At 39.7% G+C, this 60,948-nt stretch overlaps 1 protein-coding gene and 1 pseudogene across 2 annotated transcripts; both read left to right on the plus strand.

Annotated features, from left to right (window-relative positions):
• Nucleotides 1-17,564: 17,564 nt before the first annotated feature.
• Nucleotides 17,565-19,932, plus strand: LOC141500072 (carnitine O-acetyltransferase pseudogene; annotated as a pseudogene).
• A 3,452-nt stretch (nucleotides 19,933-23,384) lies between these two features.
• LOC141500073 (gasdermin-D-like) lies at nucleotides 23,385-50,337 on the plus strand. 2 transcript variants are annotated; one of them, XM_074202957.1, is made up of 11 exons: nucleotides 23,385-23,730; nucleotides 25,675-25,896; nucleotides 26,377-26,563; nucleotides 29,719-29,887; nucleotides 30,678-30,780; nucleotides 33,266-33,313; nucleotides 35,247-35,276; nucleotides 36,988-37,157; nucleotides 40,677-40,821; nucleotides 46,315-46,397; nucleotides 46,707-50,337. In XM_074202957.1, exons 2-11 carry the CDS (start codon nucleotides 25,680-25,682, stop codon nucleotides 46,950-46,952), a joined length of 1,398 nt encoding a protein of 465 aa, XP_074059058.1. In that variant the 5' UTR covers nucleotides 23,385-23,730; nucleotides 25,675-25,679; the 3' UTR covers nucleotides 46,953-50,337. The 2 variants fall into 2 exon arrangements, with proteins under 2 accessions (XP_074059058.1, XP_074059059.1); XM_074202958.1 differs by lacking the exon at nucleotides 23,385-23,730 and having other exon boundaries at nucleotides 25,396-25,896.
• Nucleotides 50,338-60,948: the final 10,611 nt, after the last annotated feature.

Raw genomic sequence — 60,948 nt, forward strand, 5'->3', positions numbered from 1 at the left:
AAGGCACCTTAGTAAAAAGCTGGAGAAAGAACCAGCTTGGAGCCAGCACAACCCTTCCCAGCATTAAAAAGTGAGTCAGAGTCCAGAAACTGACTTCTCCCTTCCGCACTGCCAGAGTGTCTGATCAATCATGATTTTTTATAGAACTGTAATATTTCATAACATTTATATGCCATAACTTGTTCAGTCATTCCCCAAATGATGGACATCCCCTCAATTTCCAATTCTTTGCCATTACAAAAAGAGCTGCTATAAATATTTTTGAACATGAGGGATTTTTCACATTTTTATGACTTTTTGTATATAGGCTTAATATTGATATTTCTAGGTCAAAGGGCATTATCAGTTTTATTGATCTTTGAGCATAGTTCCATATTGCTCTCCAGAATGGTTGGATTAATTCACTATTCCACCAACAGTACAGTAATGTCCTAATCTTCCCACAACCTCTCCAGCATTGAGTAATGCTTTATATTTAATCTTTGTCATAAGACTTTCTGACATGAAGGATCCAGTATTTCTTAAGATATTATGTCACCCTCTTGCCTTAGGCTCCCAACCAGGAAATATATATACATGGTAACTCCCAAAGATACTTAGTCTGACATAACCCATTGAAATCAGGCAATTCAGATTATTATAGAATGGAATTTTAATAAAAAGAGATAAAGAAAACAAATTCTTATATCATAACCTTTGTGGATTATTGCCCCAATTTGTATTCACATATGAGTGTTGGTATGGTCCCCAATGAGCAACTGCTACATCAAAGTCTAGGGTTAACATAGGACTAAACTACTAACCTTGTAGCTCACAAGCCCCATTGGTATGCTTCCCATGTATAATCAGCCAATAGACTGTTTCATAGCAGATGTATTTACTTAAATGGTAAGCAATAACAGTGGTTAACAAAATATTCCCAATTAGACTTGGAGTGTAATCTTTCCCAAATACATAAAGTTCCCATGACAAGAGTGGGCTCAAACTAAGAGAACAATGATCATAAAGCACATATGAAACACATAAAACTCCTGGTACTCTAGGGCCTGTAAGACTTTTTTTTCATTCATAGTATATTCACATAGATCCCCTTGGCTGTAACATCATTGTTGTATGGGTTACTAAATTCATAGCATCTGCATAATCTGTCTTCTCTGCTCCCAAGGGTCATGCTCCTTAAATGTGCTTCATCCCTTCAATGATATCTATATATCCATGTTTGTCTGAAGTGTTCAAGTAGCTCCTATATAACTTAGAGGGAAAGAGATGAAATATCTTTTCTACAACTACAAGGATCTTCTCCTATTTACAAAAGCCTCCAACTCATACTAAAATCATCCCAAACTTAGCACTTAAAACCACAAAGTCATGGTTTGTTCCCACCTTATCTCAACCAGAGATATGTTTGCACTTTTAAGGGACCAGAATGTAAAGAAATTCTTTTATAACATCTCTTTAATGTGAGTGATTGTTCTGGAACTTCTGTGACAAAATCAATTGAGTTTGGGGTAAGAGGTGACTTTCAACCACATTCCCTTCCCCCAATTTCAGAAATGTGCATAAATTTTTTGAGCTATAGTGTGAAATACTTAAGTCCTCCTCTGAGGTCCTTCAATTCCACTCTTGGCCCTCTTATTTGAGTTTGATGTCTCTCTTTTTCTCTCTGTGATTTAAGGCAGATGATCAATCTGTTTTTTACATTCATCCTTATTGTAGCCTTGTTCCCCCTTTCATGGTTTTTCAGGCCAAGCTAGGATAGGCCTCTAGAGTTTTTCAATCTTTGGATGCCATCCTCTCTAGTATAAAGGAAAAGAAAATACTCAAGACTCCCTCTCCCCTAGTTAATACAACTATCTCCTTTTTAGGCCTTTCCCCCCTTTGGTCTTTTGATTCTCCCACTAACCAGCTCTGCCTATCATCATGTGTATTCTTTGGGGAAAAATCTATTTTCCATCAGGACTCAAATAGGGAAAGAGAAAAGGAAAAGGAAAATATCCCAACACCGATTATATATGAATTCATGAATCTCCTCTTCCCACTAATCACTTACTAAGTGAGGTCTTAGAACCAACCCCCTCCAGAATTTGTCCTGGGCTCAGAATCTCTCCTATATGTATTGATTCTAGTTTTCCCCAGGAACCAGTGTCACTGGGGGCAGGTCAAGTCTGGCTACTAGTCCTAGGATCTGATTTGGACAGGGAAATGTCACTCTTACCATTCAACTTCCTCCTCATCTCTCCTCTAGAAGCAGAAGAGAGCCTGTTTACTGGGGTTCCCCCACAAAAAGTGGAGGACATGACAGGCAACATCAAAAAAAACCTGCAAGACCAGAATAGCCTTCTGGAGAAAGTAGCAGTGGCATACCTCTATTTCTTTGGAGCTCTGAATGGTAAGAAACATTGTAGGAGATATGAGGGGGTGAGGGGGGGAAGTAGACCCCAAACACACTAACTCTCAGAAAACAACACCCTTTCAGTTCCAATATAAGAAGTGCTAGGAATTCTAGGTTAAGCTTTTCTTCAAAAAAACAAAACACTCATCAAATCCTGTGTTCATTTTTATCCTCATGTTATCCCTATAAGGGATAAAAGAGATAGATAATCACTTCCCTCTTTCACTTATGAAGAAACAAAAATCAGAAGGAGAAATGAATTGCTCAAAGCCATAGATCTACACACGAGAGGGACATAACCCATTCTTGTGATTCCAAGTCAGTCATCTCTCCTTCATATGACATTGACTCTCTTACAAAAGTCCATCATCAATGAGAAGAAAGGTTTTCTCTCTCTCCTCTTAAATCTTAGGTTCATATCCTGAAAGGGAATGGATCACAGTATTTCCCCAATAGTCCTCAACTCTTTCTCCTTGATCTTATATGATTCCTCATCAGTTACTTTAGATTTAATTAACATCAACAAAAGATAACTATCTATTGCCCACAAAATTCAGGTATGCATCTGAACATTGATTGAGAGCTGTATTGAAAAGAGGACACCAACACTTAAGCCATCTCTTACTTTTATTGTTGAATATCCATACTTTTATAAGAAAACATCTCAGACATGACAAGTCAGACAGAACCCAGCTGCATAGCTTCCCTGATTGAATTTATGATATTTATCCTTCGAAGTCTATGGACTTCCTTGTCAGAAAATTAGTGGTGAGGAGTTGTATGAATTTTATGATGAACAAAACTTGAGTTCAATAATTTTAGGTATAATACATTTTTTTCACATTTCATGTCCCAAAATTACATTGTGTCTTATACATGATAGCATCTTATACATGGGGAAATATGGTATGTACTCTCTCAGTGATCTCAGCACTCCTTATTGATTCATCTCTAAGCTGATGACTTCCATTATCCTTATATCCAATCCTAGTCTGCAATTTCCCACCAGATAATCAAATTGTAAATAAGTACTTGTTCTGTCCTAGGCAATGTGCTAAGTCCTGAGGGTATAGAAAATTGCAGAAGACAGTCACTGCTCTCAAGGAACTAATACTCTATACTCATACAAGCAAGCAATATGTATAAACAAGCTATAAGTAACTGAGAGAAATCATTGGAATTCAGAAGAATTTGGAAAGAGTTCCTCTAGAAAATGGGAATTTTAGTTTGAACTTCAAGGGAGCCTGGAAAGCATTCCTAGTATAAGGGAAAGTCAGAGAAAATGCCAAGAACCAAGAGCTGGAGAGTCTTGCTTGTGAAGCAAGGAGGCCAGTGAATTCTATAAGGTATAAGAAGACTGGAGAGGCAGGGAAGATGTTTTTAAGAAGAATTTTGAATGGCAAAGAAAATAATTTTATAATTGATCCTGGTGGTGATGGGGATCCCCCTGGAATTTATTGAGCAAGGAGGTGACACTTGAATGGAGCTAATAGCTGAATAGAGGAAATATTGGAGTGGGAGGATATTTGAGAAAGGCTGACCCATCAGCTGGCTAGTACAGTAGTACTAGAGTGAAGTGGTGAAGGTCTGTATCAGATTGGTGTCTGTACCGAAGGAAAGGACAAGAGATGTCTGACATATTATAAAGGTCATGCATGTGGACATCAGACATTTATGACCCAAAGCTAGAATTCAATGTTTTTCTCTCCAAATATCCCTCTTCCTAACATTGCTCTTTTCCAGGTGTCCTACTGTCCTTCTAGACCCAGATTCAAGAACCTGAAAGTCATTCTCTAGTCTCCCCTTACATGATCTACCTTCTCTAATCAATTATATGGGCCTATTAATTCTCCCACTCTACTATCCATCCCCTTCTCACTACTCCACAGGCACCACTCCTACAGAATCTTAATTGATTTTCCTACATTAACTGTATTCCCTAATACATCCTCCCCATGAATTCCAAAGTAATTTTCCTAAAATGAAGATCTATTTCATTACCCTGTAAAAGAAGTTCTAGGAACTTTATTCTGTCTCAGCATCTTCATCATCATCATCATCATTTTGAATTCATAAAGCACCTATTCTAAAGTGTCAGACACTTTACAAATATTATCTCATTTGATCTTCACAACAACCCTGGGAAGGAGGGGCTCTTGCTGTCCCCATTATACAACTAAGGAAACTGAAGTAAAAAGTCAAGTGATTTGCTCAAGGTTACATGGTTAGTAAGTGATTGAAGTTGGATTTGAGCTCAGCTCTTTCTGACTCCAGCCCTGGTAATCTATGCACTTCACTAACTGTATGCCCTAAAGGCCTTTAGTTGACCTTTTCAAGCTTATTATACATTATTGCTCTCATCCTCACATTCTACATCTTGCTGTTCCTCGTATGTAGAATTTCTTCTCCCATCTCCATGCTTTGCAAAGCCTAGAAAACATTCTATCCCCTCAACTCCTCTTCTTGGAATCCCCAGTTTCCTTCAGAGCTGGATTCCAATACACTTTCTACATGAGACCTTTCCTGATTCTCCAGAACTATTTGTCTCCCTGCAAATGAAATTTTAAATTTACTCTCTTTGACCTGTGTATCTAGACTTATCTATGTATATGCTCTTAAGATTCTTCTGTCCCAGGAAATAAAACTACTAAGAAAAGTTATTTATTACACAAAAGTGAGCTAGGCAGTCCACAATTTCTCAGAGGTCTTGGAAGGGCAGTCTAGAGAATAAATAAGGAATAGAGGAAATTGGAACAATTGAGAAAACAATAATTACAGTTATGTGGATGGCCTACCCCTTTCTCTGAACTAATGACCAGAACTCAGTAGGGTGAGTTCTGACCTCAAAGGATTGCTTGCTTGTCGTGCAACTACCTCGAGGGTACAGTCTAGCAGTTCTTTCAGGACCTGCTTTCTCAGGGACAATTAGAAAGTATCCCATGTGGGGCGGCTAGGTGGCACAGTGGACAGAGCACTAGCCCTGGAGTCAGGAGGACCTGAGTTCAAATCCGTCCTCAGACACTTAATAATTACCTAGCTGTGTGGCCTTGGGCAAGCCACTTAAACCCATTGCCTTGCAAAATAAAAAAAAAAGGATCCCATGCTCTTCCCCAAAGACCCTGCATTCAGTCTGACTTATTTCCCAAGAAGGAAATTTTGGAGAACTTCAATCAGAACAAGGAGGGGACTTGCTTCCTTCCTTCAAAACTGCTGTCCTTTGTCCAGAGCCAGGATGAGGAGTTGACCCTCATACATGGCCAGTTGGAATAGTGTGGACTGTGGTTCTCAGGAGATAAACCCCAATTTACCTGGAACCCCAACTCTCTGAAGTCACTGTGAACTCTGTACTGGAGTCTGGTGATGCTGCAGGCTCTTGCTGTAGTCTAGTGACCAAGCCTCCCCACCACCACCACCCCCCCTGCCCCTTTTAGCTATTTAGTATTTTCAGGATATTGGGAGACATCCTGTTTTCCAGAGTAGAGTCAGCTGTGCCCTGAGTTTGCACTCACTCTCTGGATGATCTTACCCTTTCACGGAATCACACTATTGTTACATTGCTTTTGTTTTATTGTATTTCTTTGATCAGCACCAGGTGTTCTCTGAGATTAGACAAGTACTATACAAGTACCCATGTTCTGGTCATGAAACCTTGCTATGAATCACATTGTCTCATTGTTGCCATTACTGGTCATTGTCAGGGCCTCAGCTCATTGCTTAGCCCTAAATATAAGAGAGATTTGCCTACACTAAATCAAGCTTCCTCCTTGCATGTAAGTCATTTCCCTCAGTTTGAAATTAAACTTCCATTTGATTCCTGATTCTCCTGTCTCTAGTCTGCTCTTTTGGCTCCAGGCTTCCACTTTTTAGAGGTCATTTGCATCAATTTAACAGGAACATCCTCCTTTTTTGTCAGTCCCAGACTCAGTGCATTAGAGGACTGCTCCATTTCACATCTCAGGATCGATAAATTTGGACATTGTGTCCTCTGCTGACTACTAATCCATTCATACCAGAAAAGTATTCCTATTGTGATGTACTAGACCCACTGTGGTCATCCAGCCTCTACATGAAGAGTAGAGAAACTCATCCACCCCTCTAGTCAATTCATACCCATTTTGGAAAGTTTTTATTATTAGAAAGTTTGTTCCTAACATCAATTTGCCATCAGTTGTCCACTGGTCCTAGTTTTGGCCTCTCGAGTCAACAGAACAAGTTTCAAATCTTTTCTACGCACTTTAAATATTTGAACACAGCTATCAGGTCACCCCTGTTTCTTTTCAGATCCACAATTCCTTCAACAGTCCTAACGTGACATGGACACTAGGCTTTGGTTGATCTCCTCTGGATATGCTTTTATATTTTTTAGGTGCTCAGATTAGATGAAATATGATCAGAGTAAAGAGAAAACTAAGAGAAGAATCCATACCTCTCTTAATGTGTTCCAAAATGGTCTTAAGTTTTGAGTTGTCATATCAGCCTACTGACTTATTGAGCTTATGGTTCCTAAAGCCTCCAGATTAGTTTTTAAACACACTGCTATATAAATGACTAGATATCTCATGGAGTCATTAGTTTCCATATGACCAACTCTAATTTTTAAGTTCTTTCCTTCAATAAGATTTTATTTATCTTTTTCCAAGTTATTAATTCTCTTTTCATATTTTTCTTTCTCTAATTCTTACTTCTTTTCCCATTTTTTCCTATACTGTTTTCATTTTGCTTCCAAAATTATTTTTATCTCTTATTTAAAAAAAACTTTTAGGAATTCTTGCCCCATTTGTGCTCACATTGCATTTTTATTTGATATTTTCTTGTAGATATATTCAAGTCATTCTCTTCTGCTTTTCTGTAGAGCTTCCCTGTCTTCAGAATTAGCTTTTTATGGTAGGATTCTGGTTTTAGTTTGCTCATTCCATTTGAATGGAAGCTCTTGAGGGCAAGGCCTGTCTCTCTCTCTCTCTCTTTTTTTTTTTGTTTCTCCATTGTTTAGCAAAGGGCCTGTCAGGTAGTAAGTGTTAAATAAATGTTGATTATTTAATAAAGACTAGTTGATGTGACTTTACTAGTGACTCCCACCAACCTTTAATTTCAAGATTAGCTTGTATCAGCTTTGCATGGATAATAACATAGGACATATTGTTTATCTTCTTAGAATACAAACTCTGAAGATGGGAATTTTTCACTTTTATCTTTGTATCCCAATGCTTAGAACTGGACCTAGAACCTAATAAGTATTTGATAAATGCTGTTGATTGACTGCTAACCTCCTCGAGCCTCAGTCTCCTCATCTGTAAAATGAAAGAGTAGACTAAAAGACTTCTAGGTTTCCTTCCAGCTCTCCATCCAGGATCCTTATGTTTCAATGGACATAATTTTGATTTTATCATCATCATAGAAAACTTGGAAGAAATACTCTCAAGACTCTTTAAAAGAACTACAAGGATTTCTGGATTATATTTCAAATACAAATGGGTGAATTAAGGCAGAAAATTCTGCATTTCCTAGAATACTCTGACACTACCGAGGACATGCATGACTAGAAAAGGTGGCAGACAAATCTCACATGGCAGGGACAAAAAAAAAAAAAAAACAAGCTGTAGTAGCCTATGAAAAGAAGCCAAAAAAAGAACCTTTAGCACAATGAATAGGTCCATGTTGGAAGATGAACAAAAGAACATGAATGAGAAATCTCTTGGGTGAAGTATACATTTTCCCCAGATTATAAATCATTCAGTTAGTCCAAGTGTGTTTCTGTGTGTTTGTGTGTATGTTGGGGAGTGGGGGGGGTGAAATGTTCAAAGTATGTGCATGATGCTCAAACTGGGGGTTTCCTTAGTATAAGGAGATGATACTGAAGAAGTTTCTCTTCTAATGCAGATCAGCACCTCAGTGAGGGGTGTCATGACTTGCCCAGGGTCACATAGCAAATACAAGAGAGAGAGGTAGATATTGAATCTAGTTCTTCCTGGCTCCAAGACCAGTTCTATATTCACTATGCCATGATATATGTGGATAAAAGTGTGTGTATATACATTATACATACATATACATAAACATAAATATATGTATAAATACTTTTATTTAAAATTGTATCTGTATATTTGCACATATATATATGCACACATATATGCATGCCTTTATGTGGGTTGTTTGTTCCCCTTGGTCCTGAAGAGAACTAAAATGACTTCGTTGTGTGTTGCATGTCTGCTGGCTAACTTATCCATTACTCATAACTAATACTTGTCTCAGACAAACACTGAAGAGGCAGGAGACAAAGATGACAGGTTCTAAGTTTATTTTACAGAATGCCAGAGCTTAAATATCCCCTTCATCTGTGGTTTACTCCCAATTCACGTGGAGTTCTCCAATTAGCAAATCAAACAAGTTTCTCAGTGCTAGTGGACAGCTGGTGATAAAGTTTACTTCCTCAGGCTAGTACTTCTCATACGATGTTGCTATCACCAGCTTAGTGTTTAACACATTGCTCCAAGAAGTGCCAAAACATAAAAACAGATAAGATCCAGAGAGCTGACCCAGAAAATTAGGCCAAGGGTATACCTGGTCAGGAGGACCATTAGGCCATTCCCAGTCATGCAATGACCTGTCTGTGACCCTCAACAATCTCTTACAGTTATGTTAGAGTCAAGGTACAGAGTAATAAGACCATTATGAGCTTAGAATGCTGTACCACAGATCAGGCACAAATAGAACACATGAATATTTGGGATGAATTCTCTAAAGGTGCACATCTCGTGATTCCTTTCAGCTACTACAATTCTGCTTTGCTTATAAAGCACAGCACCTTCTCTGATGAGGGCACAACAGGCTGAGAAGTCCTGTGTCACTGTCTCCCATGTCTTACAATCTATTCTAAAATTCTTCAAAGAACCCTTGAGAGTGACCTTTAGTCATTTCTTCTGACCACTATATGAGCACTTAATTATGTGAGTTCTGGGTAAAATAGTCTTTTAGGAAAACCAATATTTGGCATTTGAACAATGTGACCAACCCACTGAAGTTGTGCTCTCTGCAGGAGAGTGTGAATGCTTGCTAGTTTAGTTCAAGAAAGACCTTTGAGGGGCAGCTAAGAGGTACGTGCAGTGGATAGAGCACCAACCCTGAAGTCAGAAGGACCTGAGTCAAATTTGACCTCAGACACTTAATACTCACTTAGCTGTTGACCGTGGGCAAGTCACTTAACCTCATAGCTTTGTAAAAAAAAAAAAATAGAACCTCATTGTTCACTATCTTTTCATGACAGCTAATCTTCAGAACCTTCCTAAGACAATTCAAACGGAAGTCATTCAGTTTCCTGGCATGGCACTGGTATACTGTATAATGAGATCATCACAATGGCTCTGTAGACATTCAATTTGGTAGTCAGTCAAATATCTCTTCTCTCCCACTTTTTTTTTTTTTGGAGCCTTCCAAACACTGAGCAAACTCTGGCAATGTAACTGTGTCAACCTCATAATCAATGTGTACCTACCTGGGAAGTATACTGCCAAGGTAAGTGAACTCATTCACAGTGTTCTAAACTTCATTTTCTCTAACCAATGGGTCCACAAATGTATAGTGTGATGCCAGCTATAGTGGAACACTTATGTTTTCCTGGTGTTAATTGTGAGATCAAAATTAGCACAAGTAGAAGAGAATTAATCTATATTTTGTTGCATCTCAGCTTCAGAGGTTGCATAGGGTGCACATTTATCAGTGAACAAAAAAAAACAGACTACTCTTGATGCAATGCACTTATGTATAGTGTGTATATATGCATGTCTATACATACATGTCAAGCAGGCCCATTAGATGGACACTAAGTTGGGTCTGGAATTAAAATGGAGGACAATATACTATATTGTCTCTGGGAAATTATCCAGTGTTTTCAATGATATTAAACCATAACTTAATACCAAAGCTCATCTTTTTAACATCAATCTACACCTGTATGGCAACCAGTCTCAGGATGCCATAATTTCTAGAGAATCAGAATTATAGATAACCCAGAGAACAATGGGGCAGACTAACTATAAGGACTTAAGGGCAAGAAGAGGTACAAAACCATTGGTAGACTTGAGAAGTGAGCCAATCAATCTAGAGAGTAATTGAGATCTTTGCTAAAGGGTCATGAAATTGTGCATACCCTTTGATCTAGCATTGTCACTAATAGGTCTGTATCCCAAAGAGAACATAAAAAAGGGATAAGGAATTATTTATATTTATTAGATATATTTATATTATATTTATAGTAGCTGTTTTGTGGTGGCAATGAATTGGAAATTGAGAAGATGCCCATCAGTTGAGGAATGGCTGAAAAAAATGTGGTATGTGAATAATGGAAGACTATATTGTTCTATAAGAAATGATTAGAAGGCAGATTTCAGAAAAACCTGCAAAGTCTTAGATGAATTGATGCTGATCAAAGGGAGCAGAGCCTGAATAACATTGTACACAGTAATAGCAACATTGTGTGATGATCAGCTATGATAGATTTAGCTCTTTCCAGTAATACAGTAATCGAAGGCAATTATAAAAGTCCTGGTGACCCAAAATCCCATGCACACCTAGATATAGAACAATGGTATCTGAATGAAGATTGAAGCATATTATTTTCACTTTTTTAAAAATTTGTTTTTTTCTTGCTTGTGTTTTTTTATTTTTGTCCTGATTCTTCCTTCATGACAAAAATATGGAAATATGTTTCATATGATTATATGTATATGTATAAACTATATCACATTGGTTGCTGCATTGGGGAAGGGGAGGAAAAGAAAAGAGGGAAAAAAATTTGGATCTCAAAAATCTACAAAAAAGGAATGTTGATAACTATCTTAACATGTAATTGAAAAAAATAAAATATTATTAAGGCAAAAAAAAGAGGTGGCACAAAAACTATCACCAAGGAAATGAGTGATTATTGTAGTGAGAAGACAATGTGAAGAGAGAAGTAAAAGTGCTGCAGTGTTAGCCTCAACATATCAAAACACTCCACTCAGTCAATCAGATAAAATTTATTAAGCCAGGATTTGCTAAGTGTTCAGGAATATAAAAAAAGAAAAAACAAAACCTCTGTTCTCAAACAGCTAACAATCTAAATGAGGCAACAACGTGCAAACCACTATTGACAAATGATTGCATACAGACCAAGTTGGGGATAGTCTCTTCCTCAAATTCATTCACTTACTTCATTAATCTAATACATAATTTCACCTACACAATTTTCTTGTTATTTGACTGAAGACTTTACTTCTCCCAGATACTTTTCACCATAAGTCTGTCTAGTTTAAGGACAGATAACAGATTTCTTATATCTCTCTCATAACCTTGTTTTCTGGTGCTCTCTTAATCTAGCTTCTAAGATTAATAAAGCACTCTGGGTTAACTTAATAAAGAATGAGATTTCCCACCCCCATCCCTATGAGTTTTTAGTATCTTCTCTTTCTTCAGATACTTCTCCAAAAAAAATTAGGATAAGTTGTATCTTGGTCCCTCAATGCTCATAATGGCTTGCTTCCAGCATGGACTTCCTCCATAAAACTGGATGTTTTGCTATCTTTACTGCCATTACTAATCATTTCACAAGTATGTTCAGGATTTTAGTGTTAGGGTCAAGTGTGGTGGTTTTATTGTCTTTGATGGAGAAAATAATTTTTAAAATTATTTTTGTATATATTTTTCATTTTTCTTGTTTATGCTTCTTTTATTTTTCTATCTTGAATGTCCTTGGAATGACTACTAAATTGGAAATTTTGGTACTTTTCTTTAAACTTGTTTTACTCTGTCTTGATTCCCTTTGCTTTATGAGACAATAACATTTATAATCTAACATACTTTTTTTGTAAGATTTCACAAATGAGTTTCTATTCCTAACATGGTATGGTAGCTGGCAGCTATCTCTCTCTCTGATAAGTGAATCCTATGTTTGATGATTAAGATGCTTTCTGGGATTTTTTGGTCCACCTGTAATAGCAGTTCCCTTCCATTAAATAGCAAATGGAAAGACCTACTACCACAAAACAATCAAAAATTAATTTAGAAAAATTACAAAAAACAATCAACCCTAAAGAAAAAAATCTGAGAAAATACCTCCCCCTTCTCCTTTGTAGAGGTGGGAGATGGTGTTGAAAAGTGTGGACAATTACAAATATTGTTGGAATTTCTCAATGCATGAATTGGTTTGAATGGTTTTCTTTCTCTTCTTCCTCTTTTTCTTTTTTATTCTAAAAACAATCTTTGTTAAAATGGGATTGGGAAGGCAAGAGGAAGAGGGAGGAAATGCAGTGATAAAAGAATAAAAGGTATCAAAATTTATTTTTAAAAAGAAAAGTAAAATTACATTGTTTAAACTGGGTGAAATTAGCGTATGTATTATAGAGGCTATTCATTGTGTTTACTTCCCGTTTTATTTTGAAGAATTCATTTAAATAGTCCCAAATTAAGTTATTTTAACTGAAAAGTAACTACCAGATTATATCAAGAACTAATTAAATATTTATGAATGTCAGCAATATACAAACAAAGGGAATTCTCAATGAGGGTACTAAGAGCAAGTAAGTAGGCTCTTGTAAGTCTTGTTCAATAATGGACTACATCTAACATTTTATAATTATCTGAAAGATGGAGAGGATATAAATTCCACTGTGTTTAATTGTTGATTATGGAAAAGCATTTGACTCGGTAAAATAAAATGTCACTTCATAGGCTTCTTTATAGTAAAATGTCTCCCATACATACATCAAAATCTTTCAAGATTCCCTAGTAGTTGGTGCCCTTTGGTATTGAACAGGACCACGTAAACCAACCAAGTGATTATTAGTAGACTGAGTTGTATAATTATGTTTATTATAAAGAGCAGTATGCTGGTCAAGACATCCTTCTCACTTGCCTTTACCAGGACTATTCCACCATTCTGCCTGATTGATAAAAAACAGAACTATTAGTGATGGTCTAGCTGCTGGAGTCTCTTGGCCTTTAATTGGTTCTCTTCCTCCTGTATCAGTGAGGCACCTTGGCAAACCATCAACACTAGGCAAGCAACAGCATATGATACCTGGCAACAAAATCTGACAACCCAAGATATCCTAATCACCTTCTGATAATGAACATCAGGTAAGTCATAAAACAGGAAAGATGGATGCTCACCGGAGGTATTCACCACTTTGATAAAGAAACTCTGCCAGAATCTAGTTCAAAGAGGAGTTTCCTTTGTGTGATTAGTTCCTTTAGATACTCCCATTTGCAAAAGAAATTGGACTGATTTCACCAAGCCCTAGCACATTGTTGGAAGAAATCTGTGTATATTCCAAAAAATTGACCCCTCCAACTACAGAAGAAAGATTAAAGGGATGATTAAAAAGCTATTGTTTGAATTTCAACCTGTACTTAGCTAAATACCACTTGTCCAAAACTATATGTTTTGTTCAGATGGACAGTGAGTTGAGTCTAGAGTTGAATAGGAGGAAGAAAGAGAGCTTCATAACTACTTTAGGATTCTCCTTTGCTGACCACAAACTTCCCAGAAAAACAAAGCCTTGTCTGTTCAATGCTAATAGTCTATTAGTATTATTAATTGGCCATGAGACATGAAATGTAATTGCAAAGAATTAAAAATTAGATTCTACAGAGTGTAATAATGAAGAAGCACATAAGTAAAGGCAAGCTATAAGGATATGAAGAACTTTCAAAAACAGCAAAAAAGGATGTTGTCAGGAATTGTAAGATAGGAAAAAAGCTGGACTGGTCATGTGGAAAGAGCATGGAATGATGAGTGGACAGCCACTATTCCCTTTGTGATGTAATCAGTTGAAAAAGTCCTCCAGTACATTGGATGGACTCTTCTGATGAACTTTTGGGAGGACATGGACTTAACACACAGGTTAAGCAGGTGTTGATAGATTCAATCTGCCTGCTTAGGAAGAAGTCCCAAATTGATGAGGTCATAGATCCATTTGCATCAAGTTGCACCAATTCTCTAGAACAATCCAACAGGATCTGCCTATCTGGTCTGCTCCTTAGACTGGAGTGCCAGAAAAAAAAAAATGTGCAAAAGAATTGATCAAAAGAAGGAAGAAGTGGAAGTAGATGATAATGGCATTTGCTTAGATCCTCCCAGATATGCATCATCTGTGTCTAGATGTTGTTGGCATTAAACCTTTGGCTAGCAGTTATTTATTTCCATTCAGACTTAAGGAAATTGCTTCCCTTGGAATAGAGAAGTTACTTTCCCATCTCAAAACCAGTGAACTCAATTTAACACCTACAGTTTACTTTAAACTTGTTTCTCTAGTCCCTGCTGCACAGCAGGGTGGGAAATGGCCATAGTGAAAAGGTACCTTCAGGTCTAGGGGTCACAGGCTGGATGCATTAAGGGGTGATGAGTTTCCTGGCTTGTATGAACTTGTGGGGCAAGAGATAAAAATAAGAAAGCATGAGAAATACCTCTAAGTTGCCTCTGACCATCCTAGAGGTATCATGTAGAAGAGAAAAACTTCCAGGGATTCCACCCTTCCCCTAGAACAAAGCTCCCAAGTAGATATACCTAGGAAGCTTCTGCCGCCTTGAAGAGTTTGAGGAAACCATCTCCATGATTGGGTTGTAAATACCCAGGTAAGGTCTGGGCAAGAAAAGGGACTTTGCTTCCTTGGCTGAACAAGTGCTCTTCAACTAGAGCTAGGAGGCAGCTCAGGTTGGTGCCCCACCCTGCTCTCTTTTAAGGACCTCCCTGCAGTCTCTCCCCAACTCTTCTGTTTTCATCCCCCAATTTTCCACCTCTTGGGGAATCTATTGCTCTAGAAGCCTGTGCCCAGCCTTGTACTTCCCAGAACAAAGCATCATTTTGCAGCCACCACTTCCTTTTTTTGGTGATCTCTCCTCCCTTCTCTAAAGGATGAGGGTAACTGAAGGAGTCTCAAACTCATTGGTGAGTTGTGGGAGGTGTCTACCCCAAGCAAAGGAAGTCTTCCTCTGGAGGAATGAGCAGATGAGAGCACCTTGTTCCAAAGGCCAAGAAGTCAGCTGATGCAAGTCTCATAGAGTACTTAGAGTTTGGTTAGACATTGAAGATACCAAGTTCATTCACTGCATCTAGAGCCATCACCAGTTGTCTTGGCTCTCTCTTGGATCATGGATATTGGATCATGATGGCTTTGAAAGAGAATGTACCTACTTAATTCCAATTTTCATACACCTCAAAAGGACATCACCCATACTTTACCAGTTCTTAAAATCCTGTGGCTACAGGCAAGTGATGAAGCAGTAGGGGTGGATACACTAGGAACTGTAGACACAACCCTGCACAGGTTGCACAGATCATAGGGGCATTTCCCCACTGAAAGCAGCAGTGGGATTTGGCAGCCTCCTGGGTGACCGAGCAGCCCTTTGAAGCATCATACTACTCACCTCCTGATGTGAAGAAGGGCTTAGAAAAGGTACCCTAAAAATTGTCTGCTTACCCAACCCTGGCCTGATTACCATGGCAGAAGGGGATCCCACAGTGCAATTGAGATACAAAAAAAAAGGTTCTACATGTATATCCATGCTGAACATAGATCCATGTTAATTACATGAGAAAAAATGATGTGACATCTTAAATGGAAGGTTCAGCATTCCACTGCATTTTCCCAAGGTCCAGTAGGAAAGTGGGAGGAAGCTGGGTTGTTAGATCCCTTGAAGGTCAAGATCCTCAACTGCCATGGCAGAAGAAGACCATGAGAGGCAAGTCAATCAAATGGCCTGATTTAGAGAGGGAGTTGAAGAGATGGATGGAAGAACAAAAGGCCATTGAATTTCCTGTGTCCAGGAAGATGGTTCAGCAGGAGGTCAAAAGAATTGCTGATGAAAAAGAAGTTATTGATTTCAAAGGAGGACACAATTGGTGCTTCAGGTACATGAAACAGCATGGACTAAGCATGTATACACACATTAGATTTGTCCAAAAGATGCCTGAAAGTTATGACCCGAAGGTCCTTGAATTCCACAATGAATAAAAGTTGGGTTCAATAACTTTGTTATACATTTTTTTCCAAATTTCAGGCCCCCAAATTAAGTTGCATCTTATATGTGGGGAAATACAATATTTTCGTGACCATACTATCCTACATGCACCATAGCTAAGACAGCCCATTCTGTTCCTTACCCTCTTTTTTTTACAGCCAAGAATCACTCTGATACACCTCCTCATTGCATTGGTAATAAACCTCCCATTTCACGAGCTCTAAGACTCAACTTGTCTAGGGTCCCTTTCTTATCATACAGTAGTGAGTCCATGAGGCCAGGATTGACATAGTCAGGGTCCATGGGATAGTTCAGAAACCCTTAAACCAAAGAGTTTGGATCATCAGTCCTACCACCCACAAAACTGAATGTGACCAGCTTTTTGACAAAGATCTCTGGGGTGGATGCCTTTTTTCAAGGATGAAGAGAAACTCTCAAGAATGAAACACAATTCTACTGAAGAAGAAATAAAACTTGCTGACAAATATATTTTTAAAAGAATGATACTAGCTAAGAAGTTTGGTTGGGCCAATGGAATAGGATAAGAAGTATGGATGTTGATGAGATTTTTGGATTGCTAGAATACATGTGAAAGATGGGGAAAAAGGTAGATAACCAAGGATGAATATATGGAGGTGGCAGGAGAATTAAAGTGGTTAAAAAAAAGCCAGTGACAACAAAAAGACTTTTTAAAAGTTATATTAGGGGCAAAAGAAATATTAAAGAAGAGATAGATAAACTGCTCAAGGTGAATGGAAAAATGTTAATAGGCAGGGGAGAAAGGGAACAACTATCCAATTCTTATTCTGCTTCAGAATTCAGAAAATGACTGACAGATTAGGAAAGACTAAAGAAAAAAAAACAAATAATTGAGAAGTGAAACCTAAATTAAAAGATAGAGAACACCTAGCTACCTTGGATGATGTCATATTTTAAGACTGATGGAATTCTATTGGCCCCAAAGAAGAGATATGAGAAGATAACTCCTCTCATACTTTTACAGAAATGAGAGACCAGGAGCATCTACATTTCCCCAGGAGACCATGCACTGCCATCTTTGAGCTGGGCTACCGTCCCACCACTGCAAGTTTCCTCCCAGCATGGAACAAAGGACACCATCCCCACAGAAAATGACAGACTCTTTCTACCTACATGGAGGGGCAAAGTGGCAGAGGCAAGAATGGGGAGCGACCATGACAGAAGGTGCTCAGGTTTGCTTGTGGAGGCGGGCACGCCTGCGAGGCCCACTGGAGCCTGCTGTACTTCTGTCAGAGCGAGGTGGGTGGAGGGGGCGCTCCGTGGGTCACCAAGATGCTGGCCTTTGCAGCGAGAACCATCAAGCCCTTGGGCTTCCTCAGGCCAGTCTCCTTGAGGAAGGTGCCAGGCAGGTTTCAGGCACATCAGAACTCCCTGCCTCGACTGCCGGTGGCCCCCCCCCCACAGCAGACCTTGGATCACTACCTTCAGGTCTTGTGAGTGAGGAGGAATGGAACAACACCTGCAGCTAGTGGATGAGTTCCGGACCTCAGGCGTAGGGCAGCAACTACAGAAGAGCCTGGAACAAAGAGCCAGGAAGACAGACAACTGGCTATCTGAATGGTGGCTAAAGTCTGCCTACCTCCAGTACCGACAGCCTGTGGTGATCCACTCCAGCCCAGGACTGATGCTACCCAAACAAGATTTTGTGGATTCCCAAGGTCAGCTGCGGTTTGCAGCCAAACTCATAGAAGGAGTTTTGGATTTCAAGGCCATGATTGACAATGAGACTCCGCCAGTGGAATATCTTGGAGGAAAGCCTCTGTGTATGAACCAGTACTACCAGATCCTCTCTTCATGCCGAATCCCAGGCCCCAAGCAGGACTCAATCATTAACTACAGCAAGGCAACAAAGCCCCCTGTACATATCACCGTTGTGCACAATTTCCAGTTTTTTGAATTGGATGTGTACCACAGTGATGGGACACCTTTCACCACAGACCAGATCTTCATACAACTGGAGAAGATCTGGAACTCTTCACTGCAAACCAACAAAGAGCCCATTGGCATTCTCACCACTAATCACCGAAACACCTGGGCCAAGGTTTACAATAACCTTATCAAAGACAAAACAAACAAGGCTTCAGTATGCTCAATACAGAAGAGCATCCTCACTGTGTGTTTGGATGCACCCATGCCACAGGTCTCAGAGGACATCTACAAAAGCCAGGTGGCCAGCCAGATGCTGCATGGTGGAGGCAGCAAGCAAAATAGTGGGAACCGCTGGTTTGATAAAACCTTACAGTTTGTAGTGGCAGAAGATGGCTCATGTGGCCCTGTGTATGAACATGCTGCCAAAGAGAGCCCCCCCATCGTGGCGCTGCTAGACCACATCGTGGAGTTCTCGAAGAAGCCAGAGCTTGTGAGGTCACTCATGATTCTCCTACCTATGCCCAAGAAGCTACGCTTCAACATCACCCCTGAGATTAAGAGTGATATTGAGAAGGCCAAGCAGAATCGCAACATTATGGTACAAGACCTGGACCTTACAATGCTAGTGTTCCATCACTTTGGGAAGAATTTCCCCAAGTCAATGAAGATGAGCACAGATAGTTTCATCCAAATGGCCCTAGAGCTGGCTTATTACAGAATCTATGGACATACCTGTTCTACCTATGAGAGTGCTTCACTCCGAATGTTCCACCTGGGCCATACTGATACTATCCGTTCCAACTCTATTGATTCCTTCTACTTTGTCAGAGCCATGGATGATGCTGACATGACGGAGCAAATGAAGGTAGAGCTGTTGAGGAAGGCAGTGCTAACACACTAATCATACACTGACAAGGCTATACTAGGGGAAGCCATTGACCGACATCTACTGGGCCTAAAACTTCAGGCTATTGAGGATCTCGTGAGCATCCCTGAAATCTTCATGGACACATCCTATGCCATTGCAATGCACTTTAACCTTTCTACCAGCCAGGTTCCTGCCAAGACTGACTGTGTCATGTGCTTTGGGCTGGTAGTTCCTGATGGTTATGGTGTCTGCTACAACCCCATGAGTGAGCGCATCAACTTTGTGATCTCTGCCTACAACAGCTGTGCTGAGACCAACACTGCCCGTCTTGCTCACAACTTAGAGAAAGCCCTATTGGACATGCGTACCCTACTACAGGAACATCCACGAGCCAACCTGTGAGCTATCTCTGGCTCAAGAGAAGAAATTGGGGAAAGACAGAAGGACAGGGTCTGACTTGCCATAGGCCTCTGAACTGCTAGGGCTGGCAAAGGAAATCCAGTTCCCTAGCCTGGCACTGCATGTAACATCTTCACCAGCCGATTCTGTCACTGCCCAGGACATCAGAACTGATCTCTTCTACCTTTTGACTCCTCCTGACACTTCCTTTCCATTACTCCCCTAGAATACAGGCTTACTTCCCATCCTACCCAACTCTTCCTCCCATCTTGATCTAGCTCCATATGGGCCCAGTACAAGAGGGATCCCTCTCCCCACAGCCCCAGCTCAGGGCCAGCACCAAATTTACTCTTACCTTCACCATCCAGCTTCCTTAGCTGTGTAATTATGGGGGGAAAGGGTGAAGTGTCTCAGTGACCTCACTCTCCCTTGTGTACTGGGACCAGGACTAGGCTTGGATTTCAGAAGTCAAGTGCCTTCAATATTTTCCCTGTTGTTCCCATCATAGGAGTTCCCCATTCTCCCTGGTCCCTAGCCCTATTCTCCCTAAGTGGGAGAAGCCCCTGGTGCCATCTATAATAGGAATTCTTGAGCTATTCAGCCATGTCTGAGCTGCATCTGACGATGGCTATGAGCTTCAACTCCTAATCCTCTGTCTTGAGGAAGAGGAAGTCAAGGGTGTTTGTGAAGGATCATACTGCAGCCTACTGCATCTGCACTGTTTACAAGGAATACCCCTGACTCCCTGGTGGAAGAATGGAAATAGTATATTTATTCTTGAGCTTGGGCCCTCCTCCTCCTTTTCCCCAATCTTTGATTTTTGGAGTAGTCAGAGGATGATAGACTTTATCTTGGAGAACTAGCCAGATTTGAGCCTCATTGGAGCCCCAGTGGAAGAAGGAGAGGGGAGAAGTCAGTCAATCTTCCTCTCACTCCACCCCAGGTTTGCATGAATTTGATTGTTCATGTTATGAGTCAGATACTATCCTTGATGGTGTAGCTAGTGCCCTGGGCCCCTTGAATCTGTCATTATGATTCCTGAACCATTGTGAATGATTGTATAGTAATAACGTGGGAATTAATAAAGGGGAAATCTGTTGGAAAAAAAAAAAGAAATGAGAGACCATATGGGATGGATACTATATATGACTTCAGATCTTTTTAATATATTATTTAGTTTTGTGGACTGTTATTTTCCCTTCTTTTTTCCTTACTTTACTATAAAGAATGGTGCTCTGGAAATGGAGGGGGGGAAAAGGAATGTAGTGGAAATTTTCCTCGCCTGTCAAAAGAAGACAAAGTAGCTTAGTCTTAGAACCCATTTCATCAGGGTGAGTAAAGATTCAGAAAGAACCTCAGAGTCTATGTCTACACTTTGTTCCATTTGCTTTCTGTCTATATTTTCATGTTAACAAGTAGAAACTGTACCAGGAAGCTACCTCTTTGTTCTCCCTTTCTCCTAGAAGCAAAGACCGTGGTTGTTGCCAGCTGGCTACTAAAAAAAAAGGAAATTGCAAAAGAAGAGAGAAAACGAACACTAAGAAACTCTGCTGCAGATTTAAAGAATTCTTGAAAAGTTCCCACTGTCTGCAAAAGGGAATTTCCAAAGACATCAGCATGCTGACTCATTCTGGACAGTATTTGGATAATATGACGGAAATAAGAACAAATTAAGAAACACAACAGAATTACAGCATGTCAGCTAGAAGGGATATTAATCTCCTCAATAACATGACCAAAAAATGATAATTCAGTCTTTGCTTGAAGAGCTCAGGGAGGAGGAGCCACCACTTCCTAATGCAACCCAAGGTTCGAGAGATTTTGGGGGGGAGGGGATTCTTTGTTTTTCAAATCATGTTGTTGGCAAATATTGAGCTTTCAGTCCACTAAAATATCCCAAGATTTTCTTCAAATCAAGTGCTTTGTGGAACTCTGCTTCCCCATCAGGTACTTGTCAAATTGATTTTTGGAATGCAAGGGCAATGTTTTACATTTTTCCCTCTAAAATTTCATCTTTCTATATTTCATCATTCAATAAACATTTATTAAGAGCTTCCCATGTAATAGGCACTGGTGCTAAGTCCCTGAAGAAACAAAGAAAGGCAAAAGACAGTCCCCACCTTCCAGCAGCTTGCCACCTTAATAAAGACAAGTATTCAGATCTCTCATGATCCTTCTGGAACCCATCACCCCATCTGTTTGCAATTTCCCATCCCAATCCCAGCTTTCTGTAAATTGATAATTGGATACAGACGCTATCTACCTTATAACCAAGTCATTGATCAAAAGTGTCTAAATAGAACAGGGCAAGCCCAAATTTATAGTGCTTTCCACTACAGACACTTTCAGCAAATACTCCAGTTCTTAATCCCTTTAAATGTCCCATTGCTGGCATATATCAATCAGGTCATTTCAGTGGAACAGTGAAGGGACTGTTAGGTCTTAGGTCAGGAAGACTCATCTCCTTGAATTCAAATCTGGCCTCAAACACTTACTAGCTGGATGACCCTAAGAAAGTCACTTAATCCTCATCTGTAAATGAGTTGGAGAAGAAAATGGTGAGCCACTCCAGTATATTTTTGCCAAAAAAAAAAAAAAATACTTGAAGGTCATGAAGATGAGGACATGACTGAAATGACTGAACAACAACAGAAAGTAACTAGAATATATCATTCCATCTGATTCATAAAAAATATATTATTATTGTGCTTAGCATAATAATAAGCATTAACACATGCTTGTTGATTGACTAATTGAATTCTTTCCCAAATGTCTAGGTGAAGTCTTCCAACACCATTCCCTGATCTACCAGCCTAATAACCCTGTTCAAAAAGAAAATAAAGTGAATCTGACATGACCTGGCTCTTTGTGCTTATAGCTTCCTTTTGGAGATATTCACTATCTCTTTTATAATATGTTCTAGGACTTTTCTAATATCAAGTAAGAGAGTCAGGATTCAAAACTAGGTCTTCTTATTCCTCCCAATCCCAAGTGTTAGCTTCTGGTGATGCCCATATCATTAAATGTTCCTTATTTTAATATAATTGAAAGTTGTGATGCTTTTGTCTGGATAAAACATTGAAACATTCTGAAATTCTAATATGGGCTTCCTAACTGGCAGCAAATATGAAGTCCTTTCCAACTTCAAAATTTGATGATTGTGATCCATTCTTCAACAAATTCTCTTTCCTTTTTATTTCTACAACTTCTCAAAACCCAGGACCTCTCATGCTTCTCTGACTTCTTCCTTCTGCTCCCAGTGTCTTATCTCCCCATTTTTCTGTGGTGAACTCATATTGAAAGTCCAACTCAGATATCATCTCCTCAGTATTTTGATCTGCATAGTGACCTTCCCCTGGCTTCAGACCTGACCTGATCCTTTATTTTGTCTTTCTCATGTAATCCTGACCATTATAGCAATCTGAATTTCTCTTTTCCTCACCCCAGGTGAAAGAGGGCAAATCTATATCTCCCCAGAGCTGACTCAGTGTTCTACATCCAAGTGTGATTTGGTAGACTCCAAGCTGATATTTGTTTAATTTTTAGGGGAAAACATAAGGTTCTCTTTGGAATATAGAAGATAGCTAGTGTCTTAGAGGAAGCAGAAGGAAATCACAAAGTTGGAAAGCTCCAATTCAGCCACAGTGCTTCTATCCATACTGTTTGTAGATATTTCCTCACTTTTACTTCCTGGAGGAAACGTAATTTTGCACAAGCCTTTTTAAGCAGCAAATGTTCAAAAAATAAATAGTGAATGAACGATTCTCTCCTCTTGCTATTTCCCTTAGTGACTAAATACAGAACTTAGTGAAGAGGAAAGAGACAGGAAAATAAGAGGAAAGGGAGGGGGTTCAGTAGAGGAAGTGGGCGGTTTTGATAGCCTGCCAGAAGACTCCTCATTGACCATGCCTAGCCCTCTAGGCAAATGTCATCAGTCTGGCTGGTAAGCCTGAACTGAAGACAGAAAACAGCAGTTCTCACATTCACGATTCACATTTCTTCCTTTCCTAGAAACAGAACAAGAAAAAGGGAGAATGATGAGTGCAAAAGTCAAATAGATTCAGTTTTGATTGAGTTGGAGAAAAGTGCCCAGACAAAGCTCTGCCCTAAGTAGGGAGAGATGTCCACTATACAGCATCTGCATACTGCCGGATAAGACCCAGCTGTCAAGGTAAGCTGCCCCTGGGGAGCAAAGCAGGGAGTCTGGAAGGAGAGTACCTTAGAAAAAAGCCTGGGGAAGAACCAGCTAGGTTTCGGTAACCTACACCATCCCTCCTTAAGCATTACAACATGAGGCAGTATCTGGGGAATGTCTTCTTCTTAGGTGTCAAGAGATCTAAAACAGCTGGATAGCTGTGCTGGTGAGATAGAACAGTCTATTCTGAGAGAAAACTGACAGGTCACCAATTTCCCCAGCTCTGACTATTAGGGAACTATTCTAGCAAGGGACTCCCTTTCCCAAACTAGCCCTTTCCCCAAACAGAAAGATGGTGGGTTAAACCTTGAACTCTTTCTCCAAACTTGTCTGTTTAGGCAGCCAGCTCCTGGGCAGCAACTCTCAAGTTGGCTGGCCTAGAGATCACGAAGTATTTAAGAACTAGGGCCCTAAAACAGAGTCTAAGATGAAACTTCCCCAAACTAAAATCTTTTGCTGTAAGACTTGGATTAGGGCACAGATATTTTGAGTGGCACTAGTTCTACAGTATACCAAACTCTGTCATTCTTCACCAAGAGAACAATGATAGAGAAATTTCAGTTTGTCTTCTGAGCCTTAAGCTTAAATAGTTTAGGAATCTCAGTTGCTCAGGGATTTGCCCCTTGCTCTGACTTCACGTGTTTCCTTTTCCCTTCCAAGGTCATTCCGTTCCCTCCCTAAATCCCCTGAGACTTTCTCCCTTGCTTAATCTCTCTTATCATCATTTTTCTCTTCATCAGCTGACTCCTTCCCAACTCTCTACAAGAATATTCAGGTCTTGGGGCAGCTAGGTGGTGCAGTGGATAGAGCACCGGCCCTGGAGTCAGGAGTACCCGAATTCAAATCTGACCTCAGATACTTAATAATTACCTAGCTGTGTGGCCCTGGGCAAGCCGCTTAAACCCATTTGCCTTGCAAAAACCTTTAAAAAAAGTACTTGGTGTAGTGTCTGATACATAGTAGTAAGAGCTTTATAAATGTTAGTGTCTCCTCAATCCCTTGCAGTCCAGTGCAGAAAACACAAAGAATGGGGAAGAGGGAGAGTGATCAAGAAGCAGGAGAACTCATCAAAATTTAACAAATGTCTGTAGAAAAATTTAAAGAAGAAACTTTCAGTTTAGGATGAGGACAAAAGCCAGATTGCAAGAGGTTGAGGAGTGGAAGATGAAGAAGAGGCAAGAGTTATAGAAAGCTTTTTCCAGATTTGGTTGATTAATAATGATGATGGTGATGATGGTCATAAAGATGATGATGATGATGACAGCTAACATTTATGTCCTGAAGATCCAACCACATCTCCCTTCTACTCAATAAACTCCATTGGTTCCCTGCCACTTCTAGGATCAAATACAAGATGCTCTGCTTGACATGTTAAGTCCTTCTATTTTTTTCATTGTCTTATACTTTACTCTCTGACCTGTACTCTTTGATGGTTCAGGACATTTTCTCTTTCAGTCCTCTATGCCTGGAATGTTCTCCCTCCTCATCTCCCCATCTTGACTTCTCAGGTTTCAAGCCACAGCTAAAATTTCACTTTTTCCATGAAGATTTTTCCTAATCTTCTTTCTAGTATCTTCTGTTGATTCTTTTCAATTTATTATGTATATATACTGGTATGTGTGCATGTATAAAAAAATGTACATACAAATAAATATATATATATACATATACATTATATCACATTTTTATTTGTATATTATCTCTCCCATTAGGCCATGAGCTCTTCAAAGACACTGTCTATCTTTTTTTTGTAAGACTAGGGTTTAGTATAGTGTCTGGTATACAGTAGAGCATAATAAATGATTTTTTGACTTTCAGGCTTACCTTCAAAGCATTAAAGTAACTACTCCACCCTTCAGGAGAAAGGAGTCAGAGAGACTAACTAGCTTCTGCCCCATCTTTTGCTCTTGCCCTTTCAAGGAAACATGGCATCTGTATTTGAACAAGCTACCAAGAACATGGTCCAAGAGCTGAGCAGAGATGGAGAACTGATCCCTGTGGATAGCCTCAAGAACTCCACTTGCTTCAGTCCCTATAACCTAGTCCGGAAGAAGACCAAGAGTGCATTCTTCTGGAGGTCACAGTATGTTTGGCTCAATTTGACTCTCAAGGACATTCTGGATCCAAGCTCCCCAGAACCAGGTACAATCCCCTGGGGTGGTGAGGAAGCAGCCAAGTCTAGTGGGTGAGAGAAGGAGCTGGGTAAGGCTCCTGCAATGGACTATTAAGGGAAAGTGGGCTCAACAGGTTTGGCTGAATATACTGCTGCATAAGCACATGTGTCAGTGACATCCACAGCATTCTATCCAGTCACCCTAAAGAGAAATTATGGTGAAATGGGGAGGCACTACAGAGCCATGGAACAAGCCAGACACTTAGAAGATATGTGTCTGAGGAGATGTCACTAATCTACTCTGAGACTCTGTTTCCTGATCTGTAAAATAGGAATGATAATATTCACAGGTTGGTTGGGCAGAAAGCACTTTGTAAATTGTAAAGTATCAAGGAATTGCAAGTTATTGCGCTTGAGAAAGTATGCATAAGGCTCAGGTCCCAGATACCTTGATTCATACACCAGGTTTAAAGCTGGTATTGCCTAAGGATTGGCTTGTCTCCTTTCAGAAGTGACTCAGCATGGACCATTCCACATTACCAATGAGATAGATGGGCAGGTGTCTGGCAGTATGGAGTTGACCACCTCTGTGCAAGGGAAGATTTCAGGACAGACCTCAGTGACAAACAGAACGGACCTAGAGATCAAGATTCTCACTGTGTCCCCTAACACTTGGGACTGCTTACAAAAGGAAAGGTGAGACGAATAGTATACAAGACTAGATCTGAGAGCTCTAGGAACTTCTCTGCAATGATTGGGAAGGTGGAGGAGGGAGTGGGAGCAAAGGAAACCTGGAGCAACCACAGAGAAATGTAGAGTCAGAGTTTCTTGTGAGGGGATTGAGTTCACTTCATATGAGTAGCCACAAATGTTCTATAATGTCTAATACATAAGACCCTGTCCCTATTCCCATGGTGCAAACAGTCTAGTGGGAGATGAGAACAATACATTTAAATGGCAATTCACAATATCATGTAAGTATAAAGTGAGGTCTAAGGAAGAATGTTATTCACAACAGGAGGAGATATGAAAAGACTTATTACAGGAAGGAGCATTTGAAGAGAGTAAGGGAAGATGTTTTGGGAATAGGGAACAACATGAGCAAAAAAGACATGTTCAAGGGGCAATCTTTTGAAAAAAAATTTATTCTTAACATTTTTTTTATGCCACCTCCTTACCTAAATTTCTCTCTCCAACTAGAAACTTATTCCTTGTGACAGAATACAAAATAAAGGGAGATAATGGGTCAGCAAAACTAGCTAAAGTCTGATTGTGAATATAATATTCCACATACATAGTCCTCTGCCTCTGTAAGAAAGGAAGGTTTATTTTCTCATCTTTTATTCCTCAACAAGCAATGTCATCACTTATTCAATATTAAGTCTTGCTTTTGTTCTTCTCATTACAACACTGTGACCAAAGAGTATATTATTTTCTTGATTGTGATTGTTTTAATTTGCATCAGTTCATATAAATCTTTTTTGAGAGCTATTTCAAACAGTCCTATTTGAATGCAATGTAAAGATCATGGAGTAGAGTCATATGAAGTAAGGTAGAAAAGATAGCAGGGCATCAGATTGAAGGAAGATATTGAATGTCAGACAGTGGAGTTTGAACTGTATTTAGTAGACAAGAGGGAGTCATTGAAGACTTTGGAGCAGAAGACTAACATGACCAGAGCAAAAGCAGTATGAAGAACAGATTAAAGGAGGGATTGAATGGAGGAGGCAGGACTGTCTATTTTCAGGCAATTGAATTATTAGTTCATACAGGTAGTATTAGAGCGTAGCAATGAGTTTGAGAAGAGGGGGGAGATGTAAAAGATGATGGATTCAACAGGATCTATTAACTGATTTGATGTGAAAGAAGAGAGAAGAGAACCTGAAATAGCTCCAAGGTTATGAGGTTAAGAAACTATGTGACAGTGTTGCTACAGACAGAAATGGTAATGTCAGAAAAGGAATTGGTTTATAGTTGAATAAGCTCAGTTTGAGGCTAATTAAAGTCCAGGGGGAAAGGATGGGTTTTGACTATGGATAAGTAACTTATCTTTGAATCTCAATTTCTTTATTTAAAGTTAGCAAAGGAGGAGCAGCTAGATGGCACAGTGGATAGAGCACTGGCCCTGGACTCAGGAGGACCTGAGTTCAAATGCAACCTCAAACACTTAATAATTACCTAGCTGTGTGGCCTTGGGCAAGTCACTTAACCCCATTGTCTTGCAAAAAAACAAAATAAAATAAAATAAAGTAAAAAAAATTAGCAAAGGAGCTGAAATTCTAGAAGCAGCTTCCCTTTCCTGGCTGCCCAGTAGATTCCTTTAAAAAAAATATTGCTCCCTTTATGCAGGTAAATATTTAAAAAAGGGATGGGCAAAGTTTTTCATCAGGGGCATGCTATGGAAAAAAGTATTCTCTCTCTTTGTAACCTTTGGAACTGATTATAAGACCAAAGATTTAGAGTAGGAAGGGAACTGAGATGTCATTGAATTTAATGTTTTCATTATACAAATAAGAAAACTAAGGCTCAGGGAAGTTGCCTCTGAAGCTAACACATTTTCCACTGCCATGGGTACTTGATAGACATTCTGTTTTGAATGAATGGAAGATAACTTTTGATCCTATTTTTGATCCTCTCTCCCCTTTGCATGAATAAGAATAAAAGGATAGGTGCAAGTGAGAAAAGGTATTTAGAGAAATTTTAAAAAAAAAAAGATTTTTCATTTCTATGTTTTCTCATTTGCACTTATCCTATCCTCTTATTGTTATTCATGCACATGTTAAAAAGGCACTGGCTCTGTGCTCAGAAGATCTGAGTTCCAATCTTATCTCTATTGACTATTTCCTGTATGAGATTGGTTAAGTCACTTAATTCTTCCATGCCTCAGTTTTCTCATTTGTAAAATGAGAAAGTTGACCTAGAGGACCTCTTATGTCCCTTCCAGTTCAAAATCTAAGATTCAATAATAAAGCATTAGGAGGAATATGAGGAGAAAAACATTCTATTCCACAGAGACAGGGAAGACTCCATCCTTGAGGTATAGTAGATGGGGGAGGAGGGAGTGGGAAATATCCCCGGGACCTGGGGCAGCCCAAGTAAAGGCAGGAGGCAGGAGAGCATGCCAAGAGAAATGGACTTGGAGTTAAGTGAAGATATAATACAGAGGATGTAAAAGGGAAAGTGTGAGGTAAAATAGGCTGTTAGAGCCCAGCTTTGCAGAGGGCGTGGGATCTAAGAGGGGAATCTAGTCAGATGCTCTGCCTAATTTAGGAGACCTTCTTATAATATCCCTAGCCTGGACATAAATGCCTCCAGCAAAAAGGAACTATTTCAGCCGCCCCCAATTCCTTTGTTGAAAGGCTCTAATTGTTAGAAAGTTCTTCTTTACTCTAAATTGATTCCCTGGTGATTCCTTTCAGCTGATCTTATTTCTTACCTCTGGGTTAGAAGGGTTAGACTGTCCCTTCATGTTCCCTATAAACTCTCTTCTCCAGGCTAAACAACCTCAGTTCCTTCAGCTGTTTCTATCCCACTTAATTGAGGTTTTTTTGCAAGGTTCTTCTTTGAAAGATGGCTCACCCTTAATGATATCCCTCCTTAAATGGTTTTGACTTTATAGGAGACAGGGTCCTTTTGGCTCCAGTCACAGCTAGAGGCCACCCAAATATGTATATAAAATGTCCTCTGAGACCAAACCGATTCAGAACACCATATTAACTCCTCCAAAACACTGGTATGTTGAAATCCACATAGGCTTAACTGAAAATGGCCTAGAGCAAGGTCATAACTGTAAGGAATGGGAGAGTCTCACCAATCCCTAACCTGCTGCATTCCCTCCTCCTCTCCTATAGGAAATTGAAGACACCAGAACCCTCTATCATTCAGCAGCTTCGGGACCGAGGAGACAACCTGTATGTTGTGACAGAAGCCGTGAAGACTCAGAAAGAGGCCATTCTGAAGAGGTCCCACAAAAGGGAAGGCCTTGGGAAGATCGCCATTCCTGGAGTCTCATATTTCCAGGTTAAAATTCATATTTAGGATAGGTGGGGCTAGCAAAGAGGACGTTCTGAGTGCCCCAGCATCCCTTTATCTTCCAGACTTACCTCATAACCCTAGAGACTCCCAGGAGCAGCTAGAAACCTGAACTGGACTTGAAATCTCCACTGGTTCTTGTCCTTTTTGATGCATATCCATTAAAAATAGCAAGTCCTAGAGTAAATAATTGATACTTAGTCAACTCCCAACCATTCTCCGAGGTGTAGATAATGATCAGATAATCCAAGAGTACATTAATTAGGGTTTGGAATGCAGTATGACCAGTCTGGAAGCTCTTACATTCCCTTCCCTCCTCATGATTCCAAGAAGCTCCTTTAAATTTGAGGAGACTTCCCAGGACTACTTGACCACACACACACACACACACACACACACACACACACACACACACACGAGTTGATTATTGTCCCAAGTCACCCCTGCATGTGACGAGGCCTATAAAGTCCCTGTGCTGACCCTCTGCTTCTTCTCATTCCTTCTCTCCCCAGTGCACAGAACCCCTCCCGAAACTCCACCCTGAATTCTGCTCCTTCCTCTTGTCCACTCCCTAATCTTGAGATCCCTGCTCTAAATGGTAGTCTCTGGGCTCTGGATTTAGAGTCAAAGGTCAGATTCTATTTGTGTGACTTTGGGGAAGAGCCTTCATCTCGTTAAGACTGGATTTCCTGAAGAGGAGAGGGATGAATGCGCTCCCGTCTGAGGGCCCCTTTCAGTTCCAGATCTGTGACTCCTTCATTCTTCCTTCTCTCCCCAGGGTGAGGGTGAGGGCCGCTTAAACACAGTGAAGACAGTGACTGTCCCCGAGGGCAGTATACTTGCTTTCCAAGTTGCCAAGTTGATTATGTGGGACCACTGGAGTAAGTCGGATCAGAAGAACCGGGCTGGGGAGAATGGGGGGGGGATTCAGCACAAACCAGCCCCCTCCAACAAAGGGGATGGGGTGGGGGCATGACTGTTGTATCTCTTTCTGTATTTAAGGAACTAAGCAGCCCAGCTGATGATTTTGCGCAGAGACCACCTCCATCTTTCTCTTCCCATACACATATTCTTAGATGGGAGGATGCATTTCTAGACTGGAGCAGAGGGATGAGGAAAGGAGACTAGTCTTCTCCTTACTGCGGTTTCTCACTACCCAGAAGAGGGGGCAGGAGAGTCTTTAGGGGCACCAGAGGAATTGGTATCCTCTTTCCTTTGCCTTCTTCCCCTTCTAGTGATTCGTTTTCTGGATTAGAATAAATTCCATCCTAAAAACTGAAAATTGAAACAACAATAATTATAGTTCAAAGGTCTCCCATCCACCTGATGCTGTTGTTCCTTGCACTGATGCTGGTCACAGCATCTTAGTCCATGGTCTCAAGACTTGTCCTAGACAAGAATTCATCCCCTCACCCCACCCCGAAGGCCAGACAGGGAGTAAATCTCTCTGCACTGAGCTAGGCCGGCCTTTAGACAATGGACCTAGGTCTCTATTCAGAATTGTTCTAGCTTCCTCTAGCACTTCACACAGAAACTGATACATAGCAGGAAGTATATAAATGTTGATTGATTGATTGATTGATTGACAGTCCAACTAGTCTAACCAAGTACCTACTACTATCACTTCCAGTTTTCATTTCCCAGTGAGGTTACCTGTAGTATAATTTCAGAAGACAACAGGTAACAAAGAAAATTCTAAATAAAACTCAAATCCACATTATTTACATCTTTATATAAGGTAGAACCATACACAAAATATTCATAGTAATTTATTTCCTGCAACTACTCCCTGAAGTCTCTTTCCTATTTTTTATTCTCATAAGCTTTTGAGGATATCAGTTTTCATAGATGCATATCCAGTCAATTAATAGACATTTATTAAGCACCTAGGCAAAAGACAGTTCCTGCCTCAAGGATCTGACACTCTAATGGAGGATAAAACATGCAAACAATAATAAAGCATGAATGAGAAATAATTAGCAGTTCAGTGTGTTCAGTGTGTTTTAACTCTTTCAGCTCTGGATTAGACTGGGCAGTCATTGAGATCCCTTTCATTTCTTAAATTTTGTGTCAGTAATTTTTCTCTTTGCTCTGCATCTCTAAGTTTAAATCCAGCCTCACCTACAAGTGGTGACCTTAAAAGTGATCTTATAAGTAACCACTTACAAATGCCTTTAAGCAGGTCATTTAACCTCTGTCCACTCCAGTTTCCTAAACTGTAAAATATGGTTGATAACACCTACTTCACAGGCATTTGGGGAAGATTAAATGAGATATTTGTAAAATACTTAGCACAAGGTCTAAAACATAATAGGAGCTTTAAAAATGCTTATTCCCTTCCCTCTTTTCTTCTTTCCCTCTTTCTATATTTGTTTGTATTCTTATTTGACATTTTTAATTGCTCAAAAATATTATACATTATGAACATGTTACAATCTATTCCATCACTAAGTAATTAATCTCCCTTGAGAAAATAGGTAGAAATTTCTTAGGAGTAGATGAGTTTTTTAAAAAGACAAGCAAAATCTTTCTGTCTGACGCTGACTCTGGAAGTAATAAATTAGCCATCACTCAAGGTATTCAGTGGTCAAGGAGACCTTAGAGTCCTACTCAGGCACAATTGGATCAGATGATCTCTGAAATCCTTTGGAACTGTGACATTTTTTCTTTAATTCAGTTGTTGAACACGTGCATTGATTTTTTTTTTTTTTTTGTTTTTTGTTTTTAGATTTTTTCAAGGCAATGGGTTAAGGGTTTTTTTTTTTAATGAAGCCATTCTAAATATTTTTGTATAGACTGATCTTTTCTTTTCCATTTTATTGAAAACTTTCCCCCATCCAAGTCTTACTCTGATGTGTTATTGGTGGGTTGTGGTGATCCTTGGTTCTCAGTGAAATCTCTGACCAATCTTTCTGAACTAGAGAAGTTCTGAGTATGGGCCCCAGATACTTCTCTCACTTAAGAACCAGTCTAATTAAATTTGAACTCCTCATTACCAGCAGGTTGGTCACTTAGGTTGAGGTCCAGGATTACAGAGGGAATGTCTACCCCAATGAAATCCTGGGTCCTGTAAGCACTAAAGTAACATTAACCATAAGCTCTCATCCTTAGTTGGTAAATGAGGAAGTTGAACTAGTTGAATTAGATCTCTAAATTTCTCTTCGAACACTAATGATTCTGGCAGTGAAATCACTAAATCAAAAGGTATGATGGGTTTTGCAGCTTATGGTATAGGACTAGGCCATTTTTGCAAAAGGTAACACTGATATATATAGCCCTTTCAATAATAGAACCCTGTACCTTTTTCCCCACAGCTGTAATTGCATTGAATTTTATCATTTTTCATCTTTTTTTTTCTTTTTCTAGCTGTTCTTCTACTATCAAATAAGAACCAAAAAACCTTCCCACCCAAATGTGAGTAACAAGCTTCGTTGTCTCTCTACCCTTGGGCCCAGTGAATCCTTGACAGTCCATCCATGGAACCACTGTCCAGGTAGTTCCTCAGGGAGACCATTAATTTCTTAGAATTGAGAAACTACAATTTTGATTCTGCAGCTTTGATTCTGCTTAAGGTTCTGGTTAGGAGAATCACAGACAGAACCAAGAATCCTTTCTCTCTTTAGAGGATGTAGGACTTAGAACAGAGGAAAGAATAAGAACCAACAAGGACATGTAGAGACTAGAGAACTCCCCTCCAAATCTGAAAGAACTGGGTTCAAGTCTAGGCTCTGACCAATAATGGTTGTGTGATACTGGACAAAACATTTAATTTCATAGTCCCCCCTACCCCAGAAAACCTCAGTGACTATGAGTTGCTAAAGATTTGAACATCTGAAATTGGTAGAGGAAGTTTCTTCACTGGTCATTCTCAATACTCAATACTAATACCATTCTCAATACCAGTGAAATCACTTGAACTAAAATAGTGTCCCAAAAGATTTTTTTTGTAGTTCATTTCTTTTAGTTGTGTCCAACTTTTCAAACAAATGGTGCTTAAAGATCTGCCCTCAAATGTCATAGTGTAGTTTAAGATTTTAATAGCTTTTGAGAAATCTTCTCTGCATGTATATGAGTATATATATATATTTATATTTACATATATATAGTGTGTGTATGTGTATATATACACACACACATATAAATATCTACACACCTGTAGATGTATATATAATATATATTTATATAAATATAGGTATATGTGTGTGGTTTATATACATTTTATGTGTTACATACATATATATATATATTAGATGCATGTATCTAGAAATACATTGGCTGCAAAGTGTGGCAGTGGATAGAGTGCTGATCTAAAATCTAGAGTCAGATAGATCTGAGTTTAAATCTGACAGCTGACATTTTCTAGCTCTGGGACTCACTTAGCCCTATTTGCTTCATTTTCCTTACCAGTCCAATGAGAAAGAAAAGAAAACGGCAAAACAATCCAGTATCTTTGCCAGGAAATCTCCAAATAAGATCACAAAGAATCTGATGCAACTGAAAACATGACTCAACAAAAAGATGTGTGTACACACACACACACACACACACACACACACACACACACACACATACACACACACTCTACATTAAGGTTTGCAAAATTCTCCGTGTATGTTTTCTAACTTGAGCCTCCCAACTAGCCTGTGTGAGAGAGTACCAGTGATTTTAATGACCCATATCTTAGGTGGCTTCCTTCACTCTGCCCCACTGATGGGATACAACTATGAAACTCTTGGAGTCCTACTTGTTTGTTAAGTTCTTCTCTGGTACCTTTCCCTCATCTGCCTAAACAAAATGTCAAAAATATCTTTTATGTTTTATATATTTTATATTTGTCTAATAGAAAATCTGATAATGTATTTGAATTCTACCAGCTTTAAGGAGTAAGACAGGCAAGTATCCACATCCTCCTGTTACAGATGAAGAAGCTCCACTCTTGACTCATAGTCAGCAAAAACCTGGGTTCAAATCCCTTCTTCTATAGTCACACTGTGTGTTATGGTCACATTGCTAAGGGATCAATTGTCTTTATTTGCAAAATAGGTGTCATAGCACCTGGAGTCCAGAACACATAGATAACCTGTGACAAAGTGCTTTGCAAACTTTGAAGCCCTCACTAGATAGAAGTCAATTGTTCTAGTTGGGTCTGACACTGGCCCAACCCATCACCTGCTAGACTGGATGGTAAGGACCATAGGGATGGGGAGACAACCTGAGTCAGGCACCCAGGGTGGGGTAAATCTGATTCTTTGTTTGAAGTTGGGAAGTTTATTCTGTGCTTTGATTCTTAATGAATCCTGGAAATTAATGGTTTCTAATAAGTGAAACAGATATTTTCTCTTTTCAGTAACAGAATCTATGAGGATTTTCCAATCAGGTTTGTGGATTTTTTGGTTCTAAATTCCTACTTTTTCCACCTTTCCTGGCTCCTTCCTGTGGTTGTATAAGGGGGTGGAGGTAGAGCACCCACAGGCTAGGGATGACCTTGGTCTGGGTAACTAGCCTCAGGTTTCAAGGGACTTTGCCTCAGAGGGGCCCCAGGCTCTGTGAAGGGCCATGTTACTCTCTCACCCTACATGTCCTACATGTCAAATGAGATAATTGTAAAATACTCAATATAGTCCCAACATATAGTAAATACTTTATAAATACTTGTTCCCTTCTCCTTCTCTTCCTCTAAGAGTAGAGCTAAGGCACAAGCCCATGTTGCCCAGACTTCCCGAAGATCTAGGGAGTGAATCTCCCTTTGTATAACTATTATCTAAGAGTTGAAAGGGCCTGACATGGGTCTAGTTTGCACAAGATGGACTGGGCAGCTTCTCTGCATGGGAGTATGCCACTGGCCAAAAGCGGGGGCTTGTGCTCAAGAGACTGGCCTGAAAGGGCTGTGAAAGTTCTATGAGAGTAGCTAATATTCTGTAGTGTTTACTCTGGGTCAGACACTGTGCTATTAGGATTTTACAATGATAGTCTCATTTGATCCTCACAACGATCCTGGAGGTGGGGGCTATCCTTATCCTCATTCGACATGAGGAAAGTGAGGCAACCAGGAGTTAAGGGACTTGCCCAGGATCACTCAGCTTATAGATATATGAGGCTGTATTTGAGCTCTGGATTCCTGACTCCAGGCCTGCCACTTTCTCTACTACAGTGCTCAGTTCTATGTAAGGGAAGATGAGAGATTGAGAGGCGGGTCAGGGTTTTCCAGCCTTCCATGACTCCTCACCCCTCAGCCAAAGAGGGAACACATCCAGATGAGGTGAGGGAGCAGGTAAATGAAGACACTGGAGACTATTTTCCAGGGGATGCCATCCCAGGGAAGATTTGTGGGTAACAAGACTCCTAAAAGGCTTCACCCAGGAAATGTAGAATTAGAACAGGACCAGGATTCTTTGTAGACTGGGCAGCTTAGGGACTTCATCCTAATAAGGGTGGATCTATGGGAGATGTTTGAGAAGACAGGGACAACAGTACCATGGGGTAAGATCTAAGTTCAATCTGGTCTAAGGCACTTATGAGCTGTGTCAATGTGGGCGGGTGCCTCAGTTTCCCCATTTGTAAAATAGAGATGATAATAGCACCTGCCTCCCAGGGTTGTTATGAGATCCAAATGAGATAATATTTGTTAGCACTTGCAAAGTGCTAAATGATTAATCAGTGAAATGGGGCTACAGATGTACTATACGACTGAAGTATCAAAGAAATAACTAATGCCTTTCTCTAAATTATTGATAACCATGCTAAACAACAAGTCCTTTCTTTGGGAAATGCTTGGAGACTCTTCAGCCATGACTCCCTTTTCTACAGGGAGAAAGAAACAAAACATCACTTAACTTATCTGTGGCTGAGTTTGGGAATCAGGTGTCTGGCTCATACCTGTACTAACTGTGACAGAGGGAGGTCCCTGAGCCCTTCCTGGGTTCCTATGAACTGGGCAGGAAATATGGATGTCTACCTGGTGAATAGGGGATAAAGCAGAGACCCTCCTCAGCAGCCTGTGAGGCTAAAATTTTCCCAGGCAAGGACCAGAGTTGAAAGATCTGAGAGTTGGGATGAGATCTGGAGCTTGGATGTCTTGCTTTTTCCAGATGTCTGCCAAATAACCACAGTCACAGACTTTGAGCAACTGCAGGATAAAGTGAAAAGTGAAAAAACCGTATTACTGACCATGCTGGACAGGAAATTAAAGCAGCTTCTGCTTCAGGCTCTCCTGAGGCTCCTCCAAAATGAACAGGATCTGTTGGACTTAGAAGATATGGTGAGTCTAGAAGTCAGGGCAACAGAAAATCACAGGATTGGGGACTTGGGTAAGGGGAGGACAGAAGGGAAGAGTCCAACACTGGATGTTGAGTTAGAGCCTCATGTCAGAATGGACTTTGTAACCACTGTGCTACTTTGGGCAACTAAGCACACCTCTCTGGCCCTCAGTTTCCTCATCTGTGAAATGAGGGGATGGACTAGATGAGTGACAAGATCCCTTCTAATTCCAGATCTTTTGATCCTGTAAGTTGAGAGACTCCCTGAGAAGCAAAGGAATTGGGGGAGGGGAGGAGAATGGTCTAAGGATTGCATTTTAGAAGTATGGTTGAGGTTCAGGGATCAGTAATCACATACATTAGTAGTTTTATGATTTCTGCAATATTTTAGACAGTTGGTCAGTGAACTGATTTTAAGATCCAATTAATCAAAAAATCAAGGCTTATGTGGGGAAAAAGAATGGAGCATTCTCTGATTAGAGGAAATTGTGCCAACAGAAACCCCCTGGAATCTATTCACACTGAAGGTTATTTTTTAAATATTAATAATCATTCTTATTCTTAATATTTATATATAATTCTTAAAAAATATATAGGGAATCTAGGTTACAAAGTGAATAAAGTGCCAAGGGTAATCAGGCAGACTCATATTCCTTAATTCAAATTTAGTCTCAGACACTTATCAACTCTGTGAGTCACTTAAATCTATTTGCCTTAGTTTCCTCATCTGAAAATAAGCTAGAAAAGAAAATGACAGACCAATCCATTATTTTTGCCAAGATAATTCCAAATGGGATCACAGAATCAGAAACAACTGAAATAACTGAGCAACAATTAAAATGTATAGTTGACACACAAATAACAAAATAATTTTTACATATATATATATATATATATATAGATAGATATATTTTCAGGTACATAATCCTTGCAACATGTGAAAAATATACATTTAAATCAAAACCAAAAATTTCCTCTTACACCTAGTAAATGTGAAAACTCTAGAAATGAAAGAGAGAAATATGGAAAACAAATGATTTCCATTTTATTCTTCCCTAATACATTACATGAACGATGGTTTTCTGAATAGCCTACAAAGCCTCAAAACTCAGAATGTCCTTGGTGAGCCACAAATAGACTTCAGTAAGTTTCTAACATGCCCCTCTGCCTGCCTTAGCCTTATAAGACTTCTGTCTTCTAAGAGGTTTACAACTCTGCTTCCATGACACTGTCAACTTCTTTCCCTAAGACTTCTCTTGGTCAAAAGGCAAAGAAAGGGATATTGTCAGAACTGATAGAACTTCCTGGATCCTAGGGACATTCTCTCATTCATCCATACATTCAGTACATTTGTTCAATTTCTCTCTTTTCAAAGGGTCTTGAATCATAGCATTTCAAAGTTGGAAGTGACCTTAGTAGTCATCTTGTGAAGATTCTTAATTTTAATAAATTACATTGCAACTTTAGACATGGAATTCTTTTTAAAAATGTATTTTTCCTATTATTAAGTATTCATTTCTTTTTCCCTCTCTCCCCATATCTATAGAAGAGAAAGATCAGAAAGAAGGAGGAAAATAAAGGAAGAAAGAAAGAAGGGGGGAGGGAGAGAGAGAGAAGGGAAGAAAGAGAAAGAAAAAAAAACTAACCAAGAAAAGGGTCAAGAAAGAAAGGAAAAAAAAACCTTAAGAAACTTTGTATCACATAAGGACAACCATATAAAAGAAATGTGTATATTAGTCACATCCAAAAATGCATTTCTTATTCTGCACATTAATCCATCACTCTTTGTCATGAACCAGTCTTCTGGAATCATGGTTAAGCATTTAATTGATGAGTTTTTCAGTCTTTCAAAAAATGTTAGTTTTTATTATTGATGTTATTGTATAAATTGTGCTTCTTGCATTTTGTGTCAGTTCATCTATCTTTAAAATCATCTTTTTCCTCCTTTCTTGCAGCACATTTATATGCTCATATACCACAGTTTCTTCAGCCATTCCCTATTTGATTCCAGGGAGAGAGTTATCATAACACTGAAATAAAAAAGGATATTCTGCCTGGTGTAAAGGGAAAGATCCTAGATTGGGAAAACTAGATTTTAGGGAAATTGGGAAAACTCGGTTCTGGCACCAAGGAGCTATGTGATTCCCTCTAGACAGGTCCTTTCTGTTCTCTGATCTTTAACTTATTTACTCACGAGATGGAGATGACAATAGCACCTACATCACAGTGATGTTTTGAAGCTCATATATAATTATTTTATGAAGCTCTCTGCAGACCTTAGAGTCCTGTATAAAAGTTAGCCATTATTCCTTTTATTTTTGAACCTGGGATATCATTAATAGAAGGACTTTTTGGCAGGAGAACTCCCTCTTCCAATTCAATCCAATTCATGGATTTAAAGTCTTAGAACACACGCAGGACATTGAGAGGATAGACGACTGACCCAGGGTCACACAGTCAGTATTATTCATATTGACAGGTACACAGATCTTCCTGCTAAGATTGGCTGTGCAACTACTCTACCTTGTAGCTTCTTGATGGTGGTGGTATTATTGTCATCACTATTATTACAGCTTGGGAGTAATTATAATAATGAAAGGGATGGTAATACTTGAACAATCAACCTCACAGGACTGCTGCCAGTAAATATATGGTAAACCCTGGAACTATTGTTCTTGTGCTTTTTTTAAAAAAAATTCTTGTCTCTGGGGGCAGCTAGGTGGCATAGTGATAAAGCACTGGCCCTAGAGTCAGGGATTCAAATCCAGCCTCAGACACTTAATAATTACCTAGTTGTGTGGCCTTGGACAAGCCATTTAACCCCATTTGCCTTGCAAAAACCTAAAAAAAAAAAAATTCTTATCTCTAAATACTTGGACAAGTTAGTTTTCATTGTACTGCAATATCCTTTCTGAGCTATCTCACCAAAGAGTTACTGCCAGTCTCAGGCTATAGGGATCACCTTGTGAGTTTATCCGATTTAAATTATAGACTATTCCAGTTCCTTTCCAACTGACCCTTAATAGTCACAATTAACTCAAAGGAATTAAGAGAACGTAATAAAAACAGAAGTTACAAAATATCCCCCAATCCCATAATGACCCATTCTCCCCACAATAGGTTTGGTATCTATGGGAGGAGGGGGCAGGGATATTAAGGACAATCACAGTAATGGGCATATGGAGGGAACACATGTTGCCATTTCTAATTACAACAGCTCCCATTTCTATTGCACTGGAAGATTTACAAAATACTTTACAGATATTTTGATCTCTTTTGTTCTTCTCAACATGGATGGAAGGTAGGTTCTATTACAATCTCCATTTTACAGATGGGAAAACTTGGGCAGACAGAGGTGAGGTGATTTGTCCAGTGTTTCACAGCTAATCTGTATCTGAGACTAGATTTGAACTCAGGTCTTTCAGACAAAAGTATCTTTTGGGACAGCCCCCCATGGGACAGGTTTGGCCAGGAAGATATCACTCTCAATATTCAGTTTCCTCCTTATCTCTCCTCTACAGCTGGAACAAAGCCTATACACTGGGGTACCCCCACAAAATGTGGAGGGCATGAAAGGCAATATCCTAAGTAACCTACAAGATGAGAATGGAAAACTGGTGACAAGACCAGCAGAGGCATTCCTCTCTCTCCTTGGAAGTCTGAATGGTGAGAAAGATTGTAAGACCAGAGAATAGGGGGGAAAGTAGACTCTGGGACACTAACTGAAAACAATACACTTTTAGCAACTTTGTAAGAAGTACTTGGAATTCTAGTTTAAGCTTTTCTTGAAAAAAAAACACAAATCTTTGTTGCATTTTTATCCTCATGTTAACCCTATAAGGTAATTACAGGGAATCACCTCCTTCTTTCAATGATGGAGAAACAAAGACCCAAAAATTGCAATGACTTGCCCAAAGTCATACACTTAGGCACTGCATTGGCATAACCCATTCACAAACAGCCATCTCTCTTTCATATGACACTGATTGCCCTATAAAAAGTCCATCATCAATGAGAAAAAAGTTTCTCTCTCCTCTTAAATCCTTCCTTCCTGTACTCCCCAGAGACGGGAAATATTTGGGCCACATCCTGATGAGGGATTCCCCAACAGTTCTCAGTTCTTCCTCATGTTTCCTCATCAGCTTCCATGGAATTAATTAACACAGCTATGAAGATTATCATCAGATCTGCATATTTGATCCAAGTGTCTCCCCTGAGCTCCAATCCCCCATTACCAACTTTCTATTGGACATCTGGATATCCCGTAAATATCTCAAACTCAATAAGTAAAAATCTCAACTTCACCCCAAAATCCACCCTCTCTTCCTAATTTCCCTATTTCTGTCAACATCACTAACTTTCTAGTCATTTAGGTTTATACCTTTATTCTTCCCTCTCCTTCCCTCATATTAAATTACTTACTAAATCTACTAGATTCTGACTTCACCACTTCTTGCAACCAACCCCTTCTCACATCTCACATCCATTCCTTTCTTACTACTCAGTCACTATCTTAGTTCAAGTCATGATCACTTCTCAACTGAAACACCTGAATCACAATCTAATAGCTATCCCTCTCTCAGATGCCACCTTTCCATTCCATCCTACATAGAGCTTCCAAAGCGATCTTCCTAAAACATAAGTCTTACAATGTCCCCAGCTCAATAAATTCCATTGATTCCCTATAGCTTCTAAGATCAAATATACAGCCATCTGTTTGATATTCAAAGTTCTTCTCAACCTGGCTCCAATTTACTTGTGACAATTGATTACACATTACCCTCCTTTACCCACTCTATAATCCAGTCATACTGGCTGGATTATATCACTCCATCCTCTCATATCTCTATTTTTATGTTGGATGTTCATCATTCTTGGAAATTACCCCCTCTGAACCTTCTCTTCTTAGAATCCTTATTGTCCTCCAAGACTAAGTTCAAGGACCTTTTATATAAAACCATTCTTTTTTTTTTATTTAAGACAATGGGGTTAAGTGACTTGCCCAAGGTCACACAGGTAATTGTTAAGTGTCTGAGACAAGATTTGAACTCAGGTCTTCTTGACTCCAGGGCTGGCGCTCTATCCAATGCACCACCTTGCTGCCCCTATAAAACCATTCTTCATCTTCACAGTTGGTAGAATCTTCCACAAAAACATTGTCATATATCCCCAACCTAATCCTTTCCATTCCTTAGAGTTTGTACATTCCTATAGATGTGCGTGTTATCTTCCCACCTTCCACAAACCCCTTTAGGATGTGAGTTCCCTTAGGGAAGATATTGTTGTGTTTTGGTCTTTATATCTGTAGCACCTACAACAGGTCTCACTGATTGATACATGATTGATTTGATTGATAACCTGGGTTTTCCTGTAGCTCTATTATCTTCAGTTCCTGGTTTGAGCTATTCTGAAGGATTTCACCCCCACAATCACAAAATTAGATTTACTGTGTCAACCACAAACTTCTATTATTTTATCTTAAATGAGGGACAGCTAGGTGTGTCAGTGGATAGAGTGCTAGACCTGGAGTCAAAAGGACCTGAGTTTGAATCCAACCTCAGATACACACTAGCTGTGTGATCCTGGACAAGTCCTTTAGTCTTTGTTTATCTCGATCCACCAGAGAAGAAAATGGCAAGACATTCAAATATTTTTTCCAAGAAAACCCTCATATGGTATCACAAAGAGCTAGATATGACTAAATGACTAAACAACCTATATCCCAAATAGGCCTTCACTGCTACAAGAAAATCCTTTTACTCTTCCATAGTTTGCTCTTTCATTTCTCACAGCTATTCCAACCATTCCTCCTCTTATCCAGTCTTCCATACTATATCCTAACCCCCTTTCCTCTCTGCAAAAAACCTTTCCTTATGCTTCACTGAAAAAGGAGGGACAATTTTCTAGTTTTCTCTTCTCTCTTATACATCTCGAAACGACTTGTCATCATTTGCCATGTTTCCTGCTTTTCTCCTTTCTCTGATGAAGTACAAACTCTTCTCAGCTAGGTGTGGCCCTCTCTCTACTTGTAGGTGATATCCCTTCCTGTCTCCTTTGGCAGAATGCATCCATAATTATCTCTTTCCTTCTAACTCTTTTTCTATTCAAATTCCTTTCCTTCTGCCTACAAGCATACTCAGATCTTCCCCATTTCTTGACCTCCCCACCAACCCCATCCAATTTTATAAGGCTATCTTCCATCATAACCAAACAGCTTGAAAAAGCTATCTCCAATTCTAAAAGAACTTGTGTTGGAAATACCATTCATATTCAAAGAGGGACTGTGGAGTTTAATTACAGACCAAAGCATATTATCTTCAATTTTAAAAGGTTATGTCATTATGTCATTGTTTTCTCTCTAATACTTTTTTCTTCCATTTGAATTTGATTCTTCTTTCACAATATGATTAATATAAATCTATGTTTAGCATAATTACACATGTAGAGCTTGTATTAGATTATTTCTGTCAGAAGGAGGGAAAAGGAGGGAGAAAAAATGTAAAACTCAAAATCTCATAAAAAATGATTGATGAAAATTTCTTTTGCATGTTGTTGAAAAAGCAAATAAGTAAATAAGAAAGAAAAGAAAAAGAAAAAAATTAAAGTTTTTGCTATATACTGCCTTCACCTTTCCAATCCCTTGTCCTTTGGTTTCCACCTCATCACTCACCTGAAACTGTGCTTTCCAAAGACACCAACGATCTCTTCATTCTCTAATTCAATGACATTTTCTCAGATATCTCCCTTTTAGTCCTCTGTAGCATTTGACAGTAGACACCATCTCCTCCTATGTACACTGTCCTCTTGAGTTTTCATGAAATTTCTATGTATTGTTTCTTCCCCTCCCTTTCTAAACACTCTAGAATGCCTTTTAGTAGACCACCATCATGTCCCAGATCTGAACCATGGATGTCCTCCACAGTCCTGGCTTTGGTCTTCTCTCTATAATACTCTCACTCAATAATCTCACACCTCCTATGGGTTATCTCTATGCCAATGGATCCCATATTCTTATATCCATCTGGAGTCTGGAATTTCCCACCAGATAAATAGTCAAAAATAAATAGTCAAATAAATAGTCAAAAAGTTCTAACTCTGTGCCAAACAATGAAAATACAAAAGGAGGCAGAAGACACTCCCTGCTCAAGGAGCTCCCTGTCTAATAGGTGAGGCAACAAACAAACAAATAGATACAAGCAAGTTATAATTAACAGAGAGAAAGCATTAGAATTAAGAGGAATTTGGAAACAAATCCTATGGAAGATGATGATTTTGGTTTGAACTTCAAGAAATTCAAGGAAGGCAGTAGGTGAAAATGAATAGAGTATTGCAAGTATGAGGGAAAGTCTGAGAAAATGCCCAAAGTCCAGAAATGGAATGACTCGTGGCTGAAGCAAAGAGACCAGTGTCACTGGATCAGAGAAAACTAAGAAGCAGGGAATAGTGTATAAGAAGACAGGAAAAACTGGAAAGGGTATGAAGGGTTTTGAATGACAAAGAGGGGATCTTATATTTGATCCTAGTGGTGATGGGGAGCCACTGGAGTTTATTGAACAGGAAGGTGAGAGCTGAGTCAAGGAGTGGGGAGAGGCTTGAGGGAGGCAGACTCAATTGCATACTATTGCAGTAGTCCAAGAGTGAGATGATGAGGGTCTGTATCAGAGGGGTGGCAGTATCAGAGGAGAGGACAGGAAATAATTGACATTCTAAGGATGATGTCATATGACCTCAGAAATTCTTGCTAACCCAAACATAGAATTCAATGTCTCTCTCTTTCTCTTTCCAAATCCATCCCTCTTCCTAACTTTGTTATTTTTTTAGGAATAACACCAGGTTCATATCATAAAAATCATCCTCCATGCTTTGTTCACCCTTTCTAATCTCTACCCCTTCTCACAACTCCTTCAGCCACTACCCTTTTTTGGTCCTCTTCACTATTTTAGTACCTCTTAATTGATTTTCCTGTACTAAATCTATCCCCTAATACAATCTCCCCATGAATGCCAAAGTAATTTTCCTAAAACACAGATCTCACTGTCATTCCCCTGCATAAGTAGTTCCAGTGGGTTTACCCTCCTACAGTATCCTCCTCCTCCTCCTCCTCCTTATCATCATCATTTAGTATTTGTATATCATCTACTAGGAATCAGCTAGATGACACAGTGGGTAGAGCACCAGTCCAAAATCAGGAGGATCTCAGTTCAAATCCAGCTTCAGACTCTTACTAACTTGGGCAAGTCACTTAACCCTGATTTCCTTGTATCCAGGGCCATCTCCAGTTGTCCTGATTCATAGCTGGCCCCTGGACACAGATGGCTCTAGAAGAGAATGGGACACTAATGAAAGTGTGCAGAGCACCCCTCACTCAAATTCAGCTCACTGATGCATGTTGATGACATCAGCTCTGATGTCATGGTCTTCTTCAAAAATAAAGGACAAACATCACCTTAGTCACTATGTCTCCTTTGATCATCACAACAGCTCTAGGAGTTAGGTGGTACCTCTATCTCCATTTTACAATTAAGGAAATTGAAGTCAAAAAAGTTAATAGAATTGCCCAAGGACACAAGGTTAGTAAGTGACTGAAAATAGATTTGAACTCAGCTTTTCCTGACTCCAGGTCTAGTGTTCTAAACCCTCACTACCTGGCTTTCCTTCAAACTCCTCCTTTAAATAATGTAAAGGCCATTGACGCCTGCTTTCAGTTGACCTTTCCAGGCTTATTATACATTATTTCCCCCATTCTCACACACTCTATATTCTAGTTGTGGCAGTATAGCTATATTTCTTCTCCTGTCTCCATGCCTTTCGAAGTCTAGAATGTAACCTACCTCCTCAACTCTTTTTTTTTAGAATCCCTAGTTTCCTTCAGAACTGTGTTCCAATACCAGCTCCTACATGAGACCTTTCCTGATTCCTTACAACTATGTGTCATCCTAGAAATGACTTTGTATTTTTCTAGTATATAAACTTATCTATGCTATATATGTGCTCTCAAGTAGCTAATGTTATGTAAGGGACATATTCACACAATATAAAGTACAGAGACCATTTCCTTTTTGTCTTTCCTTTTCCAGAAGCTAGCAGAGTCTAGCCCTTAGTAAGGTATTTAAGAAAGAATTGATTGATTGATTAATTGATTGACTGATTTATCCCCAGCCCTAAGTGACATCCAACATCAACTTCTGATCCAGTTGCTAGAGGAAAAGGATAAGATCCTCCTGATCCAGGAGGCAAAGCTGGTAAGAAAAGCTGAATACTTCCCAAAAGTGAGCTGAGCAGCCTCCACTTCCCAGAAGCCTTAGAATGGGCAGTCTAGAGAATAAATAAGAAACGGGGGGAGGGAGAACTCTAGAAAGAGATATTTTCAGTTATGTGGATGACCTGCCCCTTTCTCTGACTTCAGAGGATTTCTTACCTGTTATGCAGTGACCTCAAGGGGTCTAGCAGTTCTCTTTCTCCATTCTCATGGGGCTTTCTCAGAAGAGATAGATTATATCCCATGCTCTTCCCCAGAGACCCTGGATTCAGTCTGATCCTATTTCCTATAGGTGAAGGAAATTCTGGAGAAGAACTTCAATCAGAAGGAGAAGACTTACTCCCTTCCTTCAGAGCTGCTGTCCTTTGTCCAGGGCCAAGATAAGAAGTCAAACCTCGCACATGCTCTTTTGGAAGAATGTGGACTAGGACTCCCAGAAGATAAATCTCAATTTATCTGGAACCCCAGTGCTCTGAATTCACTTTGTGCTCTTTATGGGAGTCTGGTGATGCTGCAGGCTCTCACTGAAGTCTGGTGAACTAGCCCTCTCTTTCCTTGCTCATTTGATACCTCCTCACCCTATGTCTGCCTCAGGTCCAGTGGATTAGGGACCAGTTCTATCTCACATCATAAGATCCCAAAATTTGAGCATATGACCTTCCTCTGTAGCCAATCAGTCCATCTATACCCATAAGGAATCCCACTGTGATGCTAGACAAGTGTCATCCAGCCTCAACCTGAAGACCCCATTGTAGAGAAACCCATAACCTCTCAAGGAAACTCTTTTGGACAGTTTTTATTATTAAGTTTTTTCCTAACATCAAGCTTTAATTCGCATGTTTGCAACATCTCTCCACTCCTTTTTGCTCTACAGTCTCAGATCAGCAGAACCCTTCTCTGCAACTCTTTAAATACTCATACAAAGGTCACTCCTGTTTCTTTTCCCCTTGTGGTTGTTCTCCTGTAGACATTGTCCAGTTTATCAGTGCTCTTAAAATGTGCTGCTCAGATGAAGTGTGACCAGGACAAAGGTGGAACTATCACTTCCCTCTCCCTGCAAGCTACACCTCTTTTGATGCAGTCCAACATGACCTTAACTGTGGAGCTGTCACTTCTGTCTACTGATTCTTTGAGCTTTCAGTCCATTAAAATCTCCAGATCAGTTTTTAGACACACTGCTTTATAATCATTGCTCAATATCTCCTTGAGTCATTAGCTTCAATTTGGCCAACTCTAATTTTTAACTTCTTTTCTTCAGTATCATTTTGTACCTCTTTTTCCAAGCTATTAATTCTCTTTTCATATCTTATATTTCCCTAGCTCTTGCTTCTTTTTTCCATTTTTTCCTCTATGGCTCTCTTTTTGTTTTTAAAATTATTTTTTTAGTTCTCAAACTTTTAGGAATTTTTGTCATACTTGTGATCAAGGCATATTTGTTTTTGAGGTTTTCTTTATTGATATTTTCAAGTCATTCTCTTGTTTGTGCAGAGCTTTCCTGTCTTCATAATAGTTCTTTATGGTGGGATTCTTTTTTTAGTTTGTCCATTCCATTAAATTGTAAGTTTTTTATATCCCCATTGCTTAGCACAGGGCCTGTCACATAGTAGGTGCTTAATAAAAGTTGACTGTTTAATAGGGGCTGGAGGATATGACTTGACTAATGACTCCCACCTCATTTAATTCCAAGATTACCTTGTATCAGCTTTGCATAGATAATAACATGTGCATATTATCTCTCTGCTTAGAATGTAAACTCTGAGGACATTAAAGCTTTCACTTTTACCTTTGTATTCCTGATGCTTAGTATTATAATAATTATGGAACATTAATATCATAATAATAATGGAAAATAAGTATGTAATAAATGCTGTTAATTGACTATTAACTTCCCTGGGTCTCAGTTTCCTCATCTGTAAAATGGAGGAGAGGACTGAGAGTTCTAGATTTCCTTATGTTCCAATGGATATAATTTTTACTTTTCTCAGCAACATAGAGGACTTGGAGGAAGACAAAAGAGCTGCAAGGATTTGGACTTTATATTTCAAATACAAATGGGCTAATGTTGCCTTTCCTAAAGGCAAAATACTATGACATCACCCAGGACATTCATGACTAGAAAGGAAGTAGACAACTCACACATGACATGGGGCAAAAAATGAGCCCTGGCAACCTATGAAAAGAAGCAAAGAAAAAGGACCTTTAGCACATGGAATGGGACCATTAGGGAAGATGAACAAAAGAATATGAATGAGAAACTTACTGGGTGAAGGATGCATATTCTTCAGATTATAAATCACTGTTAGTCCATGGAAGGGGAGAGGGGGTTGCTAAGACCTAGTTTTCATGAGTGTTAGGAGATCATGCTGAAGAACTTTCTCTCCCAATTCAGATCAGCACCTTAGAGCCAGAGTCACTAAGGGGTGATATGATTTGCCCAGGGTCACATAGCAAATACATGGGAGAGGCAGGTTTTAAATCCAGATCTTCCTGGCTCCAAGATCAATTCTATATTCACTATGTCATGATACAGGAATATAAAAACGTGTGTATGTGTTCATATATAAACACATATGCATACATATAAATATATGTAAAATTAATTTTGTGTGAATTATCTATAAATACATATGTATATAGGTATATATGTATGTGTATATGCACATGTTCATGTGGACCTCTTAGTTGTTTGTCCTTAATTCTCCAAGAGGACCAAAGACACATCACTGTGTTAGAGTCAAGGTACAATGTGTTCAACTGTCAGAAATATGAACTCAGGCACAAATAGTGCATGTGAATATTTGGTATGGATTTTCTTATATTGTGCATCTTAATTTGAATGCTGGGCAGTTTAATTCAAGAAAGGACCTCGGTGTCAGATATCTTATCCTACCAGGGAATCTTCAGAGTCTTCCTAAGGCATTTCAAATGGAAGTGATCCAGTTTTCTGACATACCCTAGTTTTCTGGTATACTGCCCAGGTTTCACAGGCATACTACAATTCTGCTTTGTTCATTGAGAATAGCAATGGGTGGTCCAGTGTCATTGACTCTTGTGTCTCACAATTTATTCCAAAGCTCTTCAGAGAGATCTTGAGAGTATCCTTGTGTCACTTCTTCTGACCACCATGTGAGCACTTGCCTTGTTTGGGTTGTCGGTAAATAGTTTTTGAGACAAGTGTACATTTGACATTTGTACAACATGGCTAACTCATTGGACTTGAGCACTCTATGGTAGAGTTTGAATGCTTGGCAGTTTAAAGAAAGGATCCCAGTGTTTGATATCTTATTCTGCCAGATGATCTTCAGAATCTTCCTGAGACATTTCAAATGGAAGTGATTCATTTTTCAGTCCATTAAAGATAAGACTGTTCAAGTTTTGTAGGTAAACAGCAATGAGATTGCACAATGGTTCTTCAGATTTTGAGTTTGGTAGTCCTTCTAATATCTCTTCTCTCCCACACTTTTCTTTGGCAGTGTCTTAAATGCTGAGTTAGCTCTGGCAATGCATTATCAATGTGTACATCCCTGGAATGTATTATTTGAAAGGTAACTGAACTCATCCATAGCATTCAAAATTTATCCCTTTGCAGTGACTAATAGTTCCCTGTTTGGATAATGTGGTGCTGGCTGGTGAAGCACTTGTGTTTTCTTGGTGTTAATTATTAAGCCAAACAGCACAAGCAGCAGAGAATCAATTCATACTTTGTCACATCTCAGTTAAGGAGGCTGCACTGAGGACTCAATCATCTGTGAAGACAAAATCTTGTACCACTCTCTCTCCAATGTGTTTATGTATTGTGTGTTTGGATAAATGTGAAAGCTCATTAGATAGACACTGAACTAGACCAGTAGACTGTATTGGGTCTAGGAAATTGTACAGTGTTTTCTCTCATATTAAGTCATTGCCTAATAAAAAAAATTCATTTTCTTAGCATCATCATGCATTTGATTCTATGGCTACCAGTCCCAAAACAGTACAATTTCTGAAGAATAAAAATAACATACATAAAAAACAATAGGACAGACACAGAGAAGGCATAATTAGGTTTAACCAAGGCCAACAACATTGTCTTGTGAGCAAGAAGTAATGAAAAGTATCATGAAGGAAATGTGTGATTGGCAAATGAAGTGAGCAGGACATGGAGGGAGAGGAAAGGATATGGGGAGAGATGCCAAAGTGCTGCAATGTTAGCCACAAAATGTCATAAGACTCAACTCACTGTGCCAGTCAGTTAAAATTTATCATGCCAGGCCATGCTAACCGCCTAGAAATTTGGGGGGGGGGGGAACGACCTGTTCAGTCCAAGTGGGACAATAGCATACAAACCACTATATTTCAAATAGTTTTATACAGAACAATTGGGGTGGTCTCTTCCACAGATAAAATATCTAACTTCATGTATCCAATAGTCCACAATTTACACAATTTCATTCTTATTCAGTTCAAGACTTTATTTCTCCCACTTTTCATCATAAGTCAGCCCAACTTAAGGACAGATAACAGATTTCTAAGATTTCATCTCCTTGCCTCCTGGCTCCCTTAACTTAGGTACAGAGATTATAAAACCAATGGTGTAAATTTAATAAAGACTAAGTTCCCCATGTTCCCATGTTTCTAATATTTTCTCTACCTTCAGATAATGTATCAAAAGACAAAGCAAAACAAAACCAAAAAACTCAGATAACTTGCATCTTGGATCCTCAATGCCTTCCCATTGGTTTTTGTTTCCAGCATAAATATCCTTTATAAAACTAGATATCTGGATGTCTTTCTAGCTTAACTGCCATGTCTAATGCTTTCAGAAACCTGTCCAGGACTTCACTATTAAGGTCAAGAGTGGTGCCTGTGTGGGGCTGCTAGGTGGCGTAGTGGATAAAGCACCGGCCCTGAAGTCAGGAGTACCTGGGTTCAAATCCGGTCTCAGACACTTAATAATTACCTAGCTGTGTGGCCTTGGGCAAGCCACTTAACCCCATTTGCCTTGCAAAAAAACCTTAAAAAAAAAAAAAGAGTGGTGCCTGTGATATGTGCGCCTGGACATATCATATAGGATAGGTGGGTGTCAATAGGTTCAATCTGCCTTCTTGGGGAGAAGTCCCAAATTGATAGATCATTGATCCATTTGAGTATCAAATTGTACAAATCTCTAGGACAACCCAACAGTCAACCCTTCCAAGATCTATCTACCTTTTCTGCTTCTTAGACTGGAGTGCCAAGCAATGAAAAGACTGAAGAGGTTTCCCAAATTGATCATGAGGAGGAAGAAGTGAGAAGTGAATGGTAATTGCATTAGCTTTAATTCTCACAGACATAAATTATCTGTGTCCAGATCAATTAATTATTGTCCTTTATATTTGAAGAAGACAATGACATCAAATGAATAATGGTATGACATGTACCTTATGTAGATTATAGTGAGGAGAATGTTGTATAAAGACAACCTTTTCATTGCCTTTTCCAGAATTATTATCAGTCTATGACTTGATTTATTAAGAAGCAGAACTTCTAGTGATGGTATGGATGCTGTGAGAGCTTTTGACTTTTTGGATGTGGTCCCCTCTCATATCAGTGAGACACTGCTGTGTTCCATCAACATAGGACAAAACACCAGTATATGATTTTCTGGTGGCAAATTGGCAACTGTACAGTATATCTAAAACCTGTCTCATAATGTTCTAATCATCAGTATATCTACCCAGAATCCAAAAATTTTGGTTTCCTGGAAACTTCCTGGCAAGGTCATGGCAATAATGATATTAAGTCACTAGTTGGTATCCCTTATGGTCAAAACTACAATGGTATCTGATCATCTTCAAACCTTTGACTTTCATTCTTTATTAATAAAAAGATTTCAGGCAAATGCATTCACTCTGGTCTATCTTATGCCAAACTAAGAACTTAACCTCTAATGGCACAACATGAATGCCCCCGAGTCATCCCTCTTAATAATGGCCTCAGTTCCAAAAACCAATAAAATAGAATCAGGGTCTTATTCTATTATTCCTAGCTGGGGTATTCAGATGACACGGGCCTACTTTGAACACTAATTTTGCTAGCTTTGAACTTTAAGAAAATGTTTACTCCATTCAAATATTTTAAAGCAAACTATTTCCCCTTGGAATAGAAAAGTTACTTGCCTATCTAAAAGCCAATATTTTCAAATTAACACCTACTGTTTATTTTAAATTTGTTTCTCTAGGCCCTACTAAGTTAAATACAGTAAACACAATTAAGACAAGGGGAGGACTGAGGACTGACCCTTGAAGAAGAATGTCAGAAGGATTGGAAAGCGAATAAATGGACTTGATACTAGAAACAAGACACTAAGAAACCTTTCTGATTCAAGGCAGAGAAATAGAGATACTGCTCCTCAACTGGGTAGAGGATCCAAGAAGTCTACACTGCTCCTTATCCTAACTCCATTGTTAAACAATTCTAGAGGCAGGAAGGGTTTGAGAAAACAGAATCGTTCCCCCAAAGTAAGACTGACATGCAGAGAACCAAATAGAATTCTTTCTAACAGTTGTTTTAATTCAGAGGGATATAGCGTTCTTTATCTGAGAAGTTAATAGCCTTTTGAAGAGTTCTAATATTATGTTTTATCTTTCCAATTGAAGCAAAATGTGTTTACTCTATAATGTGAGGTTTCCTTGAAAGGCAAGGAGTGAGAAGAAGCTAAGAATCCTACTGGGAAATGAGACAGGATGTTTACCTGAACTATAGTGGGAAATGCTCCTGAAGCAAATTTAAGAGGTGGGGGAAGAATAAGACTTTTTACAGCCCCCTGTTTTGAGTCAGGCTCTGAAATAAGGGATTTACAAATATCCCATTTGATCTTTACAATAATCTTTGACCTCTGGAAGATTCCTAAACACTCTCCCAACATGACAGGTCCAATGGCCTCTCAACCCCCTTCCCTACACAAGATCAAATCCCTCATAACTGAAAAACAATTCCCCCTGATTTCCTGAACTATATGGTCTCTTCATAGAATCTCTCATCCACATAGAATCTCTCCATCCACTTAGATCTCTACTGGAAGGAAGGAAGGAAGGAAGGAAGGAAGGAAGGAAGGAAGGAAGGAAGGAAGGAAGGAAGGAAGGAAGGAAAAAATATTTATTAAGGCTTGTTTAAAGTGCTTGATGCTTAAACTAGGGGATGGCTAGGTGGTGCAATGGATAGAGCACCAGCCCTGGATTACATGGCTGTGTGACCTTAGGCAAGTCACTTAACCCCCATTGTCTTGCACAAAAAAAAAAAATGGTGCTTAACCCGAAAATATGAACACGAAAGAGAAACAAGTCCTATCCTTCAGGAATTTATATCTTATAGAGGAGACATCACCAATCAGGTAGTGGTGACCACATAAGGACATTTTAGTTTGGGAAGGCACTAGGCTGGGTAGGGAAATAGCAGGGCAGCAACTGACCCTCCTCTTCAGAAGCCTTAGCTTTGACCACAAGCTCCCAGAGTAATAGGTTCTCACAAGAAGTGATGATGATTTTTGTCCTTCATTCTTTAAGAAGACTATGACATCAGGGAGGTTGAAGCATATGAATTGGATTGGGGGGAGGGGGGAGACTGTGCTAAGTCACCAGCCTCACTTTCTCCTCCAGAGCCATCTGGGTCTGGTGGCCAGATATGAATCAGGATGACTGGAGATAGTCCTAGATGTGAGGCAATCAGGATTAAGTGACTTGCCCAAGGTCACACAGCTAGTAAGTGTGAAGAGTCTGAGGTCAGATTCAAACTCCCGTCCTCCTGACTCCAAGGCCAGTTCTGTATCCACTGCACTACCTAGCTATCCCTTCCAAGAAGAGAAAGTTGGGGGGATGGTGTAGAAGAGTCGGGGAGAGGCTGCAGAGGAGTCCTTCCAAGAGAGCAGGGGAGAAAATAATGGCCATAGTGAAAAGGCACATTCAGGTCTAGGGGTCACTCTCCATTCAGGAGAAACAGTCCCTTTCCTGTCCTGACACTGTCTAGCCCTGATCTCAAGGGCTCTAACTCACTTTTTTATGGACTTCTCTTCATTAATTCACCAGACATCTAGTTATCATCCAATAATACAAAAGGTACCACTCACATTACTATCCCTGAAGGATTTACAGAGTGCTTTCCTTACAACAACCCCATGATATAATGAATTCAAGTATTCTTTTGAGAGCCAGAGAGAAATCCCCCCATCAAAAAGATACAGATAAGAAAAACCTCTCCATTTGGAGGACTAAGGAGAGGGAATATCCATTTCCTTTGAAAAAGGTTTGACAAGACCAACTTAGGTCACAGGCTGGATGCATTAAGGGGCTAGTTGCAAGGCTTCTTTGATTTTCTGGAACCAGACAGTAACAAAGAGAACAAGTAAGTGACCCTCTTAAGTGAGTTGACCATCCTAAAGACATCACCTAAAAACTACAAGCTTCCAGGGATTCTTCCTTCCCCTAGGAGGGGGGACAAGGCTCTCAGGCAGATATAACAGGGAAGGTTCTACCCAGTGATGGGTATGAGGAATCTATCTCCACTCCCAGGTTGTGAAAACCTAGGTGAGGTCTGGGCTAGACAAGGGACCCCGCTTCCTTGGCTGAACCAGAGCTCTTTGAACAGAGCTAGGAGGCAGCTCAGGCTGGCACCCCAAACCCCCATTGACCAGCCCTTGAAGGGTCTCTCCTGATCTTGGTGGTGGCCCTAGCAGCACAATAGCTGCCAAGGGGAAAAGCTGCTACACTGGGAGGAGTCCTGGTCCCTGCAGACAGGCCACACTTGGTGCATAGGGATGTGGGAGACATCTCGATTGCAAGGCCTAGTATCCGCATGCATTTTCCCAAGGTCTGCAATGGAGAAGTGGGAGGAAGGTGGGAGATTAGATCCCTGGAAAATCAAGATCCTCGGCTTTGTTCCCTCCCACCTAACCAGACCTGCTTTCTGACCTTACAACTTCCTGCTTTAGAACCTAGTTCAGAAATCACCTCTCCAGGAAGATCTCCTTGTGTAACTATCTCCCTCCAGGTCTGTCACATCTCCTTTCTACTCACAGAATTTAGCTCCATCTAGATCTTCTGTGTGTGCGTGTGTGTGTCTTCCATCTCCCCCTCAGACAGAGGGCTCCCTGACAACAAGACCCATCAGATACTCTAAAAACTAGTACCCACTTGTCCGACATGCGCCACTGAAAAGGCAGGACATTCTGCTCCTCATCCTGTCTTTTTACACCCAAGAATCACCCTGACACACCTACTCATTGCCTCAGTAAACCTCCCTCTTCATGAGTTTCAAGTCTCAACTTGTCTATCTCAACTTCCTGTCATGCAGCAGTGAGTCCACCAGGCCAGGGTTGCCAGAGTAGGATTTCATGTGATGAATCAGAAACCCTAAAACCAAAAAGTTTGCACCATCAACCCCACCCACTCAACCTCCAGATCTGAATGTGACCACCGTCTGTCAAAGATCTCTGGGACTATGCCTTTTATTAAAGAAGAAGAGAAACTCCCAAGAATGAAACACAGTTCCATTGAGGAAGAAAAAAAGGGGGGTTGTCTATACTCAGAAAACTTGCGCATAAATATATTTTAAAAAGAATCACAGCAGATGAGAAGGTTTGGATGGATTGTAGGAATGGAGCAGGAAGGATAGATGCTGGTGAGATTTTTAATTTATTAGAGTATGTGTAGAAAATAAGAAAGAAGGCAGGTAACCAAGGTGAACACATGGGAATGGCATAGTTAGTGCCAGGAAAAATAAAGCTAACAAAAATGACAAGAACAACAAAAGGACTTTTTTAAAGTTATGTTATAGGCAAAAGATTTTAAAAGATAGATCAACTGCTCAAGAAATAACAGGCAGTGGATGGAAGAAAGAACTATCCAACTCCCAATAACTTCAGAATTTCTCTACCAAAGAAATGACTGGCATGGCATGATAGGAAATACTAAAGGGAAAAAACAATTAATTGGGAACTAAAATCTAAAAGAAGAAATAGAGACCTCCTAGCTAGATTGGATGATGTCACATTTCCAGACCTAAGAGAATTCTACTGGCTCCAAAGAGGATATATGAGAAGAAAACTTCCCTTATTCCTTTGCAGAAATAAGGGCTCATATGGGGTAGGATACTACATATGACTTCAGATTTTTTTTAATATGTTGTTTAGTTTTGTAAAACTTTTTTCCCCTTCATATTCTCTTACTAATAGCACTGGGAGTGGAAAGAGAACCAGAAAAAAAATGGAAATTTTTTTTAAGAAAAGGAAAAAATTCAGGGCTGCTAGGTGGCACAATGGATAGAGCACTGGCCCTGGAGTAAGGAGAACCTGAGTTCAAATCCGAACTCAGACACTTAATGATTGCCTGTGTGGCCTTGGGCAAGCCACATAACCCCATTGCCTTGCAAAAACCTAAAAACAAAAACAAACAAAAAAAAGGAAAAAATTCTATTGGGGGTATTTCTGGAGAACTGATGACTCTGCTGAAAGGGATTCTAAGTAAGCTCCCAATCAAGCCCCAGATCCAGGGAAGAGAGTTAGGTCAGGATTCTTGGAGCTGGTCACTTGGAAGAATGCCTATGACTAGGTAGATCTCACCTCTGAACATGACTGCCACCAGGTGAATAGGCACCCACAGGTAGCCCTGGACCTGCAAGAAGTCAGAGGCTCTGCCAGGGTACCATTGCACCTGAGGACAAAGGGAGGCAAGACCTGCATTGACATTGAAGTATCAAGGCAATATGGGGAAAGTCCATGGGCCCTACTGAGGAAATTAAATGAGAAGTTCATGACTTTATTCATTCCAGGCAAATCTTGCCCTGGGATGAACACCGGTGACACAGAAGAGGTCTGCTTCCTGCTTCCTCCCTGGGGTCTGAAGGGTAAGCTCTGCTGAAAGAGACACTATCAGAGACACTACATTTTTCCTCTGTGTGTAACCTGAAGACAATGTATTATCTTTGCTGAAAGAGACTCCCCAAGAAGGGATAGGGAAAGTGAACCTGTGGTTCATTGGTAGAGAGAATTTTCTGACTGAAAAATTTCCCTCTATGATACAAGTTAGTACCTTCTCTGAAATTTATGGCCTTAGAGTTCCCTAGTGCCCTTGGTTACACAGTTAATATATGTTGAAATCTTCTTAACTATGAGACTACTTCTTTATCCACTAGGCCATAATTGATCCATCTCTGTGAATCCTTAAGAATGGTCAGCTATAGAGGGACTGGCAATGGTATAAGAGATTAACAAGTTTACCCACCCAAGGATCCAAAGGGGGAACATCAAATAGTTTACCTGTTGTTTCTTCTAGTTTACATTTGAAGTTGGGGAAGAACAGTAGGAACAAGTTTGGAGGTGCTAAGGGAGGGAAGTAGCAGCTAGTTTGAAAGAATCCTTCAGTCAAGGCTCTGGTTTCCTAGACAACCCCTACTGAAGCCCTCGCTGACTAGGCATATAAAGGTGCATCTTAGGGTCTCTGGGTTGTCACAGTGAACCATTACTGAGATTCCCTCCAAGAGTCTCCAGTACAGGAATTGGTCACAATGAGCTAATGTCCATTCTGTGCTTTGGGAGGAAAGGGTCTATTGGAGGGGGAGGTGTATAGACAGGCTTGGGTACTTTCTGATTATGGAGAGGATATGGGAAAATGCCTCTAGACCAGGGAAGACAGGAAAGTCAAACTCAAAGTCCCAACTCTCCCTGTATTGGTAGGCAGGATCTATTTTCTAAGGTCTCATATAACAGGCCTCTGCTCCTGAGTCCCCCAGAGCATCTGAGACTTAGAAATGCTGGCATTTATAGCCAGCTGGTAGTATTATCATCATTACTAATGAACTCCCTTATTCCCTTTTACCATGTCAGTCTTCAAGTGGAAGCTAGATTACTAGTTGGGAAGAGTGGAGAAGGGATCCGTGATCCAATAGGAGGTTAGAATTTATGCTCTTTGAGGAACCCTACACATAAGAAAATTTCGCCATTCTGCATGACTTGGGGATCCATATCTGTCTTCTTGTTGCCTCTGACACTCTCCTTTTCCCAAGATGTAATTCAGATCTCCTCCTAGTGCATGAGGGTTCTGGCTGAATAAATAAATCAGGGTCCCCTGCCCTCAGCTTAAAGTAAGTGATCAGATCCCCTGGTACTTCTAGGAGGTGAAACCAATCATTAAAAACATCCTCAGATGATATGAGGTGACTTATGAGGAAGCTTCTAATAAACTAAGAAACTTCATCTAATCCTAAGGGTCATTTACAAAATATCAATGTAGTTGAGAACAAAATTTATATGAGAGATTGGAGTGCCAGAAAGATGAAAATGAAGAAGGAATATTCCTTGAGAATCTATGGCAAGGCTCTGCAAAAAGTCTAGTGAAGAATCTTGTTTGGTTCTTGTCCTTCATTATCAAAGAAGACATCACTATGACATGACAAAATGACATCATTATGTTTGAGATAAATTACAGTGTGTTCGGCTGTGGCTGATCAGACCAATATGAGCTTGGAATGCTCTACCACAGGTTGGGCACAAATAGCCCATGTGAATACCTGGGTACTCTAACTTACAAATGTCACGATTGCTTTGAGCTGCCTCAATTCTGCCTTGCTCATAGAGTGCAGCCCCCTCACTGATGAGGGCACACCATGCTGACTGTCCTATGCCAGTGTCTCCCATGCTGTACAATCAGTTCTAAAGTTCCTCAAATGAGACCTTCAGGGTATCTCAGTATCACTTCTTCTGACCCCCTTGTGAGCGCTTGCCCTGTGTGAATTCTCTTTAAAAAGAAATTTTATACATATATATATATATATGTATATATACATATATATATATATACATATATATATATATATGCAAGCATTCGTCTGGCATTCTAACAATGTGGTCAGCCCATCATATTTGAACTTCCTATAGTAATGTTGGAATGCTCTGCAGTTAAGCTAGAGAAAGGACTTCAGTGTCTGATATCTTCTCCTACCAGGCAATCCACACCATGCCTAAAGGACTCTTCATCAATACCTCACAAAGTGGAGAAAAGCATGTCTAACAACTGGGAGCTAGGAGTCATTCCTTTGCCACAAGTGCTCCCTAAACTTGAACCCACTTTCCCCACATATGTACTTTTAGGAAAGTGTGTTGAAGACTTTTGGGGGGATGATTTGTACCAATAATTCTTACCTTATTAAATACCCTTTCCTAAAAACTATCAGAGTATGACTGACTAAATAGTTTTCAACCGGAAATCATGGCAAGAAATATACTAGTGGGGGTGGCTAGGTGGCGCAGTGGATAGAGCATTGGCCCTGGAGTCAGGAGTACCTGAGTTAAAATCTGGCCTCAGACACTTAATAATTACTTAGCCGTGTGGCCTTGGGCAAGCCACTTAACCCCATTGCCTTGCAAAAACCTAAAAATAAAATTAAAAAAATATACTAGTGGATCTTCATGAGCACTGGTTAGAAAATACACCATATACACTCCCTCAACCCCCAGGAAGATACAGTAGCTAAGTTTGGAGACCAAATCATCCAGGTCAGTAGGTAGTAGGAGCTTGTGTCTACACTTTGTTCCCTTTGCTTCCTATCTATATTTTCATGTACCTGTTGCTAGGTAATAACTGCTCTTTGTGTTCCCTTTCTCCTTGAAGCAAAGACCATGGATGCAGTCAGTTAATATTTAATGAAAGGCAATTGCACAAGAAGAGAGAAAAAGAGAAGCTACTAAACATCTGAAGCATTGTTTAAAAATTACAGGCTTATTGCAAAAAGGAATTTCCAAAATGTCAGTATATTGGCTCATTCTGGACCATAAAGGCTTGGATAGTAAATATGATGGAAATAATAGCAAATAAGAAAAAAGAACAGCATTATAGCATGTCAGCTAGAAGGGATATTAATCCTCTCATCAACATACCAAATAAGTGATACAATGGATCAAGCATTAGCCCTGGAGTCAGGAGGACCTGAGTGTAAATCCAACCTCAGACATTTGACACTTACTGGCTGTGCGATCTTGGATGAATTGCTTAACCCTGACTGTCTCTCATTCAGGGCCATCTCCAATCAGTCTGATCCATATCTGGCCATTGGAACCAAATGACTCCAAAGGAGAAAGTAAGGCTGGTGACTTAGTACAGCACTTCCGCTCTCTAATTCAATCCATGTGCTTGTTTTGGCCTCACCTCCCTAATGTCATGATCTTCTTTAAGAACAAATTATAGGGGCGGCTAGGTGGTGCAGTGGATAAAACACCTGCCCTGGAGTCAGGAGTACCTGGGTTCAATCCGGTCTCAGACACTTAATAATTACCTAGCCGTGTGGCCTTGGGCAAGCCACTTAACCCCATTTGCCTTGCAAAAAAAAAAAAAACAAACAAACAAACAAACCTAAAGAACAAATTATAAAAATCATTACAAACAAGTGATAATTTAGTCTTTGCTTGAAGATCCTCAGCTTGATTCCTGAGGATCATCAAGCAAAGACTAGAATCAAGGGCCTACTACCCCCTAAAGCAACCTCTTCTAAAGAAACCCAAGATCACATGAGCTTTTGTTTGTTTGTTT

Source organism: Macrotis lagotis, chromosome X, assembly GCF_037893015.1.
Source record: "Macrotis lagotis isolate mMagLag1 chromosome X, bilby.v1.9.chrom.fasta, whole genome shotgun sequence".
Taxonomy (NCBI): domain Eukaryota; kingdom Metazoa; phylum Chordata; class Mammalia; order Peramelemorphia; family Peramelidae; genus Macrotis; species Macrotis lagotis.

Bases quoted from the DNA above. Each gene is read 5' to 3' on its own strand.
- LOC141500073 (XM_074202957.1), top strand. From the start codon at position 25,680: ATGGCATCTGTATTTGAACAAGCTACCAAGAACATGGTCCAAGAGCTG. The intron at 29,888-30,677 runs GTTAAAATTCAT...TTCTCTCCCCAG, and splicing joins CTGGAGTCTCATATTTCCAG to GGTGAGGGTGAGGGCCGCTT. The intron at 37,158-40,676 runs GTGAGTCTAGAA...TCTCCTCTACAG, and splicing joins TGTTGGACTTAGAAGATATG to CTGGAACAAAGCCTATACAC.